The 72,089-nt window shown below is 42.7% G+C and overlaps 1 protein-coding gene across 1 annotated transcript; it reads right to left on the bottom strand.

The window, feature by feature from the left end:
• Positions 1–17,920: 17,920 nt before the first annotated feature.
• Positions 17,921–42,034, bottom strand: NOM1 (nucleolar protein with MIF4G domain 1). Its single transcript, XM_006129339.5, has 11 exons — positions 41,092–42,034; positions 40,249–40,373; positions 38,907–39,102; positions 36,476–36,799; positions 35,771–35,881; positions 34,539–34,706; positions 33,856–33,977; positions 29,625–29,757; positions 24,813–24,944; positions 20,161–20,270; positions 17,921–18,726 (listed from the first exon to the last, which is right to left on the bottom strand). The coding sequence occupies exons 1-11, from the start codon at positions 41,971–41,973 to the stop codon at positions 18,549–18,551; spliced, it is 2,481 nt and encodes an 826-aa protein (XP_006129401.4). The 5' UTR covers positions 41,974–42,034; the 3' UTR covers positions 17,921–18,548.
• Positions 42,035–72,089: the final 30,055 nt, after the last annotated feature.

The following is a 72,089-nucleotide window of genomic DNA, read 5'->3' on the forward strand; positions in this document are numbered from 1 at the left end:
TTGATTTTTTTATGTTGTTTGTCCCATAGTCATTTTGCGCAATTTTGTCTCCTGATGTTTTTGCCTCTTTGCCTTCGGCCTCTTCTGTCCACTCCACAATCATACCACATCCACACTTATTCTTATTCATTCTTACCCCATTAATTCATTATAATCAATGCATAAATCAATAAAATCTGTGTGAATCATATCACTGGTAGTGCAGCAATGTAACCATTTGATAGGTATTCAAAGGCTTATGTGAAATGAGTTGTGGTGGTTTTTATCTAGTTTGTTGATTTTTAAAACAAGTAGGAGTTATTTTATAACTTACCGAGTAATTATATAAGATTGTCCTTGTCCACAGTCACTATCTTGTCTGTTTGCCAGGAATAGTCAAAACAGAAATTAAAGAAGTTAAAGAAGTTAAACCCTGTGGCTACGTCTATCCTGCAGGCTTTTTGTGCAAGAAAACTTGCCGGGTGTCTACAATGCACACACTTTTTGGCACAAGTAAATTTACAGTACAGTGTCGGAAAACAGGGCTTCTTCCGGAAGAGTTGTTCCTCTCCCAACGAGGAATAAGCCCTCTTGCACAAGAGCTCTTCCACAAGAAGGCAGTGTAGACAGGCAACATGATTTTCTTGCATAAAATGGCCATCAGAGCTTTCTTGCGCAAGGGAGCATCCACACTGCCATGGACGCTCTTGCACAAAAGCACATCTCTTGCGCAAAAGCATATGGCAGTGTTGACGCGCTCTTGTGGAAGACCTTTTGCACAAGAACGCTTGCACAAAACAGTTCTTCCGCAAGAAGCCTGCAGTGTAGATGTAGCCTATGGGTACGTTTACGCTGCAACACTATTTTGAAATAACTAGCATTATTCCAAAATAACTTAGTTTGTGTCTACACAGCAGGCAGTTATTTCAAAATAGTGTCAAAATACTGTCAAGCTGGAGGACTTCTTACTCTGACTCCTGTAACGCTCATTGTACAAGGAATAAAGGAAGTTGGAGGAAGAGTGCTCTGTTTCAGAATAAGTGCTGTGTAGGTGCTCCCTATTTTGAAATAAGCTATTTGAAATAAGATATGGATTTGACGTAGCTCAATTTGCGTAGCTTATTTCGAGTTAAGCCCTGCAGTGTAGACGCACCCTTTGATGGCATCTCAGAGTATATCTTTCTCTGAAGTTCCTATGGATCTGGATAGATTAGATCTGGACGACTGTCAAGTAAGAATGTGAAAACTCATTTAATTGATTAACTGGTTAAACATAGTGTTTAACCAGTTAACCAATTAAAGGGAGGGCAGGCGGGGAACCGCTCCAGCCCCATGCAGGGCTACCAGTGCTGCCAGCCCTGCATGGGGCCAGCAATGCGCCCTTTGTTTTATTTATTTAGCTTGTAAATTCTTTAGGGCAAGGACTGTCTCTATTATTGTTATTACAGTACTGCCTAAGGTCCAGCCAAGAACAGGGTCTTATGGTGCCAGGTGCCGTACAAACACGGAGCTTTGCCGGAAAAAAACGCCAGTCTAGACGCTGATCTTTCAGAAAATAAAGCCTTTTCTGAAAGATCTCTTATCCCTTATTTTATCCCTTATTTTAAGAGGGCTCAGGGATCTTTCAGAAAAGGCTTTATTTTCCGAAAGATCAGCGTCTAGACTAGCGCTTTTTTCTGGCAAAGCTCTGTGCTGAAAAAAAGCGGCAGCCATTTTTATGCTAATGAAGCAGGGTAGATTTAAATCCCCGCTTCATTAGCAATTGCGATACGTCTAATTTGCATCCCTTTTTCGAAAAAGGGATGCAATCTAAACGTAGTCAAGCAGTGTAAATCATGTGATGGCAGCAAATTGCACATTAGTTCCCTTATATTTTGGGAGGGAGGGAAGATGAGAAGTTGACTTTGCAGAGGGTTAGTTAACAAGAGCTGGAAGGGGGAGTGCAAATTGTGACAGGGCCATTTCTGTATTATAGGCCAACAGTTTATATCACCACTTTAGAAAACAAAGCTGTTTAGCAACTGAATAATGTAAAAAACATGTAAAAATATTTCCCCAGTCACCTAACATTAGAATTGCTCAACTGACTTAAAATGCTACAGCTAACTTGTGGACAAAAGATGTATAAGAAAAGCTTTGGGTTGGAGTGAATTTTTACAGCAGAGTGGTGGTAAATTGTCTTAAAAAAGCTGATGGACTTTTCTCTAGCACAGCAATAACAGAGCCCCGTAGTATGAAAGGAATGAAAAGAATTCTACATAATTATTATAGGTGAGCTAAATGTAAACCCAAGGAATGTGTGCTGCAAACATCCTTTACCAACAGGGCTGTGGAGGGAACTCAGCAAAGACATAACAAATCTTTTCAATAATAAAATCCTTTTCTTTCTCCATGATACATACTAGTATTCTATGATTTTTTTTCTACTTTGGAAAAGATGATCCAGGGGTTAAAATGTAGGGAAGTGTGGTGGAGTGTATCTTCTCTGCTAAAAACAGGCGAATCTCCTCTTTACCTCTCTGGCTTGGGTAAGCAGCCTTCCTTCAGAGTTCTTCCTCCTCTCTGGCTAATGAAGGGAGCCCTATCCTTCATGTTTCAATTTAATTTCTTCAGCTGCTGCCCACACTGTGTCTTCCTGAGGCATCACTGATACTTAGAAGTTTCTTGTAATCCAACCGCTTTGGCATAAACCAAGAAATGCTAGAGCATTCTGTGGAAAAGAGTGGTGCATTATTTTGTTTGGTTGTGAAACTATGAATTTAATTCCCCAACCCCAGGTAGTGAGCCATGCAGCACTGAAATCTGGGATTTAGGTCCATTTTCAAAGGTTACTTTTATTGTGATTCCCTATCGGTTTGATTCTATCTAGAAGTCGGAGGCATAAGAAGAGAAACTAGCTACTGCCATAATCCTCAGGGGGTACCTCTGTTAGTCTGTAACTGCACAAACAATGAGGAGTCCTGTGGCTTTTTAAAGACTAACACATTTATTTGGGCATAAACTTTTGTGGGTAAAAAACACTTTTTCAGATGCATGTGATAATCGTGCTACTCAGTGAGTTTTTCTTAGGACCAAAATTTGTACTGAATAATTTGCAGCATGGGCAGGTACACTGAAACTTTTGAAAGGAGGCTGGGGAGCATATTCTTCTGGGACTTTATTTTTTTTAAAAAAGACAGCATTTGATCATTCAGATGAGGAAGAGCCATCTGTTCAATTGTACCTGCCTGAGTGCAGTCAGCTAGAGCAATAGCTAAAAAAGGAAACACAATGCTAGGGCTATGTCTACACTGCACATTGTTGTGCAATATGATATGCAAATGAGGTGTGGGGATGAATATCGCCGTGCCTCATTTGCATACCTAAGGAGCTGCCATTTTTGTGGCACAGGCTTTTGCGCAAGAAGAAGCTGTCTACACTGCTCCTTGCGCAAAAAACCCCTCTTGCGCAGAGCCGTTCTGCCACTTATTTTCAGGAAGACTGACTCTGCACAAGAGGGGTTTTTTTGCCCAAGGAGCAGTGTAGACAGCCCCTTCTTGCGCAAAAACCCATGCTGCAAAAATGGAGGCTCATTACATATGCAAATGAGGCACAGCGATATTCATCCCCACACCTCATTTGCATATCTCATTGCGCAACAATGCTTAGTGTAGATGTAACCTAGCCGTTAGGGAAATCCTCCCACCACAGGGATGCTGCCTCAAGAAAAAACAGCAGCAAGCAGAGACAGCATCTGCGATCAGGTCCATCTTTGGTGAGGGAAGTAAAGTGAATTTAGGAAGAATTAATATTAGTGGACAGAGCTATATAAAGTGAAATGATTAAATATAGCAGAAGAAAAATTCCTGGAAGTCCTTTGGGGAGTAATTTTCTCTTATGTGTGTTTGTTCAGCTCGCCAGTAGGAACCCAGTCATAATAAAATATTTAATAATAGAGTAAGTAGGAAAAGTCTAAATGTCTTCCAGGCCTAACTCCTATACCTGATATTGTGTATGAATTTTAATTACAAGAGAACCTCAGTTACATACACCTCAGGAATGAAAGCTGTTTGTAACTGACCAAATTTTAGGGTTGTTCTTTCAGAAATTTACAGCTAGGGATGTCAACGTGTAGTTGACTACATGATTAACCAATAAGCCTAGGCTTATCAGTTAATCTTATTGACTATACACACTCCCCCCCTTGCTGCCTCTGTATCAGCTGGCTCCCCACTAGTACTGGCTCTGTGGAGCTGTCTGCTCTCCCACCCCCATGCTGCTGCCTCTAGAAAGGCAGCAGCATGGAGGCTGACGGGGGGGGGGGGGGGGGGAAGGGGCAGGCAGGAGCTGGTACACATGGGAAGCTGGCTTTCAAGCCAGCTCTCTATGCATATTGACTCACATGAGCCGCTTGCCCCGCCATGCTACTGCCTTTCTATTAGAGGCAGCAGCACAGGTGAAGGGGAGAGAAGCAGGGGAGGCTTCCCTGGAGCAGCCTCTGTCTGTGGCAGGCCCATGTTCACTGCAGACAGAGTCTGCTCCATGGGATGCTGGCGCAGCTTCTGTCCATGGGGAGCTCGGGCCTCCCACAGGCAGGGGCTGCTGCCACCCCCTGCTGCTGCCTCTGATACAGAGGCAGCAGTGTGGGGTGGCGGAGGGCTCCCCAGGAGTAGGGCTGGGAGTGCACTAGCTATGGGGACACACCCCTGGAGACTATCAAATAGTCATATAATCGCTAACACTTGATAGCAATTATTTGAATAATCATGTAACTGTATCTAACATCCCTATTTGCAATTGAACACTGATATAATACATCTTTGAAACTTTCCTATGGAGAAGAAAAATGCTGCTTTTAAAACATCTTAATTTAAACAAGCACAGAAACAGTTTCCTTACCTTGTCAGGTTTTTTTTAAATGTTTCCTTTTATAGTTTTAGTAGTTTACATTTAACACAATACTGTATTTGTATTGTTTGGTCTTGCTGCTGCTGGACTGCATGCGTCTGGTTCCAAATGAGGGTTGTGGTTGATTGGTCAGTTCATAACACAAGTGTTTGTACCAGAGGTTCTATTGTATATCAGACAGGCAATAGCCAAAATGAATCAGGCCTTAAGGATTAATGTTACAAAATTAGACATTTTAATGTTAAATCTGTGAGCAGGGAGAATAAGCAATAGACTGAGGCCATACCTTTTGGTGTCAACACAAGCCCAACCTGAATCTTGGTACCTATGTAAATCCCTATTACCAAAATTAAATAAATGCCTTAGTGGACCGTGCCTAGATATGTCTAAGAACAGAAAATCTGGGCAAAGAATTATTTATCTAAACTAGGGGGCTGCCCCCTGCTCGCTATGCTCGCCAACCAACCAAAGCGGCCAGAGAGCCTGATGATGTCATTCTGTTGCACGGCAGGAAAACCTTTTTTATATATAGAGAGAAATGTCCAGTACTGGATTTAAAGTCTTGAAGGGATTTAATCTGAAAAGAGATTAAATGACCCAGAATGAAGCCAGTGACAAAGCTCTTATTTATTTCAATGGGAATAGAGCTGAGCCCCGTCCTTCAGTCCCTGTTTCCAAGAGAAGTATATTGGTTTTGCTGGCTACAGAAGTCTTACCCTTTTCCCCCTGAGATCCGATAATAAGCTTTTATAACATCTGGAAGTATGTTGGATATTGAACAGCAAATTGCAGCTTGTAGAAAATGGAATCCAGGTGACAAAAAATGATTAGTGCAGGGGGAGTGGACTTGAGGTTTCCCACCACCCAGGTAGGTTTTGGTAGTGAGTTAGCAGTGGTTCTTCCCTCTCTGGCTCAGTAGGAGATCACTCTGGGTATATCTACACTGCAGGGATTTTCCAAAAAATGGCTGTTTGCAGTTTTTCCAGACACTTACATATACACTGCTATTGCGTTCTTTTGACAGAAAGTCGAAAGAACAAAGGGTTTTTTCCAACAGCGGTAAACCTCTTTCTATGAGGAAGAAGCCTTTTTCCGAAAGAACTCTTTCAGAAAAAGGCATGTGTGGACACGGAAGAGGCTTTTTTTTTTTTTCCTCAAAAGAAGAGGCCTCCAGGAAATAACACATTTTTTATTTTGTGCCCTGCCTCCATCCAAACAAATCTGAACTTTATAGTTCCTGTCTCCTGCCAGCTCTTAAAGCTGCAGGCACCCCGGACAAGCCTTGTGGCAGGAAGCCATCCCTGGGAGCAGCACCTGACTGCACAGCTCTTCCTGCCACAGTCTTTGCCACCCATTGCCCAGCCACAAGCCCCATAAGGCCCCCACCTCTGGCCCTCACAGGGAGCAACATCAGGGCTCCAGGACCCTGCCAGGGGCAGCAAATGGCATGCACCCTCCTGGTCCGGAGTGGAGATCCTTCCCTCCCTCAAGCTGTGGGGGGAGGAGGAAACGCTGCAGAAGCATGCTGTGGTGTCCAAAAGCTTGGCAACCAGAGCACACACTGCTAAAGCTTTGCTGTCCCTGAGGTAGGCAGGCAAGCACACAGCAGAAGCAGATAAACAGCTGTTCAGGGGAGTCCTTTTAAGCATGTCTCTTAGCTAGGCTTAGGCAACAGCACTTGGAAGCAACTGGTGACCTACAGCATGGCTGAACTGGTTCTGGGTGCCCTTATATGCGATATAGTGTCCAATCAATGTGGATACTATCTTTCGAAAAAGCAGATCGCTTTTTTAACACGCTTTTGCTGTGTAGACACTCTCTTTTGAAACAAATATTTCTCAAAGATCTCTTCCAGAAAAGCTTCTTTTGAAAGAAGCCTGCAGTCTAGATGTAGCCTCCGACTCACTGCATCAATGGGTGCTGCCCAGAGCCAGGGAATTGAAGCCTGGTGTGAAAATCTGAGGCCCCACTGGCAGCATGGAGCAGGCTCAGACTTAAGGCCAGGCAGACTATAAGCAACATGTGTGCTCCCGGTCTCAGACAGGGCAGAGCAGTAAAGGTTTCGGGGCTCATGCCCATGGGCAAAGCAGAACACCAAACATTCTAGGAGGCTCAGGCCCTCAGGCAGGGCAGAGCAATAAAAGGTCTAGTGGCCTATCTCTGGCAGACAGCAGACTAACATAGACCTCCAAGCCCATGGTGCCATGGTAGGGTGACTCATGCCCACTCAGCTTCACCACGTCCCAGCCCAGGGTCCTGACAGTGGCATACTGTTCTGCTTCTGGTTCATCAGAGAATCCAGTCACAACATACTGACTAAGGCTGAGGCAGCGCTCCAGCAGATGGTGTGAACAGTCCAGGGCCAGTTCCTCTCCGCTCCGGATGTACCTGGATCCACAGGTGTTCTCCATATCAACCCCTGAGAAAACTAATAGCAGTCCCAGTAACTTCTCAGTGTCTCAGCCAGCCAGCAGCTCTGACCTGTCCTCAGCTTAACGTGGCTCCCCTTCAGTCACCAATCTCAGGAGCAGACAGGAGACCGTCTTCTTTGGTGGCTGCAGTCCAAGGGTGCGTCTATGCTGCCAGGCTTAACTCGAAATAAGCTATGCAAATTAAGCTACGTCAATTGCGTATCATTTTGAAATAGCTTATTTTGAAATAGGGAGCATCTACACAGCACTTATTTGGAAAGAGAGCACTCTTCCTCTCACTTCCCTTATTTCTTGTACAATGAGGGTTACAGGAGTTGGAGTCAGAAGTCCTCCAGCGTGACAGTATTTTATCACTATTTTGAAATAACTGCCTGCTGTGTAGACATGGACTAAGTTATTTTGGAATAGCGCTAGTTATTTTGAAATAGTGTTGCAGTGTAGACGTACCCTAACTGAACTCCAGAACCCACTCTTTATACTTCCTACCTCTTAACTTCTGATGGGAGGGGCAGGCATGACCTGACTCCTCCCATCTGGACTCAGGGAGTGATTCCTCCCTCTCTAGCTAAGTGGGAGGCCACTCCAACTCACTAGAGTGCCTTACCTCCTGGACTACAGAATCATTCTCTCCCTTGCTCTTTTTCTTTGAACCAATGACTCTTAGCCTTAGTTTACACCAGGCCTGTGTCTAGACTGCATCCCTTTTCCGTAAAAGGGATGCAAATTAGACACAGCACAATTGCAAATGAAGCGGGGATTTAAATCCCCCCCGCTTCATTTGCATAAACATGGCTGCCGCTTTTTTCCGGCTCGGAGCTTTGCTGGAAAAAAGCGCCAGTCTAGACGGGGATCTTTCCTTTTTTTAAGAGGAATAAGGGATATTTCGGAAAAGGCTTTATTTTCCGAAAGATACCCGTCTAGACTGGCGCTTTTTTCCGGCAAAGTTCCGAGCCGGAAAAAAGCAGCAGCCATGTTTATGCAAATGAAGCGGGGGGGATTTAAATCCCCACTTCATTTGCAATTGCGCTGTGTCTAATTTGCATCTCTTTTACGGAAAAGGGATGCAGTCTAGACGCAGCCCATGGCTTTATTTCAAAATAACCCCTCTTAGCTCAAATTTATAAGTACAAGGTCCACACTATCAAGCCTATTATTTCAAAATAAGAGGCTGCTTATTTTGAAATCTACTCCTGCTTTTCTTGGGGAATAATGCTAATTTTGAAATAATTATTTTGAAATAGTGTTAGCGTGGATGTTCAAGTGCCGCTATTTCAAAATAACTACTCCCTAGAGTAATTCGAACTAATTATTCCCCAGTGCTTTCTGGGGCTCTAGGCAAGGTAGTGCATCCAAATTAACAGTGCCTGCCTTGGTCTGAGGACTGATTTTGAGGTTTCCCCATAGTGGGAACACGCTATTTCAATTTGTAAAATCGGGAGTTAAGTTGAATTAAGTTATTTTGAAATAGTTTCCTAGTGTAGACAAGTACTTATCCAAAGTGGAATAGCTTCAACAAAAGATATTGAGGGAGACCCATATCACAATATCCCATAACTTAGTGGTCAGAGCATTCTCCTCAGTGGCGGGAGACCCTTGTGCAAATCATCTCTCTCCCCCTCAGATGGGAAAATTGTTTTTTCCACATGTGTGTGGAGAGCTAACTCTGAGGCTAAAAGTTTTACAATGAGGCATGGCACCAGCATCTTCCTCTCCCCAGCCAGATTTTGATGAGGAACCATTTGGTGATTGCTGAACATCTGTATTCAATTGGGTCCCATGGGTGAGAGGCGAGGGGAAAATCTACCTTCCCACAATTTATGGATTGCTCTGGGGCTCAAGAGGCATTAGGCACCTGAAAGCCTAGAGTGGGCATTAATACACATGTTCTGAGACAGCCTGGAACCTTGGATAACTTTGATTACAAAAATGTAGGCACTGAAGGCTTATCTACACTGCCCCACAGTTTAGACTACAGAGGTGTAAATGACAGTGTTCCCCAAAGTGCTGTGCTGTAACTCCCCCCTGTGGACACCTTAGACACATTATAAAAGGTTCCTACTTCAACCAGACTAAACTAATGTAAACTAGGAATCTTCTTAGTTTATATATTCAGTATCCACCTGGGAGTGAGTTATAGTGCAGTACTTTGGGGTATGTTAGTCTTACTACTCCTATAGTCCAAGTGTGGAGCATTGTAGACATAGCCTAAGTGAGATTAGATACCTCCAGAGATAGAGGGCAGCAAAGTTGGGTTTTGGGGGTGGCTATCTCTAGGGTTCAAGCACCTTCGTATCTTTGTGGATCTGAACCCACACACTCGGTGTAAATAAGGGTATGCAAATCAGGCCTTTGTGTTCTTAAAAAGAGCCCTTTAATTTGTGGGCCTGGGGATGATTTGCAAAGGATGACAAACATAAGCAGGAAAATGTACCATTTTGGTTATGGCTCATAGAAGCCAAAGAGATGAAATCCTGGCATCACTGAAGTCAGCCACACAACTCCCATTGATTCCAGCATTTCACCCAGTGTCACTGTAGCACCTTCTTTGTTGCTGGTTTCAAACCTCAGATAAAACAATTGAATCAAATACATCAACAGTGGCTTGTCATGCTCAGTTTAATGAGCAAGTGGCAATGAGGTCGCAAGCTTTTCCGAGCAGACGGAGTTGGAGCAATTCACCAGTCGGAATCTTTGGTGAACAGCTCCCTGGAGCTCCACTCAAAAGCTTTTATCATTATGGGCACTGCTTAGAATTCATGATTGCTTTTTACTCAGTTTCCTGCTTCCTCATCTTTGCTGCATGGCTATGGCACTCAAACTATCCCCAAATGCACCTCAAACCAAAAACCCCATCAAAGCTGCCTATTCAGCTTCATACAAATATACCCTTCCCCTTGGGAAAAAAAAGAAACAAAACTAAAATAAAACAGGTGAATTAAACTACACATAAAAATTAGTCCAAAAACCGTGTACAATTCTGAAGAAAGAGGAAAGATGATCTTGTGATTAAGGTACTGGACTGGGAAGTGGCAGATCTGTGTTCTCTTCCTTGCACTGTAAGACTTTGAACAAATGTCTAGCTTCATCTACATTAGCCAAATGCATTGTTCCATCCACAAACAGGACAGCTAAGCCTTCCTACCACTATTGTCTCTGCGGTGGTCCAATATGCCATACTACAGCCCACAGCGCTGTATCGTTTGTAGAATGGCTGGGATGTATTTGCACACATGACACTTGTTCCAATTCTTGATGCAGCAGAACAACAAAGTACCTACACCACAATTCCCTGTACACTCTGTTCTGAAGAACAGGGCTGTCAAAATATGGCAAAGCAGTAGGTAAAGAAAACCCATCAGCAAAATGTTGGTTTTATTATGCATTTATAAAAATGTCAGCAATGGACTACCCAGAGTTGGGTGAAGGATGTGGGAAGTGATTTTTAGAATCGTTTGGTAACGACAACTGGTCAAAAAGTTGAACATGCTTTTTTGGGGAGGGGGAAATCAGTAACATTTTCTCATTTCCTATTTTGAAAATTTCCTTGGGTGCAAAAAGGGATGACATTTTCATTAAAACTGTCATGGACAATATCGCACTCCTGTCCCTTCTCTCTTCCTTCCCACACACTTTTGCAGAAAATTTAAGTTAGCAGCATCTACATTTGGTTTATCATAATGGTCTGGCTCAGTGATTGGTACCAGTTTGGCAAACGATTCACATGTACATACAGAAAAACTCAACTCTCACTTCATAACTTCAGGATGGCACAATGGTGATGGGGGGACAGAAGGTTGAGTATAGCACCCACACTCTATTGAGTAGAGTACCCACACTCATTATTATGGGCTGGGCAAAGCTGCAGAAGGAGGAGACTGTTCAAGGAATTAAGGAAACTGTTAACTGTTTTTGGTGTAATTTGATTAAATATTTGACCTTTTTAATATTACTCATTTTTCTAAATGGACTGACAGCTTCCTTCACTGTACATTTCTCACAGGGTTGGATAGATTTCCCTTTGGAGACAAGGCCAGTGGGAACCTTGCCATTGACATCAGGATCCAGACCCTGGCTAAACTACCAGGATCTTGTAGAAGCATAAAGAAGACTGAACTCCGGTTCTGATATTTAAGTAAAAAAGGAAATAATTTGAAAATACCTGTTCAAAAGCATTTATTTGTGATTTTTAATACCTACCCTTTTGTTTCAATCATGATTTAGTTTCTCTTATAAGATTTGATATTTATTTACTTAACTTTACAAGTTTCAGTTTACCTAAATTATACTGGTTGAAGCTTTTGCAACAGGTTTTAACAAATTTAGGAATTTGACAGTCAAAGGATCCTAATACATATAAAGTACATAATGGGATTTGCTGGCAACTACCCCTTCTTAAAAAAGTCTTGCCCTTGGGTAACTGTTACATTTCTTTCTATAACTTAAATGAGTTTTAGGAAGCCAAGTGATACTAGACCTTGACTTGTGCATGAATCCATTAGTGGAAGGCTACTGCAGTTCATTTCATTTTAAAAAATGTAGACTGCAAAAGGTTTTAGATACAGAACAGCTGTGTTATAAGGGCAACTGTTATCTGTATGCCTCCAGACCTTGAGCTATACAAAGCTAAGCTTTACTGGAGAGAGAGAAAAAGTTCTTTCAGGAGATTAAATCACAAGAAGTGACATATGGTAAAAGTCAGATACCTCCATCTACTATTTTCTGATTGGTTTCAATGCCAATGCAAAAAACCACAAACCAAACGCACTACACAAAAATAGATATAGATCAATCTAGAGCCAACCTTTAGAAAATTTCACCTTTACAGTAGGTTAACTCATTAAAACAGAGGACTAGACTATGGCCATCCACAACATCAAAAGATCCCATATTAATTCATATACAGTAGACTTCCGATAATCTGGAATCTATGGGACCTAGGTGGTGCCGGATTATCAGATATGTCGGACTATCAAGAGGTACTATAAGGTGGTTTTTTTATATATATATATATATATACACACACACACACACACACACACACTGTATACATTATATACTGTATATAAAGTGTTCTTAACCCTTTTTATTGTACATACTGTATACAGTAAACTGTAATGTTTTAGTTTTTTAAGCCTTTTTTTACCCTTTTTGCTCAGTTCAGCTGCTGCCGCTTTTACCTTGTGACTCATTTTTTGCTGAAGCTCACTCACTAGGCTCTTGCCATTTTGATGCCGGGCTATCAGGAGTGCTGGACTATTGGAGTTTTACTGTATAAAGGAATTTAATCAGCCATTATTAAACTATAGTGGACTATATGCAACAAAAGATAGAACAATAGTTGTCAATTGTATATTTATTTAACTTGTAAGCCTGATCACAAAAGAAATGTATTTGGCTTACTTTTCCTCTAGGGCAGAAACTTTTAACACATGAAGTATGCTTGTAGAACTATGCCAGATGTGGTTTAAGTACAGTATTGAGTTGCAAGCCTGTGCCAGACAGATATGACAGTCAGGCTTGCAAATGTGATTTTTTAACAGAATTGATATCAGCTATCATCTCTGTTGCACGACAATGGAAAAACAAAGCTGAAAAGCCTGCAGAAACTTGGGCCATTCAGGTGTAGTGTTAAAACCTGCCAAATGGATTTGCAGATGATTTATCAGTGCAGCACTCCAGCTAAAGCTGGAAAACTGACTTTATTGTCCTGTTAATTTTGATACAAAAAACAGGAAAATGGTTGAAAACCTCAATGCCCACTTTAAAAAGAGACTGAAATGTTGATAATTGATCTGTGTGGCTTATACTACCTGGACTGAAGAACTGAAATATTCTGTAATATATCTAACAATGAAACATCACACTTACTTCTAGAGTCCAGCTAAAGCAAATCACACCATATTTTCCATTAGTTTTTCAGGTGTAAGTGCCAGAATTACAATAGCTGTATGGTTTTCCAATATACTGTATTTTCCATTACTCTGAATATCATATCTTATTCATGGAATAATAAAACCTGTAGCCCCTCAGAAAAGATTTTGGCCATTTTATTAAAAAGCCATTTTGTTTTGTTAGAATTAATAGGAAACATTTCTCAGTTTTACTTTGACTAGAGGTAGCAGGTGTTAAATACTGCAATATTTAAAAATTAGTGAAGACATATTCTGTGATGTACAAAATGGAAGGAAAGTGCTGAAGGATATATAACTTCCATGGCAAACTCCTGCTGGTGTCATTTTAGAGAGAGACACTATTTCACTAATATCAGAGAGAACTCTTACAAAGAGGAGGTGCTATGACATAGTTAGCTTTGCTGGGAAGAAGTTTTTTTTTTCAATTCATCATTTTCCTTTTCAGAATTTCATTCAATGCTTGGGACAATATCAGAACATAGAACTGGCAGCATGCAGCAGGTAAATTAATGTGCATGGGCCTGGACATGTCAACAACCATTCTAAAAGCTACTCTCCCCTCAGTATGAGGTAGCAATCTTACCACTGGGACTATGAAAAGCCCTACATTAAACTGCATGCAACATACAGGGCTTAAGATATACCTATATTGTAGAACTTTTAAATCTTATATGATTTCTTTCACCGACCGGCTCATAGTATTTGGTCAAATTCTCTGAAGGTCACATTTTTTGTTCTCTGAGCATTGAATGTGGAACAGCACAATATTTCAGCAACTTCCCCTGCAGATTCTTATTTTCAGAATGTCTTAAAATATGCCACACCGACATGTTTGTTGACAAAAATCCAAAAGTTGGAGGGTCAACAGATTCTTGCTGGTAAAAGAAGCAGCAGCTACACTGTATCAAAGGCAAACATCAGTTCTGTATGATAAATGATAGTTCAGGAAAGGCAAGTCTCAGTTATAAAAAAACAAAAAAACGATTGTAATTTTAAACTGTAAGGTTAAAACCAGAACCCTTAATTGCTGTAGCAAATGTGCCTCTGGCAACTGCAACAAATTAATATATTGAGAACCATAAAAGGCTAGGCAACATTTCCATTGGCAATGGAGGATATTCACTTTTGACTACAGATAGAATAACTGGACAAGGAAGTAACAACCTGTCACATTTAGATTTTTTTTAAAGGGGGACATTTTAATTTTATTTTTTAAAAACAAAAGTTGTCCTGCATTTCTGACCAACACCAGCTAGAATGATGTTTGTTTTCATTTATGGGTTCATTTCATATTAAACCACAAATAAGTTAAAATAATGTTCTGAGGTCTCATTTTCCCTCAGCCCATCCCCAAAGCAAAGAAATTAATATGCAGTTGCTGTGGCTTAAATTGAGTGCTTTTGTACTTAACTCAATTCCATGCATTTTACAGCAGCTTGAATCTCTCTACACTTATACCAGTTTTATGTCAGTGCAACTCCAGCTGCAGGAACGGTGATTTGACATTGTCACGCCCAAGGGAAATATATGCATCCCAGCATTTGACAGCACGTCTGTGCTAAAGGGATGCCTTCAGCTTGAAATTACTGAGGCACTTCAATGGCTCTAAGTGTCCCTGCCAATTTTGTGGCTGCAGTCACATCTTCCTGTTTTAAGATTTTTTTCCCCTCATCTGTTGTTGCATGAAAGACCCATATAAGCAAAAGAGGCAATGGACAGATTATACAGGGAAATTACTATACAAAGTACCACCAATAGCTTACACTAAAGAAAGCAAAAACTATTTCTCTCTTTTAGATATTATAGGTGTTATCTATGACAATACTAAGATGATTGTCTCTTTGATTTTCTTTGTCCACTGCTCCATGCATCTTGCCCTTCCCAAAGGAAGGCAATAACCACCTCAATAATGACACACTGTGGAGGGGGAAAAAAATCAACATTTTCTTGTAGTGTGACTCTATTGGGCACCAACTGCAATGAAACACATTTATGCTGGGCTCTTGGCTAGAAACAAATTCTTTGGACAGAGGCAAATCTAAGGGATAACCTCCCCCCCCACCCGATAAATTAGAGGGATTAAGTAGTAACTAAAATATTGTGTAACAAATCCCAAAGCATTTTATCAAGCATCAAAGAGACAATTCAGTATTTCCAGGAGAGCAGAAGGGCATTTTATGAGTATGCCCAGTCCTTCCATAAAAGCACTATGGAATCTTTAGCTTTCAGAGAGCAGACATGCACCTTCAAACACCAGAACTCCCTATACAGTTGAAATGAAATTTGTGTTGCTAGACAATAAGCTCCTTGGGGGCAGGGACTGTGTCTTTACAGTACCAGACATTATGGATATTCAGAATAAATTAGCACTATAAACGTCATAACACATTCTTTGTTTACACCTGTAGGCAGAAGGATTGGGTTCATCCTACTGATATTTATTTGCATATGCACTGCTATAGTATCTGGGGGCTGGTTTTAAGGAGTCTGTTTAAAACATAGGTTTAGATCACTAAGCCATCAATGCAGCCTAATGGTGAAGAATAATATTTGTTTTTTGGCACAAAAATGAAATGCTTTACTAGAGGTAAACTATAGTTTTATCTGACATTTGTAAGATGCAATATAAACGACACAAGGTGAGTGAGATAATATCTTTAGTGGACCCTTGTATTGGTGAAAGACAAGCTTTTGAGCTACACAGATCTCTTCTCATTGTCACAGCTAACCACACAATGGAACAGATTGTTTATAATAAAAAATAATAAATATGGTGAGACACCTTTCAAGGTGAAGTGGCCAGTTTACACTCTTGCAGTCATAGAACAAAAAAGGGGACGGAGCAGCTTACAGATTGTTGTAATAAACTATAAATCCAGTATCTTTATTAAGATCATGGTTTTAAGTGTCTAGTAAATTTATGACTTAGCTCCCAGGCTCATCTTTTGAAAGTGTTGTGCTGGTTTCCTTTGACAGGAAGGATTGAGAGGTCAAAAATTGAGCGATCATTTTGAGAAAAGCGCTCACCAACCAGTGACATGGGATTTTGGTCTTATTTTGCTGTGTGTTCATTTGAGAGCACAGTAATTATCAGGTTTCAACCATTCACTTGTCAGGGGCACTTGATGCACTGGATAAAGACCTCTACTTATTGTAGTAGGCATGTGTAGGACCCATGGCTCTTGAAAGGTGTATGGAATGTTGACCAGTATACCAGTGGAGATATATCTGTAGGTTTCATACTGGTTGTGACAGGACCTGATGACACTTGAGTTGATCTGTTTCACTTTGAATTTAGCTGTGAATATCATGCTCAGACCTGAAGAAGGACTCTGTGCAGCTTGAAAGCTTTATTGGACCAACATATTACCGTAGCACCATGCCTTGCTAATATCCTGGGACCGATATAACTACAACAATACTGCAAACAAGATCTACTATGCATTTGAAAGCGTGGCTGAGAGAATGTTGTTAGGACCACAAAATTCAATATGTAGTTTCCTCTTATAACGTAAAGCAGGGTAAGGATTTGATTGTGTAGGCCCCTCCCCCATGCACACAGGGATGCAAAATAGCATACAGAAAATAGCTGGAATCTTCAGACAGGTAAAAGGAACTGGTTGGGTTGTTCCCCCCAATCCAGGACTGCCTTAACCCTCAGCCTCCCACCCCCCAGGTGCCCTTAAACCCTTGTCTACTCTAGGGAGTTATTTTGAAATAACCTCCTCTTATTTTGAAATAAGCAGAGCGTCCACACTAAGGGGCTGGTTATTTTGAAATATGTATTCCTGCTTTCTTTGGGGAATAAGCTTATTTCAAAATAGTTATTTCCAATTTAGTTATTTTGAAATCATTTCCTAACATAAAAATGCCATTATTGAGGGCAGGGGAGAGATACAGCTTCCCACCTTGATTTGTATGGGAACATTGCTGGCTGTAGTCTACCAGGTAGCAAAGGATAAGTACAGTTTGCTTCATTCTGCAATTTGGCTGAGGAGTCCAGGGGACAGACAAACCTGAACCTACCCCAGACAGGGGAGAGACATCTCTCCTGTGCTCGCTCAAGCTGCAGCAGCCATGAAGAGGTGCTTCTCACCTGGCCACAAACTGCTGTGGGGAGAGAGGCCTGAGTAGTCCTCTCCTCCCAGGGAAACCTGAACTCCTGATCCCAAGTACCACCCCAGAGCAATGATTTAAATGAAGAAAAACAAAAATGAACTAAGGACTCAAGAAATGCCAGGTAAATTTTCTAGTATACTATAAATAGTATACTTCACCCTGTCCACACAAGATGAGCTGTTATGCAAAGAAAATTATGAGGACCTTCAAACAGCTGGATGGGTAGTAGAGAAGGTATTAAATGAAGTATTCGCTTTTGAAAGATGATTTGAAAGCCTGATATTGAACTGACAGCTATTGCTTGTATTCTGTTAATAGTAAAGTAGAATTTATAGTAAAATCTGAATTAAAAAGTTTGATTATATCTTAAATAGTAAAAAGCTGGAAAAATTTTAAACCTAGAAGTCAGCAAAACAACACCATAAAGCAAATAAAATTACACTAGGCAATTAGGTTAAAATATAAGCATAAATTACACTGGGATATTTAAACACCATATAACTGAACAAGTTGCATCTTCAGTCAGATCACCAAGGTTTTGGAAACACCAAAAGAGCATTCCCTGATATAGATGCATGTAAACAGGTCAGAGTCAGTCAATAAATTCAAATTTTATTTAAAATTGGGGTATAGTTACAAGACTTGTTCCCCAATGACTGCACCATCTAGTGGCCTGTTTTACAACTAATAATATGATTATATTTAAAAAGCTTTCACTTTAAAATCATAGACTATTGGCCATAATATAGCACAGAAACAAAATTTTGTTTTATTTATTCTGTAAAAAAGTGAACAGGTTTGAATATCAAACCCAATCTTAACCCATGATCTTACAGGAATTGGGAAGGCTAGACACTTGGGGTTCTGAACATGACCAGTTGCCAACTGTCCATGGTATTCACTACTTTGAAGGAAGCTCAGCTCTCTCTCTCCTGAAGGTATACAGAGTGGAGGTGGATGGGGAAGACAACTTTTTCAAGCAATGAAAAAAGTATAAAAATGTATACTTTTTTCCTTTGTCAGTATTCTATGTTTCTGTTTTGCTCCAAACCATTTTTAGGTGTGTACAATCCTATATCACCTCAAAACACGGGGTCCTTTGCAGTAATATAACTCTGCTCAGCATCTCAAGTATTTGGTTTGTGAAAACATTGTCCGGATCAACTTTGTGCTTTCATCAAGTCCTTATTTTTCAAATAAGCTTATTTGAAAACTAAAACTATAGTTTTAATCTGGATTCTTTGGCTTGCATAGTCCTGCTTACTAGTTCAACTCTTTCTTTTAGTAGGCTGGCTTCTTCAGTGCTTTTGTGTGCTTGTACGTTCTTCAGAAAAAAGTGGGAAAGGAAAAGCTTTAAACCTTCACGCAACATTCCTAATTTGGGGTTGTCAGCTAGCCTGAAAGAGACAGACACACAAATCAGAAATAATTCCAATTTTCTACTTTCTAACTGAACACTGTTATGAAGTCTGTTTTGCTATGTCAGGGTTTGAAAAAAAAATGTGAATATTTCTCAAGAAAAGCCTGACTTTTTTTATTTAATATTAACAACTGCAGGTCTGCAATAGTTTGGCAAACAGCTGAACACAATGTGCAATCATTTCTCAAAAGTAGTTTGGAATTTAAGTATTTTAAGAGATGTAAGATATTAGTTATGATATAGTCAGAAATGTAAGGCAAATCTCTCACACATCTGAATGGATGGAATAGAATTTGAAAGACAGTACATGACAATACTTTACATATGTAAACATTTATCTATTAATAGTCTTGGAATAACTGATTCCGTAGAATATACACTATTATCTCTTCCATTAAATATTTACATAGCACCATTTCCATGAGACTTTCCAGATTATCTGCAACCCTTATTCAGCACTGTTCCAAACCAAACAAATGTCAGACAATTTTTCACAGTCATCCATTTTGGATATACAAGTGGAAGTTTCATGCCTAAATTTTAAGCCATTCCAACATGATTAAGACATTTCCTTTGATTACCTTAAAAGGTGTTCAGTCAATAACCCTTGCCCTCTTAATAAGGAAGGATGGCAATTTCTAGATAAGATGCTGCAATGCTAGAGTTAACTTGCCCTGATGGATTCCATTTTCCTTCAGCAACAGGGAAATGATGTAGAAATGTGAGTGTATTCCAGTTCCACACAAAGGGTAAAGATTTTCAGGATGGCTGATATATCAGCTTCATGCATCAACATTTTTATTTTTCTTGCTTGATAATGATAGTTGACATACAGTGTATTTCAAATTTTGAATTAATATTGTATGCAAAATTCCATAATATATTTATAATGTACTACAAGTTGAACCTCTCTAGTCCGGCATGATTTTAGTTAGCCAGATGTTCACCTATCATGTGTGTGGCCAAGTTTCTCATGGTCCCATAAAGTTTGTTTACTGCCACTAGTCTTGGTTCTCAGTGTTCTGTGCTGTTATTTAACTCTAATAGATCCCTACATGTTTTCTCAGAGCCCAGTAAACAGTGGAAGTAAGGTAATGTTGCTAGTCAATATTAGACCTTCTGTGGTTTGGCAAATTCTCTGGTTCAGCACTGGACAGGTCGCAAGGATGCTGGATTAGAGAGGTTCAACCTGCATCACCTATAGACAACAAACCATAGCAGCACTGTGCCAGGTGCTGTACAAATATATAAGAGATGGGCCTTTCCCCAAAGAGCTTACCTTATAAGAAGTGAGGTATTTAGTGCTTGGGATTAGCAATGGGTAATTAAAAGAAACACAATAAGCAAATTCCATGTGTGTGTCCAAACACTACTCACCAAATGTTCCCTGGGAAGTTCACTGATCACTTACCTTCCAAAAATGCTCGTAAGTTCTTCCACGTCTGTTTTCATTAATAGCGTATATAATACTTGCCGCAAGAAATGAACTTTAGGTTTATCTAGTTCACTGAATTCCACTACCTAGTTAATAAGACAGCAAACATTAGACTTAAAACTAAAGACCTCTTAAAATTTTTTAAGAGAATTAACATACTTAGGATGCTTCACTATTTCTCATTTATTCAATAATTTACGATGCTTGTTGCAGTGGCATCTAGGACTGCATGAGAGTACCCTTCAATTGGACAAGCACTCATTCAATGATATCTTCTAAAATTTCGCAAGAAGGAATGAAACCACCGAAGAACAACCTGTTCATTTTCAGCTGATACTAAGGCAACCAGACAACAAAGAGATGGGTACCTTCAAAGTACTTAAGACCAACTGAATCCAAAGGTCAATCCAAAACACACTTAATGGACAACCCTACACGATGCACTGTGAAGAACTTCAAAAAGCTCTCACCAAACTGAGTGATTGGGCAACAAAATGCCAAATGAAATTTAATGTGGATAAGTGTAAAGTAATGCACACTGGAAAAATTAACCCCAACTATACATACAATATAATGGGGGCTAATTTAGCTACAACTAATCAGGAAAGAGATCTTGGCATTATCTTGGATTGTTCTCTGAAAATGTTCATGCAGTGTGCAGCGGCAGTCAAAAAAGCAAATAGGATACTAGGAATTATTAAAAAAAGGGACAGAAAATAAGATGAAGAATATCTTACTGCCCCTATATAAAACTATAATATGCCCACATCTTGAATACTGCGTATAGATGTAGTCTCCTCACTTCAGAAAAGATATTCTGGCATTAGAAAAGGTTCAGAAAAGAGCGACTAAAATGGTTAGGGGTTTGGAATGGGTCCTATATTAGGAGAGGCTAAAGAGACTGGGACTTTTCAGTGTAGAAAAGAGGAGTTAGGAGGGATATGATAGAGGTATATAAAATCATGAGTGGTGTGGAGAGGGTGAATAAAGAAAATTTATTTACTTGTTCCCATAATATAAGAACTAGAGGATGCCAAATAAAATTAACAGGTAGCAGGTTTAAAACTAATAAAAGAAAGTTCTTCATATAGCTCACAGTCAACCTGTGGAACTCCTTGCCAGAGGAGGCTGTGAAGGCTAGGACTATAACAGAGTTTAAAAGAGAGCTAGATAAATTAATGGAGGTTAGGTCCATAAAAGGCTATTAGCCAAGGGGAAAGGAATGGTGCCCGTGGCCTGTTTGTCAAAGGCTGGAGAAGGATGACAGGAGACAATTTGCTTCACCATTGTCTTCGGTCCACCCCCCCGGGACGCCTGGCACTGGCTACTGTTGGTAGACAGGATACTGGGCTAGATGGACCTTTGGTCTGACCCAGTATGGCCATTCTTATGTTCTACTTGGACAACAATACTTTTAAAGAAAGTATTTATTTATAGACATTGTAACAGCACTCATCATTGCAATATCTGAACGCCCCAAAAGGCTGCTGGCAGATCCAGTAAAAATCAGCATAGGCACCATACTCTTTGTCCATGTTAAAAAATATTAATATTGTGGCTGTACCATAACCAGACTTAAGACTGAATGAATTAGGATATTAGGACTTGTCTTTATGAAAGTTAAAGTGCTCCAACTCTCTTAGTGTGGTGTGGTTATAGCAATACAAAAGCTGCTTATGTTAGTAGAGCTTGTTCCTGTACGGCCAGGGTGGGAAATAATTTTTGATGGGGGAGCACGCCAAGATTTTGGTAAGTAGTCAAGGGCTGCACTTTTTTATGGAGGGAATATGAAGTCTGGATGGGAGGTTAGCAGCAGAAGGAAGTGGTCCAGGAGGGGGAATGGGTGCAGGAGAGGATTCTCACTTGGGGGATGGGCGTAGGAGGGTTGCAGGCTCTGGGAGGGAGTTGGGAACGGGGTGTCAGAGGCAGGCTCTGGCCAGGAGGTGCTTACCTAAGCAGTTCCCGGCCAAAAGCCCCCAGCTGGCTATTCCACATGGCTCTCTGCACTGCAACTGAGTGAGGGAGACTTTGTGCACTGCCCCTGTCCCCAGCAAAATCTCTCAGCTCCCATTGTCTGGTTTCCAGCCAACAGAAGCTGAGAGATTTTGCTGGGGGTAAGGGCAGTGCACAAAGCTTTCCCACCTCCTCCTGCAGCACAGAGAGCAGCTATCCGCTGTTAGCAGTGCTGCTCCATGCCGCAGCAGCAGGCAGGCCAGATGAAAAAAAGCCTGGTGGGCTGAATGTGGCCTACAAGCCGGATCCTACCTGGCTTTGCTGTAAGGAAAGTGGAATAAGCTGTACTAGCTTAAGGCATCTTTATACCATTGTAAGTGCAGCCATGCTAGAAGTTGTACTGGAATAGATTTCAGAAAAATTGTCACATGACTACAAAAGTTGGGTGTTGGCCAGGCTGACGAAATCAGTGGAACCCAGGTGACTAATATTCCACCCACAGCCTTCCCAATAATCTTCCTCAAAACATGAAGGTTCAAGATAAGAAAGTAATTGTCAAGGTCATTAGTATCAGGTGATGGTTTTCTGAGCAAGGTCTTAACCACTGTTTAAGTGGTTTGGCATCTTGCCCTCCTCAAAGAAAAGCAGGAACAATCCCTAACAGTAATGGTTTCAAAGCTCACTGCTGGCTTTCAGCAGTTATAATGAGCATGTGTCTATCTAGTAGGAAATAGCCAGTAACTCCACCAACACATCTTAGAGGGTGAAATTCCATCAGTAAAGACAAGATGAAGTTAGGTAAAACAAGTGTATTTTCCTAAACTCAAATTATTTTTTTAAGAAGGAACAAATAATAATTTACTCATGTGCAATAGCCCAAATTCTGTTTATTTTCTGAACATTAGGGATGGTAAAATGTGTTTAATTTTGTAAACATAGCGGCTGTAAAATTCACTGGTCACACGTTTACATGCAGGAGAGCAGGCGGGAGCTGTGCTCGTGGGAATGTGGTTTTTAAGCTGTTTCCCAACTGTCCTGACTGGGAGGCAGCTACATGGGAGCTGGTATGCAAGGGGAGCCAGCTCCGCATGTGTAACAGCTCCTGCCTGCCCCATCCCCCCTCAGCTGCCTCTTTATCAGAGCCACAAGAGCCAGTACTGGGAGGGGGAAGCAGAGCTGCATGTAACCGTTAGGATTAACTGATGAGCCCAGGTTTATTGATTAATCATGTAAACAACTACACATTCACATCCTTATTGGATATCCATCTACATTACTTCTGTGACTCCCATTACTAAGGTATATGAGTGCCTCACAATCTTTTAAAATTAATTTAATCTCACAACACCTCTGTAATGCAGAAAAGTACTACAGGTTGAACCTCTCTTGTCTGGGACTCTCTGGTTTGGCAACATTCGTGGTCCGGTAGAACCATAGATATTGCTGGACTAAAAAGCCCCTGGAACAGAGGATGGGGTGGCCATGGGGTTGGCTGCAGCAGACCTAGGACAGAGAGAGAACCACGGCAACCCTCCCGGCACAGAGGAATGGAGTCCCCGGTGGCTCTAGAGCAGCAGATCCATGGCAGCTCCAGCAGCCCTGGGGTAGCGAAGCAGCAGAAGTCCTGGTGGCCCTAAGGAGCAGAGTCCTGGTGGCTCTGGAGAGCAAAGCCACAGCTGCTGCGGGAGGCCCGATGCCCCAACAGCACTGGAGCTTGGAAGTTGCGGTGGCCCCAGGATATTCAAGTCCAGTAGCCACTCCCCAGCAGCCTCAGAGCCATAGCAGCCCCGGCACCCCGGAGCTGTGGCAGTGTCGGTGCCTGAGAGCCATGGCGGCCCTGGAACAGTGGAGTCCCAGCAGTCCCTGGGCATTGGAGCTGTGGCAGCCCTAGAGTGAGCGGAGCCTGATGGCCCCAGGGCAGCAGAGCTGTGGCAGTGGGGACTGGTCGGGGAGCTGGCAGCCTGGGGGCAAAGGAGCTACACTACATCTTCTGCTGATGGACCCTGGGAGAGCCCGGAGTCCCATCAGCAGAGGGATGGTCCCCTGGTCCAGCAAACTCCCTTATTCGGGACCAGTCAGATCCTGAGGGTGCCAGACAAGGGAGGTCCAACCTAAACTATCCATATTGTACAGATGGGTGATGTAGCACAGAGAGATTAAGTTACTTGTTCAGGGTAGCACAGGAAATCTGGCAGGGTCCGGATTTTAACCTGGGCCTTAAAAGTCCCAGGCTACTACCTCAGTGATTCTCAGCCTATTTACCATTCTGGGACACATCAAATACTACCTGTATGGCCCTGCGGGTGTTACATGGGCTGTAGCTGTGTGCTGACGGGCCACAAATGACACATCGAGTGCTGGTTGAAAATCACTACCCCAACCACTGGGCCACAGTTCTTTAATAAATACATCTACTCTAATCTAATTGGTCATTAACAACACTTGCATGAATGTAAATCAGATCCCTACCTTTGGGGTAGTTTTAGAACAGGGCTAATTGTAAGAAACAGACAAATGCAGTTCACATTCGCTAAGAAGTATGGAATAGTTTGTTTCAAAACTGAATAAGCAGCTGTAATACAGAATAGATAACAAGGAACACAACACATACATTTAACATAAAACTAACAAATGAGGTAGAAGTGCACAAACACTTCAGGGAAGACTGTGCTGACCTTGAAGACTGATAGGGAGAGTGATTTTGTCTTTAGCAAGTGGGCCAACAGAGAAACCAGGTTGGAGAAAGTGACAGATGACAGGTTTCCCAAATCTCGAATTTTGTCCCATATACTGAACTGGAATGTCATCTAGGTGTCAAAACAAAAAGAAAATAAAAATTAAAGTCCATGTCAAATAATTAATATGCAATACGCAGCAGGCTCCAAAACCTATTCAGTACTAACTACAAAACACTTTACTAAGCTTATTTAATAAGGTTATTAAAGATTTGCAAAGCATCTGAAAGCCACAATGATGGAGACGTGGTTTACATGGTACAGTAACTGGAGTTCTTTGAGATATGTATCCTTCTGGGTCCTCTACTGGTGGTGTACATGTGGCTCCCACTGGAGATTTTCAGCAACAGTGCCCATTCAGTTTGCACTCTATGAATCTTGTGCTCCACCCTAAGAATACATAGAGCTGTGTAGACAAACTGCCTCAATTCCTTCTGCACTTCAAAGCCCTCAAAAAATCAGCTTGGGGGGGGGGTGCATAGTAAAGCACTGACGGGGCACATCTTAAAGAACTCCGGTTATTTTACAAAAAGGAACTACTCATTCTTCTTGGAATAATGTTCCTACGGGAGCTCTATGTGAGAGGATTCATTAGCAGTACTCCCTAAAGGAGAGCCAAAGTTAGGATCTTTCCAGGAAGGCAGTGTCTGGAGAAAGAGTGAATCTAAGCCCATGCAGTTGCTTTGCGTTTTTCCATTCACAGACACATCCTTTAGCAGGGCCACAGACAGTAGTCTCACGGAATGAGCAACAACCTTAGACAGGCACGGTATGTTATCCACATAACAGGAGAGTATGCAACCAGAAAACCATTTACAAGTCTTTAAATAGTCACTGGAACCCTTTTAGTTCTGTACACCATTGAAACAACCCATCTCAGAAAGGGTCATAAAGGTCTAGTCCTGACCTAATAATAAGCCAATGCTCTCCTGACACCTAAGGTCTGAAGGACAGCTTCCTGTTATGAGGCCTGAGGTAGAAGACCCAAAGGTAAACAATAGAATGATATATGCAAATCTGAAGTAATGCCGGGTAAAAAAGTGTGGATGTGACTGAAGAGAAAAATTTTATCTTGGAAAAAGACAGTCTAAGGAAGGTCAGCCATTAAAGCTCCCAGTTCTGCAACCATTCAGACAGAAGTAATAGCCATTAAGAATGTAGTTTTCATGGAGAGACTTATAAGTGAGCAAGTTATTAACAATTAAAAGGGTCACTTTATCAAAGCACCGAGAAGCAAATTAAAGTCCCAAATGGGAACAGGATGTCTAACCTTATTGAAGTAGTTTGACAGACACTTTATAAATCATAATGTTACTAGATGAGCAAATGACTAGAAATCTTTTACTGGAAAATGGAATGCTGTGACAGCAGCTTTGTGAACTTTAATGCAACTGTGCTTTCTTCTAAGAAGGGAGTCAATAGGACACAAACTATGGTGAGTACGCTAGTGGAAAAAACACTTGTCCATTTATGAAGATAGTATCTGTTGTACCATTTATCAGAATCTTCTGAACTGCTGTGGAGCAAGATCGTTCTCAGAACTAGAATTACTGAGCTGCAAAGTATTAAGATTGGGCTAAAGGACACTACTTGAGTCCTGTGCGAGAAGACTGGATGTCAGTGGAAGACTGACGGCTAATCAAAAGGAATAGCAACAAAAGCAAGGAAGCCAAACCTGACTCAGCCTGGCTGATGCAATCACTGTGACCCTGGCTTTGTCCTACTAGACTATGTTTAGGACCTTGAGGATCAGTGAGGGCTGGTGAAATGTGTATAGGAGATTCTTCATCCAGGACAGCACAAAGGCATTTACCTGGAGACTTGGCAACCCGAACCTCTCCTTGAACTGGAAATGTGCACATTTCTAATCAGCTGTGATCGCAAAAAGATGTTTTTGAAAATCACCAGGTTAAGAACTGTTTTGAGTATGAATCTGTCTAGCTCTCTCTCATGATTATGAAGCTGTTGGCTATGGTGTTTGGAGACTGGGATATTGTAAGCTATGCATCAGTTCATAGCCTCTGAAGATAGGGAAGGGAATCTCTCTACTTCTTGCCAATTTATATAGTACATACTACCCCTATTCGCTGTCATTACGTGAAATGATTGCCTTGAATCACAGATAAGTAGTACAGACTGGCATGTCTGACAGCTGCCTGTTCCACACTGACATGTAATGTAGACTATTGGGCAGAGCATCTGCACTGGAAATTATGGTCCTGAAGATGAGCTCCCCCTCAGAGGAGATCCACGTCGGAAACTAAAAAGTGAGCTGCGGAGAGGAGGCGGGGGGGAGGGTAAGATGGTTGAAGAGGACATCTGAACATGCTTTGTCTGAATTCTTTTGCCATTTGAGGGAAACGAAAATATGACAGGGAATAAAGAACAAAGTTGTTTTAGACTTTCTCTGCTGGATGCATAAATTGACCCAGCAACCTGAGACCTCTAAAGACACTTTTGTAGGGTGGAGGGTCTCCAGAATGGTAAACCTTTTAGAAGAGACCTGGCACACATCTTGGAGAAAGATTTTTCAGATTCACTTGCAGATCTGTTCCTGCAGGACCTGGAAGGGAGCAAGCCACTGAAGGTGACAGGGCACTATGATCATTCAGAGGCTGCTGTCCACGTGTGGTGGTGGTGAGGCATTGTGAGCCCGAATCTGATGCAGGATGAAGAGAACACTCTGTGATAAAGAGCAAAAACTTTTTATCTACTACTTTGAGGAACTCTTGAAGCTAGTGCAAATTTTCCACTTTGATGGTGCATATGTATCCTTGATTCAGCTGATATAGCACAAATGGTTGTCATTCACGGGGGAGGGTTCCTGGCAAGTGAGGCGACCTAGATACACCCCACAAAAGAAAGAGAGGATTCCTAAGGAAGGAACATGCTGAGGACAAAGGGGAGGCAAGCCCCAATCCAGCAAGAAAAATTGAATACCTCCCTCAAAAAACCCAGGAACAAAAAGTAAACTAACTATAGAATAATAAAATACAGCTAAAGGCCAAAACTGGCCAGAAAAGTAGAAGCTGTACTTAGGTAGGCACAAACTGCTCCATCTCAGGCAGAGGCAACTGAAAAGGAATTTAGCAATCATGGAATTAAAATATACATCTATATGTAAGGCTTTAAAATAAAGCACATTTAACATATCTATTTTATTATTTGTTGTTCATTTTTGTACAAACATTATCAAACCTCTCTTATATAATTCTTCCACCCAAAAGCAATACATCTTGGAAGATACCAAAATAGACAAGCTAGCTGCAATACATAATTTATCCTACTTACACCAATTCCATGGACAAATACCTTCTTAAGCCCTAAATTAAATGGGGCTCTGTAATGGATGTAGTGGTCTACTCCCAGGTACCTCAAGATAGGGACCTTCACCTTGATTTATTTTATACTATAAATCAATACAGGATCATATATATAATCCTTTATATAGGATTAACCAACCGATTTTAAGGTCCATTTTTTTCTGTCCACAAAGGCAATACAAGCTGCAGCAGTTACATATTTTGTTCATTTAGTCACCAGCTCTCTGTGCAGACTGGCTCCTGCTTGCAGCCCTGTGCTGCTGCCTCTGATACAGCTTCATGAAGCCGGCTCCCCCCTCCCCGCACTGCTGCCTCTGATAGAGACAACGGGGGGGGGGGGGGGAAGGAGGAGGGGTGGAAGAAGGGGGTAGGCGGTGCAACGGGAGCCAGTAAGTGCAAGCAGCCAGCTTGAAAGCTGGATTCTTGTGTGTACCAGCTCCCGCCTGCCCTCCCTCATCCTCCGTGATGCTGCCTCTCTATGAGAGGCAGCAGCACGGGAAGGGAGTAGCCAACTCCACACAATCTGGTACTTGTGGGGAGCAGACTTAAAAGCTGGCTCCTCACAAGCATTAGCTCCTGTCTCTGTCCCCCGCCTTGTTACAGAGGCAGCAAGGGGAAGAGGGGAAAATGCGCAGTCAACAGGATTAAGAGATTAAGCCCAGGTTTATAGGTTAATTGTGTAATCGTCTACATGTTGACATCCCTACCCTCGGGTGGGGCTAGGGATGATGGGTTCAGTATGCAGGCTGCCCTGGGAAGAGAAGACAAGCCCAGCTCTCTCTTACCGCGGCAGCTTGGGGTCAGGTAAGAAGTGCCTCTCCATGGCCACTGCAGTTACCACAGGCACAGCAGAGGTAGGGGTGCATGGTTTGTCTTACTCCTGCACTCCTAAGTCAGAATGAGGAATGCAGCAGACTGTGCACTTTCCCATACTCCTTGATGAAGGGGAGCAGCCAGCAATGTTCTCATAGGAATCGGGGGCAGGATGGAACTTTAGAGGGTGCCTGGGGGGTTGGAGCTTCAGGTCTAGGGAAGTCTTGGGAGAGGGAAGGGGGGGGGCGCAAAGCCCCCTTTCACCTGCCTGGTGATTCTGTCTCTTTTCTGTAGGGTTTTCTGAGAATCAATCCCATTCCAGGTACATCCTATTTTCCTGGCACAACCAAACCCTTATCTTGCTTTAAGTTACGATAAGAGAAAGTTGTACAGTGAACTTGGTGGTCCTGGCTCTTATGTTTAGGAGGAGTTCTTGAATGGATGGACAGTCTCTCTCAAAAATATAGTAGATCACGGCATGGCAGGGAGACTTTTTCTGTGGTATTATATGATGGAATAAATTTGTACAGCCAGTGTGACAAATCTCTAATGATAGAAAACACACAAGAATCTCAATTTAAATAGTACCACATGACAGGAAGAGATCTTAGTTTACCTGAAATCTTCTATTGTATTCACAAAACTTGTTAGCCAAATATGCATAGAAGGGGTTATATGTCTTCTCCTGTAGGCAACAGTCAATGAGAACATGAACAATTTCTCTCTCTTGCTGATCTTTAAGTCCAAGCCTGTAATATCAATAATAGAAATAGAACTCCCTTAAAAAGAGTCACTGTCAATTTCTTTAAATTACGATGACCATTCTATTTCAACTGAAATGGAATCCTTAAAGGTTTAAATTGAAGTAAGTAGTCAGACCAATCCAGTTTCATCATGGAGAGTAACTCCATGTTATTATGTATATGGCATGACCAAATGGCCTAAACAATCTGGGGCAAGAGGAGAATGACAGACAAGCTATCAGTTTCTTGGGAGGAAAATGCAGGTGACAATCTATATTTGCACTTCCTCTCAGAAAGTGATGTGGAGTGGCTATCTGTCCTCCTATCTTCGGGAAGATTATCTTGGCAAGAACTGAGGACTGGAGAACGGAGATGAACTGTAGTGAAGTCAAGAAGGAGTGAAGTAAAAGCCTTGGGATCCCCATTCAAATTGGCTAATATTCTTGACTATGATTTTGGGAAGAAATTGCTGCCTTCACATACATCCTTGCCAGGGTTAATGGGAACAAACAGGTACCTGGAGCCCTTAAATCACATGAAACAAGTTATAAGAGAAAGAAAAGCTCTTTAAAACCTTTTCTGGTTGATGGTATGAAACCTTGTATCTCTTGGTCAGCAGGTCAAATCTACCTCAGGCAGTGAATGATAACCACAGTGATTAAATAGTGGTTGGGTTATCTATGTTAAGTGAGTTTGGTGGTTTCAATCAAGAGAAAGTGTCAACCAAACAAGAGAAAATGTCTACTTTAAGAACACCAACAGTAATTACCAAAACACAATCTATACTTATTGGCACACTCGTTGGCTGCCTCAGCAGAAGAACAAAAAATGAATTGCCTTCTCACTCATGCAGCTGGCTCAACTGAAAAAGGATTCAGAAACATTGGCAAGGAACAGTTCCATGTGCTGCATCTATTCTGTGAATATGATTTACTCCAGAATGCTGTCAAATATCTGGCAGCATTAAAACCAATTTAAAAGAAAAATGCTTAATGTTATATTATAAAGAGTGTATCACTGAGATTGGATTTTCATTTGGCAGTCATGTGACTAAAATGTCCTGTCTGCCTAATTTTAGTCTATACACTTTGCTGGGTCTCCCCTTTGTTTTATACAACACAGGTCAACCAAATTTTAGTTAGCAAGGATCTAAGTAGGCTTGTCAATTACAGTTAACTCATGCAATAAACTAAAAATAATTAATCAAGATTAAAACATTGTGATGAATAGCACTGGTTAAACAATAGCATATCAACTGAAATTTATTAAATATTTTTTGGAGTTTTTTTACACTTTCAAATACATTATAATACCACAATGCTCACTATAACAAGCATTGTAAAAGTGATAAACAGGTTTTTCCAAGTTACTTCATATGAGTATTGTAACCTCCATCACGAAAGTGTAACTTACAAATATAGACTTTGGTTACATAATTGCACTCAAAACCAAAACTTTAGAGCCTACAAGTCTACTCGATCCTACCTTTTGTTCAGCCAATCACCAAGACAAACGCGTTTGTTTACATTTATGGGAGAGAATACTGCCTGCTTCTTTATAGTGTTACCCCAAAGTGAGAATAGGCATTCATCTGGCACTTTTGTAGCCGACATTGCACAGTATTTATATATCAGATATGCTCGAGACATATGAATGTTTTCATGCTTTAGCCACCATTCTAGAAGACACGCTCCCATGCTGATGAGGCTCATTTAAAAAAAATCAATTAATTCAATTTGTGATTGAACTCCGTGGGGGAGAACTGTATGTCTCCTGTTCAGACGATGACTCAGCATATGTTTTAAAGAACACTTTCACAGCAGATTTGATAAAACACCAAGGTAATAATATGAGATTTCTAAAAATAGTTACAGCATTCAACTCAAGGTTTAAGAATTTGAAGTGCTATTCAAAATATGAGAGGGGTGAGGTATGGAGCATACTTTCAGAAGTCCAAGAGAGCAACACTCTGATGCAGAAACTACAGACTCCAAACCACCAAAAAAGAAAGTCAGCCTTCTCCTGATGGCATCTGAGTCAAATGATCATGTAGCAACAATGATCCAAAGCAGAGTGGATGGAACAGAACCCATCATGGACACACATCTGGGGATGTTAAACTTTGTTTAATCAGCTAATCAATTAGTCTAAGGTAATTCCATTTACTATTTGATTAGTCAATAAGGGGAGAAACTGCAGAGCCACAGCAGGGTTGGCTCCCATCCTCAGGAGCTAACACCACTGGGGCTCTGCCTTTTAAATGTAGAAAGAGGCACCTCTGACTCCCCAACCCCCCAGCACCAGCTCCTGCTCCCCCCGGAAAAACAACTAGTCACGACTAGGATCATATAATGTACACATCTTTTTTAATCACGTTTATAGGAAGCTAAGGTTTCAAGTTTGGTTATTCAATAAGAAAGCATGACGGTCTCAAATTTCAGGCTGTGGTTAGTAAATTAAAATGAAATTGTAACTACTATGCCTGAAAGAATTTCTCCGCATTTTGCATTTTCTGTTTTTGGCTATTGTGCAGGGTTTCTCATTTTTATTCTTTTGTTAATGTATCTGGCTTTTGGTTAGTCTTATGTGTTTAGTACTGTGCTCGTTTTTAAACAAAATTAAAATGCCATTACCAGAAGGAGAAAATCAGAACTGAAACTAGGTTTTCAACTGAAGTAATAAGTCTGACACGCAATATAATATAATATATTATATCTCTCTGGTTTCATACCTAGACACTATTCTTCCCCTAATCCTACCAGATTTTGCTGAGCAGTAGTTTAAAATACAAATGTGCACAACCGTTCATATAGATTTCATGGATTAATATTATAAGCAACCATTGATTTAGAGCACTCTTCTTTTACTCATTCTTTAACTCTATTACTATTAGCATTTGAACATTGTCATGGTGTACTAAGAGTGAATGGCACAAGCTGTAGCACTGTGACTCTATATTCAATGACAACTACAAGCATATAAAATCTAATTTTTCTGCTGTTTTGCCTTTGAAGACCTAGAAATTCTTCCCCTTTCAAATATGAAAGGCAGGATGAGTATTCACAGCTATGAGTTCCAGCATAATTTCCTTTAGCTCTTATAAAGCCACAAGGAACAAAAGATTTTCATCACAAGAGGTCAATACAGCTCCATCTGGAGCTCTTCAATGACACAGAAATCCTACAAAAAATGGAAACATGGTTAAATTGGTAAAGATAAGTACAAAAGAATAGCACAAATTTCTAGGGATAGAACAGAAAGGGTAACACACAAAATGGGACACATCTACCAAACAGTAAAAAGGACAAATATGATGGGGATCTTTTTAAGCACTTTAAGAGCAAGAGAAAGATGAAGGAAAGGGTAAGTCCTCTCCTTAACTAAGAGAGAGAGTTAATAATGGACATCAAGAAGGCTGAGTTATTTAATACCTGTTTTGTTGAACGTTCCTTGAAAAAGTAGACTCTGACCAGATACTTAACACAATATTAAAGAAGGGGCAGTGGCAGCAGGGAAACACAGGCCAAAATATTGAAAGAACAGGTTAAAGGGTATCTGGATAAATTAGACATTTTCAGGTCAGCGGAGGCTGATGAAATTCACTGTGGAGTACTTAAGAGACTACCTGTGACAATATCGGAACTGTTATTGTCTTAAAGAACCCAGAAACAACTGGTGAAGTCCCAGAAGAATAAAGGCAAACATCATATCTATCTTTAAAAAGGTAACAAAGAGGTTCCAGGGAATTATACACTAGCATTTGACACCTAGAAAGATCTTGGAAAAACCAGTGAAACCATCTGTAAGCACCTAAAGCAGGGGAAGATGGCCAGATCTGGCCCACCAAGCCTTTTGATCTGGGCCATGGTCCACGCCACCGAAATCCATGGCTGGTTGCTTCCTCTAGGCACTGTGCATCCCTGGAGTGGGGAGTAGAGGACTTCACAAGCTGTCCTCATCCCCAGCCCTCTATCTGATGCTACTTTCTCTAACTCCTAACTTCCCTTCCTGTTCCTGACTGGCAAGGAGGCAACAAAAAGTTTCCAGTCCAGACAGCACTTTTATTTGTCCCTGGGATTCAAAAGGATCAAGATGTGTACTTACTTCAGTAGTTTCTCAAATGCATCCAAAAAGTCTTCACTACTCATCAAGACACAAAAAATATTTCTCCTGATGTCTGTGTTCATTCTCTGCTTACGAGCAAGCTCCAATATCTTTGAACTCATCTGAAAAGAAACATTTTTAAAGAAACATTTACTAATTCTGCATTTTATTTTGCACTTGCTAGAGGATCCCTATTTCAGTGCAACTTATCTGATATGATTATATATACACACATACCTTGAATGAGTTGTGAAGAAACAGTCCAAAGACATAGTGCCCTTACCACTGGAGATGAATATAAAGACTATCGAGACTTGGCTTCCAAGCAAAGAAAACAGATAACTGACCGGCAAAACTGGACATGATCAAATGAATAGTCTTTTTCTAAGTGACCTTCTCATCATATTTCTATATACTTTTAAAACTAGTTCAACCATATGATTCCTAGGCAGACAGCTGTCCCTATCTATAAGTCTAAAGACTATGGAATCCATTTCCAATTTGAGTCCACCTTTTCCATGTCAAATCTTTTACAAATCTACAAGGTGGAAGAGAGAATTTCAGTGCCAGGGCAAGCATAAGTCCAAATACTAACTGTAGTATCACAAGGACATTTGTTCATGTTTCTCCAAGACAAAATAGCCTTAACACTTTCAATTATTAGTAGCAGTCTTCATATTTACCTTTCCTACAGGCAATTTGTGCTGAGTCTTAGTGCTGTTACTATCAATCATTGGTGCTCCGCTCCAAGACGACCCTACTATCCACCAACGGCCAACCTGGTCAGCATTGAGGAGAGATTCCAATGACACACGAAGCTGTGTGTCTCTTCCAGAAGCACAGTTGCGAACCTTGTATAACAATAAAATGTTTTCAGTTCTAAAGAGTTTTTTTTCTCACAAAGGTTTTAGACAACAGCATAATTTAACAAGTTTGCTGACTATGCTCTCATATGTTTCTCCCAACGTTTCTCTCCAAACAAAATCTGCCAAAATTGACATATTTTTCATTTGTTTTGATTTACAACACAAGAGAGTGCCTAAATCTAAGAGCTCTTGGCATTAAAGGAATTCTAACTAAAAAAAACCAAATCCAGTAAGTTATCTCCATCCACTGACCAAACACTTCTATTCAAATTCTAACTTGGAGTTGGAAGAGGTGTTACAAGTGCACTAGCAGAGCTGCGTAAAAGGGTTCCTAAGCACTTGCTTAGAACATGTTTGGCTCTAGCCTACTGTATTAAGTTTCTGACTTGCATGTACTATATTTACACAAATTTCAGAAAATAAACCCAACAAACCCAACAGCGATCCAGAAGAGTGATTTAATGGTATAATTTTCATCTCTGAGATACATGGATTCTCTAGAACCAAACTAAAATCCTGAGGATGGGCTGTTTCTCAATCTATTTTACTGCATGACGTTTTGCAGGTAAGGCCTTTAAAATAAATGGCCTGATTTTCATAAGTGCTGAGCATTCACAAATCCTGCTGAAGTCAATGGGAGTTGCACCAGTGATGATGTCTTGTCTGCTCTGCACAAACATCAAAAGATCCCACAGGATTGTCTGTAAACACAGGGATGTGTCTCAGTATCCTTGGATAAATTTTTTTTTCTGTCTAAATGTTTTGCAGCGTTCATCACTGACTAACATCCAGAGATGGCTGGCACTTTTGTGATGTTCTTTGAATACAGTCTGTAAAATAATTTTGAATTCTTGGGGACAAAAAGGCACTTTTTACAATGTATCATGAAATGGCAATTTGTGTAAGAGTGTAGGTTGAATATCTCCAAGTGATATTAGCAGGTTATCTATTCTGCAGTATACTACCAGTAGCTTAAAAAGTATTATTATTTCTAAGTGTATGTTAGTGAGCACTGTAACTTCTCCTAACATACTAAAAAATATTTTTACCAGTGTTCTCTGCAGCTTGCGCAGCTTCTCAACTGGCTCCGGGTCATAACCTGGGATTTTCCGCATATCATTGTTTTTTAGTGCCAGCATAGTCTCTAGCATAAAGCGAACCTATGGGTAAAAGAAACAATAGTATGGCAGATGTGCTAGAAAAATGTTATTTAAAAAGTGAAAAAAATTATCTGGAATGTATTACTGTGCATGCACAAGCATCTCACCTGGCAATACATTCTGGAATCTAGATTATGTCTTTGCAAATAAAGAATACTAGCTAAAAACAATATTCAATTAAATTCGCACTACATGTATTTGTACTAATGTTAAACTGAAATCTAATTTTGCCAAACAATATCTCAGCTGTTTAATTATTTTGGACTTAAGCATACAAACTATTATTTTATTAATCAGCTACATCATCATTTGCATAACACACAAGCTATTCCAAGGGATGCTGGTGTCTATGCTCTGAGAAACTTCTAAGTGCACATTATTTTCGATATGTTAAACTAATGCAACAATAATCTAATTGGATGCCAACACTATTTTAAGATCTAATCAGACTTCAGCGTGAAATAATTTTAGTAGATAAATTTAATACAAAAATGTTAAAAAAACCCTGGCAAATTAAGAGATTTAACAAGTCTGTGATGAATTCTGTTCATACTGGGAAGTTTGTGCCCAAACATATCCAAAATGCATACATACCCTAGATTGGTCCTGAAATTTTTTCCCCACGGCATTTGCTTTGTTCTGTGCCTCACTAATGAGATCCTTCAGGGCCAAAGCATCATCTTTTCTTAAGGAAAAGCCAACATTTTTCAGGAGGAGCAGAATCAGTTCAATGTCCTTTTCTGTAAAAGTGCTAACAAGCATCTTGAGAATGTCAAAGATCAGCAGCGAATGAACTACATGAAAATTATATAGATGGCCAATCAAGGCAAACAGGTTATCGCATTCTTTCCCTTCAGCATCACTTCTATAGAATTCATCAAATTTCCTCACCACAACTTCCAAAAAGTGAGCACCAACCTGGCAAAAGTTATATAAAAAAATGGAATATCAGAAAGCGCTTAAGCATTTTGCATACGTAAATTCCAATCCCCCACCCCAATTTTACTGGGAAAAAGCATAAGCAAAGAGAAACAAGTATAACAAAAGTTAACTTATAGGGAAACTGTTGTTCCCATCAGCCAACTTTGATTTTCTATATTCTAAAGGACTCTTAGCTATTAATGTCATACTTATTTTTTAAGAAACATATTTGCCTGGTGTCATTTCACATATATTTACACATGGAATCAGTTATTTTTTATACCTTTATTTGATAGTAAAAGTGCGTTTGATAAAATCAAGATAATGACTTACTAGAAAAGATATATGAAACAAAGGAAACTGGAAACATTTCTCTCTGCAACATAGATTACTATGCTCCCAGCTGCCAGACTAATGCTATTCATTATTACGCCTAGTTATTTGCACTCTAGGATACAACTTATGTGCCATACAAAAATAAACTGTATATAAGAAACACATCACATTTTAGATTAAAAACATTATTGGCCAGGAAATAAATGTCTGATAAAGAAAAACACTTTTTTCTTGCTCCTGATTGTATACTTAGCACTACTGCTTGTCAACTTCATACGGAAGATAAGACTCAGAGCCAACTGCCAGATAAATATAATATGGAAAAAACTACCAAGAAAATGATAGGACCTCTTTAAATTTATCTATAGAAAACAGCCTACAAAAAAGTGAGACAAAAATAAGAGTTTAAATTGTGGACTTACCACTTGTCAAATATTCAATTTAAAAAAAAAACGAGTTACGCAATTACAAAAAATGACTTTATAACATTAATGTTGCAGTTAAAAATCAGTCAGGAAATATGTAAAAGTTAAGGTTCGAAAAGCAGTGCTGAATAGGTTGCATTATACTTCCAGAGTGAGTTAAGACATACATTTTCTGGCACACTAATATATCAAGATGCATGTTCAAAAGAAAAAAACACGACTATGATGTATACACTGCACAGATATATAAATATTGCTACAGGACCTTAACTTTTGCATTTTCTGAATCAATTCTAACTGCAACCTTAATAGTACCTTATCACAATTTTGTGCATTTAATAGCATATCTTTTTCAAAAAACAAACTTGAGTGCTTAATAGTGCATTTTAAGTAGTCCCGATTAGATTCTGAAGTCTGTCGCAACTCTAGTATGCCTAAACTCTTATAATAACTTTTCTTTGATGTAACCAGTTCTACCACGTTCTTCATATTAGACAAAGATTAAAGTTTATTTTAACCTATTATCAAGCTTGAAAATATAACAAACCCTCAGAAAGTTGCCTGATGTGTACCAAATGCCCCAATCCTGCAAACACTCATAGCTGCAAGCTAACCCATTAACTTCAATGGGGCTACTTACATACATGTGTAAGTGCATTTAAGATCAGGGCACCACAGCTGTAGGTGGATTTTTTTTACACTTTATAATGGTTTTAATGAATTCTGTAGTTGGATATTCAAGACTCAAGAATAATGCTCTAAAGCAGTGTTTCTCAAACTGTGCTCCGCGAGACATCTCCAGGGACTCCGCGAGGTTGACAAACTGGAAACATCGATAGGTACAACACATACAATCAGGGGACCGCTGGGGCTCTGCATAAATTTTTACGCATGTAAAGGGCTCCAGAGCCCAAAAAGTTTGAGAACTGCTGCTCTAAAATAGTTGCAGATCAGGACTGAACCATGGTAATTAGAGATGGAAAAAACAGTAGCTTTAAGAAATTTACACTACAGACAGACACAAGGAGGAATATAAGGCATTGATGGTCTCAATGAGATAAGTTACACTTTACATAGGTGACCATCAACTTATAGAAGAAAACTCTCAATTCAGATTCAGTAACAAGTGCAAGTGCTTGTCACTTGTGAGTGCCTGCCTATTAAACCGTAACTGCAACCACAAGTCAGCTCTGACGGCCATATAAAAGTCATGATTTCAGGAATGCAGTATACTTTATAACAATTTCAGAAATCTCACACAAAAAAGAACCTAGATTAAAGCACCATGGAAAATGTTATGTAATGTGATTAGAAAATTTAAAAAAGCACAAGAAAAAAGTTACCTCAATTCCCACTGTATGATGAAGAATGCTGACCAAAAGGACATGCTCCATCATCAATCTAACAGGCATCATGGCTGCAGTAACACAAGCATTCATAAGAACATCTGTTAGGGTTTCATTCATGTCCTTTCTACTGTTAGCCATGTATAGCTCTTCCAACTGTCCACTTATGGAGGCCAAATTTGGTTCACTCAACCTATTGGGAAATAATATTCAGTGTGTGCTTTAGCTTTCCATTTTTTCCTCAGTAAATTTTTTTAAATTGAATATTGCTTTTAATAAAAAACATGTTATTTTAAATCTTTTATTCAACTAATAGCTCAAAAAGAAAAAAAGGGACAAATATCTTAAATAGATTTTGGATCTTTCCTGTTCATCAAAATAATTCAAAAATATAAGTATTTATTTAACATCGTCGTAGGAGATATTCTACATATAAACACAAAGTAACAGTATTTGCAAAAGGTTGATGATGTGCAGAATGTCTGCTAAGCACTGATTCTCAGAACTTAATATATTATATCTAAAATCCCAAAGTTCTCAACCTCATGCTTGCAATTTAAATCAGTATAACTATTATAAATTCTGATTATGCATCACAATGGAACCATAGCCTGTGTACTAGTCTGAATACCACTGGCACAGACTAAAATTAAAGCCACAAATAAATATACACTAATATTATTACTGTAAACCTGCTCTTCTGTAGTATAAGATACACTTTTCCTTAGATGCAGGGCTCAGCAGTTTTCCTTAGATACACTAAAATAGAATTTTTTAGTACTTGTACTTTTTTATGTGCAGATTGTTCAATTTAAGGGCCTAATCCTACAAACTTTTTTTTAAAACCAGGGGTGGGGAACCTTTTTTGGGTCAGGGGCCCCGACCACCCAGGCAAGTAGATTTTGTGTACTCCAGCCCCATGGTGGGATAGCAGGGGGTGGGGGAGGGGAGAGGGGCGTGGGGAAGCCCCAAGTCTTGGGGGATGGATCCAGGCAAGCTGAGGCCGCAGGTTCTCCACCCGTTTTAAGCCACATCTGGTCCCACTGATGTCTAAAGAATTGTCTAGCCTACAACTCCTAGTAAGTAGTGTTTGCGGAATTCAGCTCAAAGTTTTAAATTTGCTTACTAATGAATACATATGGTCTTTAAACAGATTTTTCAACTTCTCCAAAACAATTAAGAATAAAAGATACGATCAAGGATAGCATACATAAAATTGGACTTTTACTTAAAAACATTGGTTTGCAAGAACAAAGTCAGACCTACTCCTTCTCTGGCTTGAGTGGTGGCTGCAGTAAACACAGCCTAATAATCAAACAACTTTCATGAGTTACATTACCTGTTAATTAGTCCTTTCACTGTTTTCTTTAGTCTTCCCAGTTCTTCCCTCTTTTTGTCATCCATTACTTCATCAGCTCTTCTCACTGAAGGGGGTACATACTTCGTAGTGTTATGGCAAAGACTCTTATCAAAAAACAAAAACAAGAAAGTAAGGCGGTATATTATAAATACTGAAAGCATCTTTTATTTAAATGTAAGAAATGGGGTTATTAGGTATACTGTAGATTTATTTCTAATCACTGGGACTTTTAACAATTATAATGCAACGCCCATAGTATAATATTATGCTAAAGGAGGTATTTGAATACCATCCAAAAAAGAAACATGCAACAACTTATCACTTAGAATTAATTCAAATCAAGATCCCAATTATCAAAGTTATTTAAGTGCACAACTCCTCCAGAAATCAACAGGAATTATGCAAGTCTTTGAATATATGCTTGGTCCCCAAATGTAACATCTGTATTCAAAGATGCATAATCCTCTCTTCGGTTGGAAATGGGATAAATGGTCTTTTCCATTGCTAGCTACTATCATTCTGCTGGCTGAAACAAGAGTGACAAAATCATAACAAAAATCTCCATGTACACTTCAAGATTTACCAATGCTCATGCTTCAAGGCATTGCTCTATCTCCAATGCATCAGGTAATACACAGCATACAACTGTCCCCCATTCACCAGTGCAATGTGGCTTTTGGGCTCTGTGACAGGACTTAGCATGTCTTGATCAGTGCAATTTTCAATGCCTTCCAAACCGCAAGTTTTACGTGAAACGTTATGTGAAGGGTGCAAATTGCATCTGAAAAGTATTATTTTATACAAAACCTGCCCACAACGTACCTTCTCTTCACTGGAGGTCTTGGCTTTGCTGGTTTTATAGCTGCCACAATCCTCTGGGGACACAGGCAACTTTCTGCTTCCTTTCCGCTCATCCTCCCAATTTCCTTCCACATCTTCCTCCTCTGAGGTTTCTGAAGTGTCCTCCATGCTCACCTCCTCATCTTCCTCCTCCTGGAACTCCCCCTCCTGAGCACCATCGAGGGATTCCATATCTAGATCCTCCTCCTCTTCATCCTCATCTAGGCGCCCATCATCTGCCGCCTCCTCCTCGCTGCTCTCCTCATACAGGCCCGAGAGGGTGGCCTCGTGCTCCAGGGCCCCCAGCACATAGCCCAGCCCATCCCGGACGAAGCTCTGGGGCACGGAGGTGGCGCCCGCCTTCCTGCGCTTGCTGAGCCCCAGGCGCCGCTCCAGCCGCCGAATCTCCTTCTCCTCCTCCTCGTTGGCCGCCAGCAAGGCCCTTTTCCGCGCAGAGGCCGCAGCAGCGACGCTGGGACCCTCCCGGGGGGGCCGCTTCGCCTCCTCCCGGGGGCGCTGCCGGCCCTGGGGTCCCGGGGGCGGCGAGGCCGGGAGCGCGGCGGGAAGGGGATGTTTCCTCGGGCCCTCCGCCGGCCCGCCCCGACCAGCGCTCGGCCCGCCCGGTTCCTCGCCGGCCTCCGGCTCCCGGTAGTGCAGGCGGCGGCGGCGGCTCCGCTTGAGCCTGCGATTCTCCTTCCTCAGCTCGCGGCGGCTCCTCCGGCGCCGGCCCCCCGCGGCCTGGGCCCCCGACTGAGGAGCGCAGGGCCCCCCGGCCGCCTGCACAAAGTCCCGCACCGCCCGCCGCAGCTTCTGCAGCCCGCCCGGCTGCCGGCGGCCGCCGCGGCCCCTCGCTGCCGGCGTCATGCTCCCCGCCGGGCCGCAGACACGCTCCGCGCCGCCGCCGTCTTCCAGAGCGCTGGGCGGGCCCGGCTCGGGGCAGCAGCGCCACCTGCTGGCGTGGCGCCGGGGGGCAGCGCTAAGCGCTGCTCGGGGAAGAAGCCCGGCGCCAGGTGGCCGCGCTGTGTCCTTGCCCCGCCTCGCATAGGGACCCTGGCGCTGCTTCCCGGGCCGCCGCCTCAAAGCCCGCGGCCACGTCCCAGCTCTGTGAGCTCCCTGCTCCAGCCAAGGGCTAAAGTTGTTGAGGTCTCTGGCCGGGAACGAGGCGTCCACTCCGCCTGTAGCAGCCCACTGGAAGGGCCCTCTGAGCCCTACAGCGCTGCTGTATTGAACTCAGTCCCTGCATCTTCTACTGTTTGTCCCTTGGTTACTGCCTACAGCTGATCCATCAATGGCTATTAGCCTGGAGGAGCAGGGATGGGTGTCCCTTGCATTTGTCAGAAACTAGGAATGAGCTCTTGACAATTACCTGTTCACTCTGGGGCACCTGGCATGGGGCACTATCTGAAGACAAGATACTGGGCTAGTTGGACCTTTGGTCTGACTCTCTATGGTCATTCTTACGTTTTTATGTAAAGGGCAGTGTCTCCCTATGGCACCGAGAACCTGAGTCAGCAATCATGTTGGACAGGCAGAATCAAACCTGGGATCTCTAGAGCTTAGTGCATGAGCCTCTACACAGCTTGAGCTAAAAGCCAGGTAAGTTTTAGCTAAGGCTGTAGAGCAAACTTATTCTCTCTCTGTAAGTGGTCTAAGTGCAACTACATTGGACAGTAAATAACACCCAGAAGGAATGCGGGTTACAATTTCTCCAAGTACTTGTGGATACCAGTAGTCAAGGGTCTAGGCCTGCCCCTAGCTAAAGGTCTTCTCCAAAATGAGCAGGAGGGACCAATGAGTCCAGCTCTTAACAAAACAGAGGAGACTAGGATTGCCAGCCTTCTAAGATTGGATTTTGGTCTCCCTGAATTAGTGTCAATCTCCCAGTGACTGTTGAAAGCAACCCTGAATATTTTAAGGGTTGTTTTAAGAAAATGAGATTGTCATGTTAGAAACAAAAAAAACCCAAAACAAAATCTCCTGGAATAGCTTCAGTCAGAGTTGGCAACCTTAGTGGGGAGGGCAACAAATGGAAAAACAGGGACAGGAGTGAAAATCACAGAACCTGAAGGGGACACCCAACACAGCAGTCCTGACAGTGCATAGAGCCTGAGGATGAGGGAGGGTGTGTGGCATCAGCCTTGCTCACCTCAGAGCACAGCGAGGACAGGTGCTGTGCAACCCCAGCCTCCCTGGCCGTGGAGCAAGGGAAGGGTGGGCGCTGGGGGCAGTAGCACTCTGCCCCCAGAATGCCTACGGCAGGTATTCTAGGGGCTGTGTGTGGGTGGGGCCAGGCTGGCAGTTTGGGAAGGCAGTGCCTTCCCCCCACCTAGAATACTGGCTGCCTATGATGAGGCCTCACTCCCACAGACCCTGCCTAATGTTTTACCCCACTGTTCTTTCCTTAACATCTTTCATCTCTGTCCCCCAGCACTGATTTTTGTGGCTGGCATTTTTGTGGCTGCTTTTGCCAGGCTTACTAGGCTCCTGCAAAAGGCATGGGAGAACTGAGAGTGGAGGAAGATAGATAATATCTTTGCATTTAGTGCAGTCACACAGCAGCCCCAGTAGTTGAGTAGTGTCACTGCAGGGAAAACCCTGCAGTTTTTTGTTAGTTACCTTATTAAGTTGGAACTGATTCAAGCACACAAGAAATCTTTTATAGAAAGCTTGCATCTTCTGTTTTCAAGGTTATACATAAAAAAGTGGGGCAGGAGTTGAGGCCTGTTCCTCTAATTTGAGAGAGCCTGAAGAATAAAAAAGGAGTTTACTTTCTGTGCCCTTGGTGTCATTGCTGAGACTGCCAACAAGAAAGCCAATTGCCAGCTTTGTCTTATTTTTATCCCTGGCATGTATCCTGCAAGTGGACTCTTTGTACCAAGGCTCTAGGCCCACCTCTGAAAGATTTTGTCCAGGTAAGTACTAAGCATTTGTATTCAGTTCTGGCTGAAACTTTAACATCTCATTAATTTCCAGAAGATGCTTTTTGTCCCTTCTATGCATTTTCCCATTTTTAGTCATTACATCATATGTCCTACGTGCCACTTGCTTCAGAAATGCAGCTTTCTTGTTCCAAGATTGAAAGGCCTTGATGCATAATACATTTCTCCTTTAGCGGCACACAATGTTCTTCTGTTAATTTGTCAAAATATATCCTTTGTAATATTGTAAGCTATATTTTTATACACAAATTCATTATTATTCTGCTCATGCATGCAAAGCTCCTATGCAACTTGTATCCTATTAATAGTTTTGCTGGCAACAATCTGTGTTCCAATAACCTGGGATGCTAGACTAATATTGCTGATTAAGGAATGAATAAATATTTGATGCCTTTTCTGGACATCTCTTAAACATTTGTTCCCTCCTTATGTGTTATCATGTGCTTTGGCATTCAGAGAACTAGTAATGACTCAACATTGTGATAATGGATTCAGATTTTCTGTATAATAGAGACCATACAACTTTCCCAAAATAATCCCTAAAGCATATGTTTTAGAAAAAGAATCTAATCATGATTTTAAAATGTTCAATAATGAAGAATTCTCCTTGACCCTCACCAAATTGTTCCAATGATTAGTTACTCTCAAATTATGCCATCTCTCAAAAAAGTCTCAGCAGAAAGCAAAACTATTAAATATTTGATTCTTTTCCTCACTTTATATTTCAATGCAAAGACTGGAAGGCATATTTTGACTGAATGACATAGTACATTCAGAAATTTGACTGAAAATTGGCATTTAGCTTTGGCAAAATACATATAAAAATAAAAAAGTGGAATGATGTTTGTAAAACTAAAATATCCACCTTTTTCTGATAAAAGCAACAACATTTCAAACAAATGCTAACATCAGAAACAAGTAAGTATAACATTGTACAAAACAAATTACAGGTTGAACATCGCTAACCTAGCACTTTTTGGTCCTGCAACATTTGTGGTACATCATGATTTTTGTTAGCTAGATGTCCACTTATCATGGGTGTGGCCAAGTTTCTCATGTTCCCCTAAAGTTTGTTTACAACCACATGTCCTGGCTCTCAGTGTTCTGTGCTGTTATTTAGATTTAATTTAACCATAACTGTATTCTAAGAGGCCAGTAAGTAGTGGCAGTGTTGGTAATACTGCAAGACAATATTGACCTCCCATGGTTCAGCAAATTCTCTAGTTCAGCACTGGTCAGATCCCAAGAGTGCTGGAGTAGAGAGGTTCAACCTGTAATATTTTTTCATTAACTATTTCACTTGTTTTGCATAACTCTGATAGCATGTCTGAACTAATAAACTGATGCAAACACTTCAAATACTTTGCTAAAATACTGTGGATCATTGTTTTATAACAGTTGTTGATGAGCTTCTATTTCTAGTGAATATAGATTTCATAGTGCAATATAATATGGACAATAAAGCAGTCCCTTGCAAACTGAGCTACTAATAATTAAAACATTTGCTTGGGCTTAGAACAGTAGTTTCAGTACCATTTCTAACTTTTCTGCCCTGCACAAGCACTCATTATATTTTCCAACCATTATGTTCACATCAGCAATCCGAGGAGCCTTTTACATTGTCAGAGCATTTTGTGGGGTGGATGTCATATGAATAGAGATATCAACAAGAAACATAAAATAGTGGAGAAGGGGTTTATATATTAAACAAAATTGATTGGTGACAGGATTCATTGGAGAGAACTTCACACAAAAGTGTTCTTGTGTATTTCTGCTTGCTATTGGTGTCTTCTTCATAAGTAAACTTTGATGAACTATTTTTCTGTGTATATTTTTTTAGGTTGATATCTAGAAAAGGAGAGTTTTCCTTTTTTACCGGCATCTGCTACTCTCGCCTAGTTACCCTACCAGATGGCATGGTGATGTGCCAAGTAATTACCTAAGTTAGATAGCTGTTGGCTCTTTTTTAGTTTTACTCATTGTGAACCTCATAATGTTTTTTGAATAGGAAAAGGTTCAAGCAGCATTAGTGAAGAAAAGGGCTTCCCATTCCAGTCACATCCCATTTTTCTGGCACAGCCAGCCACCGGCGGACCTTCTCGGCAAGGAGGGGGCTGTATGTCCTGGTCCTGGCCCCCAGTGGTGCTTCTCAGAGGGGAGGGCTGCGGTTGGGAGTCCTGTTCTTGGTCCCCCGCGATGCTACTCCAGGGTGGCCTGCTTCCCCACCCCTGTCCAATGCTGCATCCAAGGACTGAAGAGGAGGGGTTTGGAGCAGGTGGTTCACTTACCTGGGCCAGTGGCCAGCAACATGGAGAGCCCTGACCCCAGTTGGCCACTCTCTTCCTGTTGTGGTTGCCCCTTTGTGGTCACTATGCAGTATAGCTACCCCAGTGATCACTCTGCAATATAACTGTCCCTCCTATGAACCCCCTCCCTTTCTGTGTTATGGAAAACAATTCCATTGCAGGCACATCCCATTTTCTTGGTGCAACCAAACGCTGACTATGCCTTAAGTTAGAATAAGACAAAACCGCATACCATATTCAGCAATCCTAGGTCTTACCATTAAGGAGGAGTTTTTGAACAAATGAACTCACAGAGAGATGGATGGACTTATGGACAATGAGACAGATGCACAAATTCTCTAAAATATATAGAGAGAGATTATGGAGGAATAGCAAGGTTGTACTTAAAACTAGCTTTTAAATGAGCTGATTTTTAAATATCACAGTTCAAAAACATGAAACAGTAAATCAGGATAGCCTCATTAATCAGAATTTCACATTATGAGACTTTGAATATTCTTTATTAAAATTATTTAATTAACATGTATGTGCCAGGAAATATAATTTTGCCCTCTTTGGGGGTCTTAACTCTAAGCTGAAAGTTGACCTACCATGGGAACACCGAGGCTATGTCTACACTCGCTGCTTCTTGCGCGAGTAATATGCAAATGAGGCTAAGCGTGGAATATCGCTGAACAGAGGGAAAAGAAAATGTCCCATGTTAAATGTTGACCATTTGAGCTCTGATGAAAACCACACTATAAGTGACAAAATACTACAATAAGCCTATGTCTACACTTGCGGCTTCTTGTGCGAGTAATATGCAAATGAGGCTAAGCGTGGAATATCGCTGAGCCTCATTTGCATACCTAATGAGCTACCATTTTTTTCAGAAGAGGCTCTTGCGCAAGAAGGAGCGTCTACACTGCCCCTTATTGCGCAAGAAAAACCCTCTTGCGCAATGCCGTTCTTCCTTTCAAGTAATAGGTGTAATGGCATTGCGCAAAAGGGTTTTTCTTGTGCAAGAAGGGACAGTGTAGATGCTCCTTCTTGCGCAAGAGCCTCTTCTGAAAAAATGATGGCTCATTAGGTATGCAAATGAGGCTCAGCGATATTCCACGCTTAGCCTCATTTGCATATTACTCGCACAAGAAGCCGCAAGTGTAGACATAGCCTTATTGTAGTATTTTGTCACTTATAGTGTGGTTTTCATCAGAGCTCAAATGGTCAACATTTAACATGGGACATTTTCTTTTCCCTCTGTTCTCTTTCCATATTTGTAAAACTAATTTATTTTAAACAGAGAAAACACCTTTTTCTGCCCCAATTTTCCTGTAAGTCTTTACTTTCATTAAACCAACTATGGTTGTAATTTTGACATGGTGGTTTTACGGGGGAGAGGAAGAAGGAAGCAAAACTCAATAAACAGAAATAAATACATTAATTTTATAAATTAAAACCACAGTCACAATAACTGTTATTTTAAATAATATAACCCTTTACATTGTTTTAAAAATGAAAATAAGAAAAGCCCAATTTTGTCAGGATAAGAATCATGTTACCAGAATGGGAGTGGCTATGCAAATAGGAGAATGCAATATTAGTATGGGGCTGGCTGTTAATTTTTATGTTTAAATCTGTTTCCCATGTCCAGTATAACCTAAGTGTTTCCAGAAAACCTAAGTCAACTCAGATTGAGTGTTCCTGCCATTAATAAAAATGCTGTGCCCTTTCTCCCACTTGACTTCAGAATCTTTATTGAATAATATGGTAGATGGGTCTGATCCAAAGCCCACTGAAGTCAGTGGGAACATTTCCACTGAGAAAATAAATGGAAGAAAAGACATAAAGAAAAGAAATAATTTAAAACATTAAAATTGGGTTAATCTTTTTGTTGTGTGATTGTATAATGCCTAGCACTATGACACCCAGAACCATGACTAGAATCCTTAGGTATCATCACAATGCTAAGAACTGAATAAATAAATAATAATTACAAAAAAAAGTCTGCTCCTTTACACAAAAGTCATACAAACATCAAAGATGTATTTTAGCATTCCTGTTCCCTCAATGCTAAGTCTTGCAGTGAGTTATTTCAGTTATCAGGTAGAATAACATTCATTGGTCAGGTGTAATATTCCTGCATACTCGAGAGGTCTGCATATGAAGAAAGAGAACTTTGAGAATGACATGCCACTGGCAGCCTGTACTGTCTTCCTGAGACTAAGTATAAATGTGTGTACGGCATAGAGAAATAAATGTCCATAGATTTGTTTGTGTGGGTCAGAAATCACTGGTGTGGTATCCTGATTGGTGTCTTGCTATGTCCAATGAGGATAACCATGCGTGTGCTCCCCTTGTATGTTGCGCTGGCTCTGTGCAGATAGCCACTACAGCAGCCTTTGAGAGTGCCCCAAAGACCACAGAATCAGGTAAGGATTGAAGGCACCCAGATAGGTTTATTGTTGAATGAAACACCGTCTCCAGTTCCCTGGATCGGATGTATATGATTCTGCTAATAGATACATGCTCCCTGACAATGGACTCAGTTCAGTCAACAGCGGGATTCTCCATTGCTCCTAGGTTGGACAAAGACAGCCCCTCCAAGACACATCTTTATGCACAGATACAAACATGTTACACATCACTGCTGACGTATCAGGTTGCCACCCATTACATTGCACCTAGTGTTATGATCAAAACATTTCTATCTGTTATGCCCATCCTGTTCTGAACCTGGGTCAGTACGTCCCTGTTCTCTTGGGGGAGTGTGTTGGTACCAAGATGTTCTTAACGAGGTGGTGTTATCATCCCTTTGGAATGTGTGTACAGCCTGTGCCTAGTACTAATTAGTGTTCCTGCACTATCAGGCCTGTTCTTGCCAAGTTCTATGAGAAGGCCCTGCCTCTTACTCTCTGATTAATGTTGCTTTTATATTAGCAGAGTCTTGACTGTTATTGGCCAGGCCTCAGGCCTCATACCAGGCCTGTGGCTTATGCCTTAGACCCTGATCTTATTACAGTTTGTATAGTAGTAGGTGGCTACAAGTGATGAAAGTTATCTGTCCAGAGTTACACTATACAGATACAGAATTAATTTCCTTTCTTAGGCATCCATACAAATAGAACAACACCCAGAATTTGGCTTAGTGGTAGTTACAGCTGGCATGTTAATTCATCACAGTTTCCTCCCATTTTCCCTATAATATTGATAGAGGCTTGGTCTAGTAGCTGAGCACAAGACCAGGAGCACTTGAATGCTAATCCTGACTCTATTACTGGCTTGCTCTGTGCAAATCACTTAACCTTCTTGCTTCAATTTCCTCCTGTGTGAAATAGTTATAATAGCATTTACCTACCTCATAGCAATATTGCAGGGATTAATGAGACAATCTTTGCAAAGCACTGTGAAGATGAAAAGTGCTGTCAAAAAATTATTATCATTAGAGACAGGTCTGAGCTGGAAGGTTCAGCTACTGAACCTGATCTGAACTTCATCAGCGCTGGTAGTAGTGAAGCAGGGTTAGACTCAAGAATTTCATTCAAGTGTAACACCAAGAGATCCTGGTCATTGGCGAGCATGATGAAATCTGGGGCCTCTGGTGCTAAATGTGGCTTTTAGCTAAGGATGCAGAGCAGACTCATTAATCCCTCCCTAAGAGGTCTCGATTAATGCCACTAGATGGGACAGATCACCACACCCAGGAGATGTGCAGGTTACACAAGTTCATCTGTATACTGCCAATTCAGAAGAAGAGAGTGTATAACTGCGTCAGTCAGGAAGCCAAATTTTCCTACTCCAGCCTTACATGTTGCATACTTGAGTTCAATGTTTCCCTCCCTTCAGAAAGATGCTCAGAGATAATGTCACTCTCATGAACAGACAAATGACAAATTCATCAGATTTGATTTGCATACATTAATAAAGTTGGCTTTAATTTTTTTAGAAGTGTTAGTTTGAGTGCAAATGGAAGTTATCCTAGTTCATGCTAAAAGTCAATTTTGATTCAATAGATATGATTGCATGTCTAAGATCTAACATCTTATGTTTGTGTGAGATTCTAGATATCTGATACCAGACAAAAAAACTGTGGCCAAATTTCACAAGGATGGAAAACTAGAACTCAGCCTATTAACTTCCTGACTTCAGGAAGAAATAGAAATGATTAAGCAGAATGGATTAGACTTCTTCAAAGCCAACATCAAACATTATTCTATGGACCAATGTTTAAGATTGATGTGACCAGCACCCTTCTGATGCAGACTGGGAATGTAGCCATGGAATGATCCCAACCAACAGTAATGAAGAAACTGAAAGATTCAAGGTCATTTCTAAACCTAAATGTCTCATACAGCACATTGCAATGCCTGCTTAGATGCTAGACTGACCATAGGTTAATATATTAATGAGGACCATGATTGTTCTTCTTATATTAAGTAATGTCTGTGAACAATTATGGGATGAGAATAATCTTGCCCTTATTTCCGATGTTGGACCCTGAGATTGATAGTATATTATTATTCTGAAAATAGAACTCAAACACATTACAGTATTTTATTCTTTAGTAACCTGGGTGAATCAGTGTCCATTTCAATATTACTACATAGCACCTTGAAAAATAATTGAGGGACAAAAAACTGTAATACATCATCATTGTAATTACAGTGAAAATGCACACTGGTGTTTTGTCACTAACCTGGTTAAACCCTGGCATCTTTATGCCATCTATTACTTCATTTCAATAAAAGCTATGAGCCAAATCCTGAAGTCCTTACTACATTTTTACTTAGCAAAATGTCAGTTTTGTCAGAATAAAGAACACAGTGATGATGAAGTAAAAATTTCAGGATTTGGCACTATACTTGTATTAGTATGGTGCAGAGTTATACCTAGTGTAACACGTATATTTTCTGCCAAGTATATATAGTGACAAACATAAAAATATGCCTCACTTAGTGTATATCCCAGATTTACATATAGACATAATTTTTCACGTGTAGTGACTTACTTTAGATAACCAATTCTTATTATTCATTCAACCTAAATGACTCATATAGGCTGAAATAAGTGGTTTCTTTTTGGAGGCGATGCCTAAATCTTTCAAAACCTCTTTCTTATATATATAGGGTTTTTTTGGGGTTTGGAGTTCATCTTTTTGTTATGTGTTGATATAATGTATGGCAGTAATGTCGAGCGCCCCAGTACACCTCATCCCACAAAGCATAATGGGGTGGTCAACAAAGGCTTTTGATGTCGACTGCCGAGCATCCAGACTGCTGCGCTGAGCCGACAAACAGCTGATCGGCAAAGCGCGGCAGCCATTTTGATGTAAATGAAGCAGCGATTATTTAAATTGCTGCTTCATTTTGCTATGTCTACAAAGCTCATCTACATGGCTCCGTCGACGGAGCCATGTAGTGTAGACATACCCTCAGATGCCACAGGACTCCTTGTTGTTTTTGCAGATACAGACTAACACAGCTACCCCTCTGAGACTTAAGAAACCTTGTAAGTTTAAAAAAAAAAACTATCAAATTTTCACTTTAAATTGATGGTTACTCACAGAATTGCATGAAGCAAGAGACTGTCTGTCACTATATCCTTCAAAGTAGCAAACAAGCAGTCTATTGTACACTCATTAGTAAATATACTGTAGAGGCCTAATGGGAATGCAAAGATCTTCTCTATTTTTTTAATGGCGGACCAGAGAAGATTCTCTGTAGCTGATATGAATGGAGTTCTTTAATATTGTAGCCTATAGGGCTAACCTGCTTGCTTGCCTATAAATACATAAATTTATTATTTCCTTATGGTTTTGATTATAAGTTTATTATAATAAGCTACAGTAGGTTTATATTGGTAGTTTGATTATAACACAAGAGACTTACAGGCCATGTTCTGTATGTTGAGCTAAGGCAAAGTTAGTATTTTTGTCTGGGACCTTTCACCCAGTTTATGTCTACACTACTAGGTTATTTCAAAATAAGTTATTTTGAAATAATAACTACCGAAATAACTATTTTGAAATAAGCTTATTCCTCTTCAAAGCAGGAGTTATTATTTCAAAATAATAGGCTTGGTAGTGTGGATGCTTGCCTTGTCATTTAGAAATAAGGGGTGTTATTTCGAAATAACTCCCAAATGTTGATAAGCCCCCAGGTAGCACAGTTAGCTCACATATGTTCGGGACGTATGGTGTTAAAAGGTAAAGTGGTATATGTGCTTCCAAGAACACCCTCAAACTTTGCAGGTACATCATTATTTAGAAAAACCCAAAATAACTAGTTGAGACCAGACTGAGAAACCAGGTAGGACAGAAATAATAAATGTGATAGGCAACCCCCAAAGGTCCATGATAATGAATTGATACATATGATAATAAGTTGAGATCAATGATATACTGACCTATTGGAAAAAAGACACTTCACCATTTGTAAGGTGAGGAAATACAAATAAGGAGAAAAGGAAACATCCCCTACTGAGTATGCATCATACATAACAACATCAGTGTAACATATGATAAAAGTGGCATTCCAGCATTGGGGTAGTTGGAGAAGGAGAAGTAGTCCTTGGGAGGTACCAGAATGATGACCACTGGTGATAATGAGGAAGGTGCAGGTGATTAGGAAGTTGATGGGTTGGATTGTTCTAGAACAGAGGTTGGCAATAATTTTTTGTGGGGGGCCTCTCCAAGATTTTGGAAAGTGGTCAAGGGCCACACTTTACTGTGGAGGAGGTGCGGGGTCAAGGATGATGCAGAAAGGCGCACAGGGTAAGGGAGTGGGGTGCAGAATATGGTGTGAGATCTGAGAGGGAGTTTGGGTGAAGAAGGGGGTTGTGACCTGGGTAGTGGACTGGGGTGTAGGGTCAGGGGGGAAGTGTGGGTGCAGGACAGGATTCTGCCCTGGGGAAAGGTGTAGGGTCTGTGAGGGAGTTGTGACCTGGAACAGGAGGGTACAGAGGGTTTGGCTGGTGACTTGAGGGAGAAGTTGGGATGCAAGAGGGGAAGGGGTGTCAGAGGCAGGCTTTGGCTGGGAGGCGCTTATTTGAGCGTTTCTCTGCCAGCAGTCCTGCAGCACCCCCAGCACAGGCTGGGCTCCCTGCCTGCTGCAGTCCCAGATCACTTTAAACTGCAGTTTGCTCCCTCCATGTCAGGGATGGGCAATAATTTTTAACCAGGGGCCACTTGAGAAATTTTTAAAACAGCCCCAGGCTGCCCCACAAGGGGCGGGGCCTCAGGCGGAAGGGGCAGGGCCAGAGCATTTCTGTGCTTCCCCGCCCACAGACCCTGATTAGTCTGGGGGTGAGGGAGTGTGTAAAGTCTTTGCCCCCCCCAAGAGAACCTTCTGCTGTTGTGTACAGCGGGAGGTTCCCTTGAGGTACCTGTGCCCCTGGCAGTGGGAGGCAACTTCACGTGCTCCCCCCTGCTACCCATAGGTTAATCAGGGCCTGGGGAGGGGAGCATGTGAAGTCTCGCTCCTTGCCCCCACCCTGCAAGGGAGCACCGCGTTTAGAGTCAACCGCCAGCTGAGCAGCAGTTGGTGGTTGATTTTAAGTGCTGAACCCCTTGCAGGATGGGAGAAGACTTCACGCACTTCTCTGGCCCACAAGCTTTGATTGGCCTGGGGCGGGGGGAGCATGCAAAGTCTCCTCCCATCCTACCCCCATCCTGCAAGGAGTGTGCGGAACTTAGAAGCACCACACCCCTCGCAGGGTGGGAGGTGACTTTGAGTGCTTCTCTGGCCCCCAGGCCAATCAGAGCTTGGAGATGGAGGGAGGGCACAAAGTCTCCTCCTGCTCTGTCAGGAGTGCGGTGCTTCTAAGCGCCACACACTCCTTGCAGGATGGAGGCAGGGTGGGAGGACACTCCCCCTGCCTCAGGCCAATCAGTGCTTGGGGGTTTCTAAGTGCCGTGCACTCCTTGCAGGGCGGGGGCAGGGTGGTAGGAGATTTCACGCGCTTCCCCCTGCCCCAGGCCCTGATTGGCCTGGGAGTGGGGGAGTGTCAGGGCCTCCGCAGGCCGGATCAACTTGCTTGGTTGGCCAGATCCAGCCTGCGGAGGCCCTTTTGCCCACTCTCTCTCCATGTGGCTCTCAGTTCCGGGAGGGGAAGAAGCTTTTGCTACCCCTGTCTCCCAGGCCAATCTCTCAGCTCCTATTGTCTTGTTGTTCCTGGCCAAGAGGAGCTGAGAAATTAGCTGGGGTCAGTTCCTATTGGCTGGTTGTTTCAGACCAGTGAGAGCTGAGGATTGGGCTGGAGGCAGGGAGATCACACAAATCTTCCCCCTCTCTCCAGAGTAGAGAGCCACCTGGGGCAGCCCAGTGCTTGCAACAGGTCCTGGCAGGGTGTACGCAGGCCAGATCTGGTGGTTTTATGGACCACATCCGGCCTCCAAAAGGTATCTACCCACCCCTGATCTGGAAGGAATGGTGTGAGTATATGGTCTGGAAATATAGATGTACATTCCCTATTTATCCTATGAAATTAGGGGTTTTGTGACTATGCTAAATATATTAATAAACAATATTTGCAAATATACAAGAGTTGCATTTGTGTATATCAGGGTTCCCAACCACAGAATAACTGAATATTGGGCCTGATCCTGGGACAAAAGACCTGTCAGCCCTAAAGGTGGTAACTAGAAATTCATAAGCAATATTACATCAAGCAACAATATCAATATGGCTTAAATGTACATATCTACTATATATTTGAGACAATTTGTCAGTGGGTAAGTGAATAAGTGAGTCTGTCTGTCCATCTGTCTGTTTATTTAAGATCTCTTAAATGGTAAAAGCTAGGACCCACCAAATTTGGTAGGCAACTTCCTCTTATCATAATTTAAAGCAGGAGTAGGAAACCATTTTTGGACCGGGGGCCGCTGACCTACAGAAAAATCAGCTGAGGGCAGCACACAAGTGAGAAACAAACAAACAAACAACAACAAAAAGTAAACCCAAACCCTCAATGATGTGGCCCTCAACTGAGGAGAAAGACACTTCCACATTCTCTTCCCACACCAGAGCTTAGGCAGGCCCAGGCTAGTAGATTTGGTGTGCTCCAACTCCACAGAGGTTGGGGGTGGCTGGAGCAGCAGCATGGGCCAGCTTTGGTGTCCTCTAGTCCTTCTATTATGGGAACTAAAGAAGAACTTTTCTTGATGCACCCTCTCCATACCACTCATGCTTTTATAGACCTCTATCCTATCCCCCCTCAGTCTCCTCTTTTCTAAACTGAAAAGTCCCAGTCTCTTTAGCCTCTCTTCATATGGGACCTCTTCCAAACCTCTGATCATTTTAGTTGCCCTCCCCTCTCCCACCCTCTCTCTTCCCCTCTCCCACCTCCTTTTCCCAGTCTCCCCCAGTTTTGTTCAATAAAGAGAGATTCTATTTTTGACCACACGTTTTCTTTATTTTGTACATCAGGAAGGGGGGCTAGGGAAGGGTAAGTGGAAGGAGGTGAGGGAGGAATGGGGTACGAGCCCCCGATGGGGAGGACTGGGCTGGCTCTGCGGGCTTCTGGGGGTGGAAGCTCTCCTGCAGCCCCCCAATAGCCCCCTCTCCCCAGATGGCAGCCTGCGGCAAGTGCAGCCGGTCTGATGGCTGATGCTGTGATGTGCCCAGTGTGGGCACTCAGGGCACTCCAAGCCAGGACTGCTTTGCAAGCGGGGCACCCCTGAGAACTGTCTGTCCGGGGTGAGGGTCGGGTCCCTTTAAGCACAGCCCTCGGCTAGCCTGAGGCAGCAGCTCCACACTCTAAGTCCTCATCTGATGCCCTGCTTCCGGCCATCCTTAACCCCGGTTCAGGGTCCACTTAATGTGGACATGCTAGTTCGAATTAGCAAAACGCTAATTCGAACTAGTATTTTAGTCTGGATCCGTTAGTTCGAATTAGCTTCCTTCGAATTAACTAATTCAAACTAAGTTAGTTCGAATTAGCGCTGTAGTGTAGACATACCCATACCCTCCCCCCACAATCCCAGCCTCTTGCTCCTCACCCCTCCTCACTCCAACTCTGAGTCCTGCACCACCCACAACAACCTTCTTCCCTGAGCCCCTCATCATCCCCCAACTCTGACTCCTACACCACTACACCCCCAATCCTCTGTCCTGAGCTCCCCACATCCCCAAGCCTCTGCCCTGACTCCTGCACCGCCACAGCCCAAGTCTCCTGCCCTGAAGGACCTGAGCAATGCTGGGTACATTTTCTAGTATTAAAAATAATTTCTAATATAACCTATGATTTTAAAGACCTAAAATTAAGTAAAGTATTAGAACAATAAAATGCATCCATCTTCCCATAGGTGAGTTAAGGAAGTGGGTGAAGCCTCAACTTTGTCCTCCATCAAAAGAATCTTCCCTATAAACATAATTGTGGTGTATATTTTAAGTTATCCAAATAGTCTCAGTAACCAAAAAATGTATTTTTCCATATTTTTGGTATTATTGTAGCTGTTTTGGTCCCAGGATATGAAAGTCAGGCGGGTGAGGTAATATCTTTTTGTGGACCTACTTCTGTTGGTGATAGAGAGAAGGTTCTGAGCTCCAGAGTACTCTTCTTCAGGTCAGGGCTTTACCTCCTCTGGCAGGCTTGCAGGCTATGCCTCTTCCTGTGGGATATGGACTCAACCATGCAATCAACACCTACAGGCTCCACTAACACAATACACCATACCTGAGAAAGGAAGTTAAGTCCCCAAGGAAGGGTCATCCTTCAGTGAGCACTGGCATGCCTTCTGGATAAGACAGAACAACCATCACGAGTGCAAAACTGCACCTGCAAAAATTGAGGCCAGTGTTTAAAAATCTGGCTATAAGCATTGTTCCCTGTTACCATAAAAATACTCTGTCTTACAATGTTTGCATTGTCCACAATCTGTTTGGCATAACTAAAGGGCTACATCTACATTGGCAAGATTTTGCGCAAATGCTTTTAACGCAAGAGTTGTTGCATTAAAGTATTTGCACAAGAGAGCGTCTACACTGGCATGTACTTTTGCGGAAGAGATGTGCTTTTGTGCAAAAGCATCTGTGCCAGTGTAGACGTTCTCTTGTGCAAGAAAGCTCCGATGGCCATTTTAGCCATCAGGCTTTCTTGCGCAAGAAATTCACGTTGCCTGTCTACACTGACCTCTTGCGCAAGAACAGTTGCGCAAGAAGGCTTTTTCCTTAGCGGGAGCATCATAGTTCTTGCGCAAGAAGCACTGATTTCACACATTAGAACGTCAGTGTTCTTGCGCAAGAACTCCCCGCCAGTGTAGACAGGCAGCAAAATCATGCCAATGTAGATACAGCCAAGGTGTTCTGTGAAGTTTCCTGTTCAAATACTAGCATTGTTTAGCTTGTGAAATTTGATGGGATCATAAAATAAGGTTATATGGACTATATGATCACAGTAAGTCCCTTCTGGCCTCATAATTTATAAATAAGTTTACATATTAAAGGAGAGGGACAAAGAGAAACCTACTGTGTCAATTAACAAATATATTAAAAGTGTAGTTTAAGTATGAATATTTCAAGAATGAAAACAGGAGTAACCAAAATCCTGTAGAATTTATTTGACGTGTCCTTGAGCAGTATTGAATACTCAAGATTAGGCACTGTCCATGAGCAACCTATTCATTTTTGTTAATGAGACAGATGAGGAAGATAAAAGATTTAAAAAATGCTGGGCATCATGTTTTATTAGTCACCCAATATAATTATTGACAGGGATCAGGAATGTTAAGGTCCAAAAAAGGACTACTTATTATCTTAACACACTTGAGAGGTATTAAACACATTTGAATTTAATTAGAAAAGAACATCCATGATTTAAGAATAAATCTTGCCTCTATTAATTGTAATAATTAAGATGATTTATTTCCTTCAATATTTCTAACATTTTGGATAAAAGTCCTTCATAAAAAGTGCACTACTTATTGTCAAAGACAGAATTATACAATGTGATTATATAATAGCTGAAAAAAGTTGTAGGTTAATGCTAGAAAAATTTGCAAAATGCCTTCCCTGAGATGTTTAACAGTGTAATTGCCCGAGTCGCAATGATTCAGATATTTAAAGGAAGAAACATAAAATGAGTTAATTAATAACTACAGGTGTTTTCTACAGTTTACCAGTGGTGCAATATGTAATTTTTTATGTACTCACATTTTTGTTTTTACTGTCAAATCAACTGCAGAAAGATGTGAAACTTTTGAGAACAATCTTGGATGATCACATATGATTCAACAAATTATCTCCCTCTATATTTTCATTGGACAATGAGCTTAGTAACGGTAAGTAAGTCAGGCTTTAGCAGTAGGGCTGATGTTTCCACTCTTACAATTCATGATCCAGCTAATGGAGTGAAGAAGCATCCGGGCCCGAATCAACAGTCGAGTGGCAAAGTTGGAGCCTTCTTGCAAGAAGAAAGGTCTTCTAATACTCTTGTGGAGATGCTGGATGGCTTACATGTTAGGGAAAAATACCCAGTTAGAAACAAGATAGAAAATTGCTGTTTCAGAGAAATCACAAACCTGAAGACAGGTGAGGCTATGTGTCTTTTACAGCACATTACACCTAAATTATGTAGTAGGGTCACTCGGTATTTTATAAAACTACAGTTTTAGGTGCTTCAGTGAGGGGGGGGCAGGTATATGAGAGCTAGGAGAAAGGCATGTCAGCTGGGAATGACTAGAGCCATCCTGTCTATAGGAGGGTTTGGAGCAGCCTCTCAGGCCTTGCACTTTGGGGGGCCCTGTGGCAGCTGCCTCAACTGTCCTATGGATGGGTCCCAGGGTGGCCCGCAGGATTACCTGGAGGTCTGGCAAAGGGTGGCAGCAGAGTCTGCCCCCTCTCATACTCACAGCAGTGGTGGGAGCCGAAGTGACCCAGCAGTCTGCTTCACCATCTGCTACCAGCCTGCTGCTGCAGTGAAGCTGAGTGCAGCGAGCTGGTAGGGGTCTGGACAGAGTGGAACGGAGTAAGCTGACGGGTATCTCTGGTTAGCACTGCTGCAGTAAGTATAGGAGGGGGAGCCAACACATGCTGCTGCCCTATGCCAGGCCCCCTGGTAATCCCCCACCTTGCATTGCTCGGGAGGGGGGTTTTCGGGCAAGGGGGTGAAGCAGGGGCAAGAAGAGACAGGGTGGGGACTGGTGCAGGGGGAAAATGTCCTAGACCCTGTATCTGGGGCACTTGTGGTGGCGGGGGTTGCCCCAGGCTCTGCATCCCCTAGGGACGGCCCTGGAGATGACTGTGCAGCATTGATCCACATTCTAATATGAGAAAGGGCTACGCAAAGAATAGTGTGCACAAGGATTGGAGGGCTAATCTTTTTGGTTGGAGACTAGCTGGAGCAGCCAAGAGGGCTTTAAACAATGTAAGGGAAGGATATTAAAAAGGCAAATGTCATTCAAACTCAGCATATTGAAAATAAATTGAACCAATGTGACAGATTGTAAAACGGTATTTTGATGCTAAATGCTAGGTAAAAAGCAAAAAAAAACCAAAAAACAAAAAACAGAAAATCTTATTATGAATAAATTTGAGTAAGTGGCATTATTGAAACCTGGTGGGATGATTCACATGATTGGAATGTTAAAAGTTCTGTATACTTCCAGAACAAGCTGTAACCTAAAAGTCTCAGAGGGGTAACTCTGTTGGTTTATAACTGAAAAAACTTAAAAAACGAGAGGTTCTGCAGCACCTTAGAAACTAACAAAAAATGTAGATGGTATCATGAGCTTTCATGGGTTCAACCCACTTCTTCAGATGAAAACACGCTGTAACCTGTTTGGAAAGTATACAGTGAATAAAGGAGATGGAGTGGGCGTGGCATGCTACATTAAATACATAATTACCTGCTTTAGAGTTGTTGTTAGTTCAGAAATGCAGGATCTTGAATGCATATGAATTAATGTACTAACTAACAAAGCCAAGGAGAGGGTACTTACAGACCAGTGAATCAAGCTAGAGGACAGGATGGTTTACCTGTCAGTAATGTGTAGAAAGAAAAAAACATGGAGGCCTTCACATTGAGAGACACACAGGTGGTCTCATTAAACCAGCACTACACCATCACTCGAGTAGCACTTCTCTGCTATTATTTCAAAATAACTACTTCCCAGAGTCATTCGAAGTAATTACTTCCCAGTACTTCCTGGGGCTCTATGTCGAGGTAGCAAGTCCACATTAAGGGGGCCTGCCTTGGACTAATTTCAAGGTTTCCCTGTAGTGTGGACATGCTATTTTGAAAGTTATTTTGGGAGATATTATTTCAAAGTGAGTTATTTCAAAATAATTTCCTAATGTAGACATGCCCATAGTGGTTACTGCTATAATGAACTAGCCACAATCAACTGGCCAAAGAGCCATTGTTCAAGCCAACTAGCCACACTCCACCAGCCAAATAGCCACATATGGCTAGTGGCTAGTGTTTTGGACACTAGGGAATTAGATGATACAATTGTCCCTTCTAGCCTTAAACTCTATGAAGTCTGTCTTGGCAGAACTAAACAAACTCTACTTTACCATAGTGGCCCATAAACCATTGCTAGAGGTCAGCAAGCAGGAATCTGTGAACATTACAACATTTTGTGCCCCTCCCCCGGCTGCTGCCACTGCATGGCGGGGCCCCGAACCTGGCGCACGACTGAGCCTGACCTTGGGGGTGGGGAGGAGCTTGTACCATGTCTTCACCTGCTCCCTCCAGTTTGGGGCTGGTCCCCGCATTCACTAACCCGCTGGCGGAGATGAAGGAGGGTCGAGCTGGGGGCAGAGAGGTGGGAAGGAGGCTCCAGCTGGTGGTGGCAGGCAGAGGAGGTGCAGGTGAGCCGAGGGATGATGGGGGAGTGGACGGGAACCCGGCTCTTCCAGGTTACAATCTACTCGCCATGTACGAGTAGACTGTATAATTTGTTGAGCCCTGTATATACTAGCCAATTCGCCCATCATAAGATGGGATTTTCAGTTCTTTCCTCCACGTTGGTCTTCTCTCCTGAGCCTCCAGTCTCTCGCTCCGTGTCTCTTTCTCTTTCTCTCCTCCTCCTACTGCCTCCCCATCTCTCTTTGCTCTCCTCCTCCTTCTGCTTCTCTCTCCGTCTCTCTCTTTCTCTTCTTCCCCTCCTGCCTCTCACTCTGTTTCTTTTCTCCTCCTGCTGTGTCTGTCTCACTCTCTCGCTGCCCTCCGCCTCCTCCATTCTCCTCTCTGTCTCCTCTGTGTCCTCTGTGTCTGCTCCGCTTTCCTCCTTTTGAATTCAGCGCTCTATTCTGACATCAGAGACACACGCTCGTCCAGGCCCCACACCCTGGCTGCATGAGGTGCTGCATGGGGAGCACGGGGCCCAAACGGCCGCTTGTGCTGCATGCTCCCGCGCAATGGCCTGGCTGAGCAGCGCAGAAGTCAGCCAAGCGCCACAGTGGGAGGCAACAGCGCCATCCAGAGGGAACAGCCAGCATTTCAGCAACAGCACCGCTCAGAGGGAACAGCCAGCGTTTCAGCGTTACACAGTCACAGACATTGGGCTACTATATATATGACTAGCCGATTAACCCGTCATAAGATGGGATTTTCAGGTCTCTCCTCCACATCAGTCTTCTCTCCTGAGCTTCCAGTCTCTCTCTCTCTCCTCCTCCTACTGCTTCCCCCTCACTCTCTCTCAGCTCTCCTCCTCCTCCTGCCTCTCTCTCTGTCTCTCTCTTTCTTTTCTCCTCCCGCTCCTGCCTCTCACTCGGGGGACCGCGGAGCCCAAATGGCCGTTTGGGCGCTGCACTCCCCGTGCTGCACGAGGGGTGTGGAGCCCAAACGGTCGCTTGCACCACTTGCTCCCATGCAGCGGCCTGGCTGAGCAGCGCAGAAGTCAGCCGAGCACCACAGCTTGAGGCGAAGGGGAGTGGGGCGGTGATGTTCACCGCCAGGGGGCAGGGCCTGGAGCCGCTGTCACGCTGCAAGTCACAGCTCCCCCCCCTTCGCCTCCCGGCATGACGCTCGGCTGACTTCTGCACCGTTTGGGCCCTACACTCCCCATGCAGCACGGGCCGCCAAGAGGGAACAGCCAGCATTTCAGGTAACAGCGCCCCCCCGGAGGGAACAGCCCGTATTTCAGCGTTACAGACTCTCAGACACTGGGCTGCTATATATATATGGTATACAATTTTTTTGTTAACCTCTAGGGTGCTACAGGGACAACTCATTTTTTTAAGTTTCTCTACATTTCAATTTTGTCCTATCTGCAGGGAATCCATTCCCATTCAGACAAAGAAAATTAAATTAAAAAAAAAAGAAAAAGGGAGCATCTCTGTATTTTATTGGGTACATCACTGATTTATGCAGCAACTTTGAAAAGAGAATTACATGGCAACTTACATGCCCTTGTAATGGGATAGCATAGGTGAGAAAATATGTACATTGCTTCTTTAAAATCATAGCAGAAAGCCCAGGAGGAGTTCTAATAAAAAACTATCCAGTGAAGAGGAGAGACATGGTATATTTAGGAATCAAAGTTTTCTTTTTCAAATAAAGATGTTTGTTCAGTTTTAAATTGTGACGGGGTGTGGTCACAGGAGACCACTTGGGGTGTCTCCCGAAGTGCTGAAATGGTCACTGCCACTTGTCTTCCTACTCTCTGGGACTTCTCACCACTCGGTCCTGCTGAGCCAGCTCTGCTGGTCTCCCTCAGCCAATACCCCGAGGTGAGATCCCTGCCCCTCCGAGAAGCAGTACAGACATTGAACTTCTTCACGTCCAAGGAGAGTGCAGCTTAGGGCTCAGCTTCCTGGGATACCACTACCCAAATGGGATCGAAACCGCAAAGAATTAGGTAAGCCACCTTTAACAATGAAAGGGGGAATGTGCACACTGATTATTTCCCCCGATAATAATTGTTTACATTTGGTTTGATAGAAAATAAAAGTGATTTATTAAGTATAAGCAGTAGGATTTAAGTGGTAATAAGTGAGAACAGAGCAAATTAGGTTACAAATGAAAAGAAACAAAACATTTAGCTAATTCTACACTGCAACCTCAGTACAAACTCTTCAAACTCACCCTAAAATCTCTTTTCCAACTGCCCTCCAAATCAGGACTGTCTCCCCTCTTTGAGGTCTTTGGCTCCTTCCCTTAGGTGCAGCCCAGCCAAAAGAGGAAGAAACTCCTATCTTCCTACTCTTTTAAAGCAAAATGCAGGACAATGTAGCACTTTAAAGACTAACAAGATGGTTTATTAGATGATGAGCTTTCGTGGGCCAGACCCACTTCCTCAGATCAAATAGTGGAAGAAAATGACTATTTTCTTCCACTATTTGATCTGAGGAAGTGGGTCTGGCCCACGAAAGCTCATCATCTAATAAACCATCTTGTTAGTCTTTAAAGTGCTACATTGTCCTGCATTTTGCTTCAGCTACCCCAGACTAACACGGCTACATTTCTATCACTACTCTTTTAAAGAATTTCTTTATTGTATGGGAAGTCTCCTGGCCACTCCCTACCAACCACTGCTAAGCCTTAAGGACAGAAGGCTATTTGCATATGACTGTCCAGACATTGAGGCCTTCCTTGATGACTATCATTCACACATTTAAAAATCATAAAGTATTCCCTACTCCATATATCTAATTTTACACAAAAGAATGATACACACATTAAAATAAGATAAACAGAACCAGTGGATCATGACAGGAAGACTGATAGGTTACATGAAATAATTTGCTCAACGCACCTTTGAGTTATGTATATTCATGTCCATGGGGGAGAGGGGTCTGTCACACAAATGAAAGTGACTTTTTCTAGAATCTTCACCATTTACATGATAAATGAATCTGATGAAATGCCAGGCCTTTGAGACATTAATACCAGGGTGTTTTTGAGAATAGGATGACTGTAGATGCATAGCGGCTAGTTGTTCTGTCATGGCTGGCAACAGTGATTCTGCCTCTGAGAAGAAATTGAAGTCTCCACTGCTGCATTATGATCTCCCTTGGTCTGTGAGGTTACCTTTGAGTGAGCAAGTGAAGCTAAATATAGAATCTTCTGACTCTAATGAAGAACAAAGGCTACAACGTGTGTTGCCATACCTTTTCCATAAAGGTATACATTTTATGCATTAATGTAGCCTTTTGCTGCACCGTTGTAGCTAGCAGATTATACAACATAGCAACCCAGCCTGAAAACATTAATTTTGGGATTACATGACTCACATCTGTCAAAAAACTGAAAGGATGATGGGCCATATGAATATAAATGAAATGCCAGTTACAAATATTCTTGAGTCTAGACCAGAGATTGATTGATCTGTCTTTCTCAAGTTAAAATGTAATTATTGCTATGGCTTCAACCCTCAGAATGAGACTTTGAAATGATCACCCTATAAATAATGTTAATGTGTGTAATATTGTAGAATAACTGGATTATGATTTGATATAAATTTAAACTTTGCCATTTGTTTTTCATCTCCCATGATTAGGGTTTGATTCTGTAAAATGCTGTGTTGGGACTAAAGGAGTTAAGTTAAAACCATTCAAAATGGAGACAGTGAACTTTTGACCCAAGAACTCCATGTTGGTCAGAATGCCTGTCCGCAGCTGGGGACTCAGAGCTGTGCTGGCTTTCACCAGCCAGAACTGGTTTCTCCCGCCAAGCAGAACATTCCATCACTTCAGAGTTTCACACCACAGAAGTGACTTAAGACCCTGTGCAGCTACTGAGGGGTTTCGCTTCTTCCATCTATGCTCCTGTCAGCATCAGACCACCACGGCTGTGACGAGGAAGGGAGAAGAGTTACCGTCGATGATCAGTGACCCACCACCATCATAGAAATTCTCCGCAGGTATCTCTGTGGAGTTCCTCCCTGAGAGCTTTCAATTAGCTCGAGGGTAGTGGGTCCCAGGCCTCGACAGCACAGCACCATCCAGACTTGACCAAAGGGAACACTTGGGCTCAGGCTTCATGCCTCTCTGATGAAATTCCTACATTGCTATATACTGTTATTTAGTCACAGTTGAGTAAGGATGCTTACTATAATTTGTGTTACTGTTTTGGTTCTTATATGAAATCCCCATTTTCCCGAGTTATTGTAATTTAATCCCCTAATACATTTGTTATCTTATTTTAGAGCGTCCTTCTTTATTTACACATCCCACTGGGAAGGCGCACTGAGGGGTTTCTCCAATCGATGATAGATGCAGGAAAAGGGACCTGCATCCTATGTGTGACAGGGCAAGGCAGCCCCACACTGAACCAGAAGGGCCCAGCCAGGGTTACCTGGCTGCAGAGGCCCCTCCCCCACAGCCCTACCGAGCATGCCTAGGATGTAGCACCACTATAAAAGCCTGGGGAAGGGCTCAGTCTGGGAGGGCAGTCGGAGGAGAAGGACCAGCAAGGGGAATCTCCTGCGCAGCGGTTGCCCAAGACTCCAGGAGAGGCCGGAGGGGGCGCGGAGGCAAGTTGGTGCGACCCAGGGACTGCCTGCCGAGGAGACACCGGCCTGGAGGTTGCAGCGAGCTGGGCGAGTACAGGGGAAAGAACCCCAGGGAACCAGGTAGGAAGTGGCCCAGGGCAGGAGCGGGAGCCTCCTCTCCCGCCCAGAGAACCTCGACTCGTTTCGGCCGGATTGCCCTGCCGAGGGAGTGACCTGCTACCCGGTCACTCACAGGGCCCTGGGCCGGGACCCCCTACCTGGGGTGCGTCCCTGCTACGACCTTAATCTGTGTTCGGGACTCAGGCCGGAGGGCCTTGGCCTTGACTTAAAGGGCCAGCTTTAAACTTTGTTCTGGACTTAGGCCGGAGGGCCTTGGACTTGACTTAAAGGGCCAGCTTTAAACTGTGTTCTGGACTTGCACTCTGAAACAGGCTCCCTCCCCCGATACAAGATGTCACTTTTAAATTTCTGTTTTCTTAGTGGCCCTTGCCCCTCGGTAACTGTTTTGGTAACCACGGCAGGACCTTTTCAGGGGTAATTGCCCTGATTAGGTCCAGTAAGCATCCTGAGATTTTGTTCTATTTGCAGTGTTAGGGAATAACCGTCCATTGATTCGGGGTGGGCTGCTTCCCTTGGACTACTACTCTGCTTTGGGTTCCATACCATATCCAGAACCATCACGGCTGAGCTGTGGCTGGTAGATGGGGTGAAGCAGGCTCTGCAGTTTCAGGCTGAAGTTCTCACATTTCTCCCCCTATCAGTAGGGCAGTGCCGGATTTACTAAAAATCCTAAGGGTCTCTGTGGCTTTGTTATTGGGAGATGCCCTGATTCCACAAGTGGGAAATTAGGTAGCAGATGTTATATCTCCACCTTTGCCGCTTATAAAGTATTGGTCCAAGAAAAGTGTAGCATGCCGTTCCCATACTGTACTCAAAACAGTCACGGCTGAGCTGTGGCTGGTAGAGGGGGTGAAGTAGGCTCTGCAGCTGCAGGCCAAGGATCTCGCATTTCTCCCCATATCAGCAGGGCAGGGTCTGGTTCAGGGGTGGTTAGCCGGTGAAGCAGGCTTTGGCCCAGGTGCTGAGCCGAGGATCTCACACGGATATTTTGAAGTTGCTTCACTTAACCAGAGGGTATGTCTACACTACAAAGTTAATTCGAACTAACAGACGTTAGTTCGAATTAACTTTAATAGGCGCTACACTAGTGCTCCGCTAGTTCAAACTTAATTCGAACTAGCGGAGCGCTTAGTTCGAACTAGGAAAACCTCATTTTACGAGGATTAAGCCTAGTTCGAACTAGCTAGTTCGAATTAAGGGGTATGTAGCCCCTTAATTCGAACTAGTGGGAGGCTAGCCCTCCCCAGCTTTCCCTGGTGGCCACTCTGGCCAAGACCAGGGAAACTCGTCTGCCCCCCTCCCGGCCCCGGGCCCCTTAAAGGGGCACAGGCTGGCTACGGTGCCCGTGCCAGGTGCAAGCCTGCCAGCACCCAGCCAGCAGACCCTGCACCTGGCACGGATCAAGCCAGCCACCCGATGCCCCCCAGCCCTCCCCCTCTTCCCGGGACCAGGCTAGCGGCTCCCAGGAGCTTGACTGGGCTGGCTTTGTGGGCTTCTGGGGGTGGAACCTCTCCTGCAGCCCCCCAATTGCCCCCTCTCCCCAGATGGCAGCCTGCGGCAAGTGCAGCCGGTCTGATGGCCGAGTGCTGTGATGTGCCCAGTGTGGGCACTCCGGGCAATCCAAGCCAGGACTGCTTTGCAAGCGGGGCACCCCTGAGAACTGTCTGTCCGGGGTGGGTGTCGGGTCCCTTTAAGCACAGCCCTCGGCTAGCCTGAGACAGCATCTCCACGCTCTAAGTCCTCCTCTGATGCCCTGCCGGCACTGCTTCCGGCCATCCTTAACCCTGGTTCAGGGTCCACTTAATGTGGACATGCTAGTTCGAATTAGCAAAACGCTAATTCGAACTAGTTTTTTAGTCTGGATCTGTTAGTTCGAATTAGCTTAGTTCGAATTAACTAATTCGAGCTAAGTTAGTTCGAATTAACGTTGTAGTGTAGACATACCCTAGGCTAGTATTTCCCCTATCTTTTTATGTAGGTTAGTGGACACACTGCATCCAAAATCATCACAGCAGAGCCGTGGCTGGTAGAGGGGTGAAGTAGGTTCTACAGCAGCAGCCTGAGGATTTCACGTTTCTCCCTCTATCAGTAGAGCAGGGTTGGGGTGTTTCCACTAAATAGTTTTCTTTTGGGGAGGGGTTGGGACACAATGTATCCAAAATCGTCACGGCAGAGCTGTGGCGGTAGGGGGGTGAAGTAGGTTCTGCAGCAGCAGGCCGAGGAGCTCCTATTTCTCTCCCTATCAGTAGAGCAGGGTTGGGATGTTTCCTAACTAACCTTTGGGTTTTTTTGTTGAGGGGTTTGACAGGTAAGCAACCCTTTAGGAAGTTTTTGGCCTCCAAGGGTGGACCTATCAGTACAATAAAAACATTCTTGAATATGGTGTGGATTATTTTGTCAGGGAGGGAACCCTTGGACGAGCGAGTCCCTCAGTGGTGAGGACTCTCTAAACAAATTTGCAGTTTTATGGGCATGATATATGACCACTAAGCCAGCTCTAAAGAAAGAAGCAAAGAAACGTGCTCTTATATATGACTTGGCTTTCATCAGACAGGAGCTGAATTCCCAGGTCAGCCAATTAAAAAAACAAATGGAAGCGGCCTTGGGGAAAAGCAAGACCTGAAATAAAAAATCCAGAAGCCGGTTGCTGAGCAGCAAGCAGCCACAGCTCCGGTCACTAGCTTGATGCTCCAGGTGTCACAACTTGAGCAGCAGTTAAAGGATCTACACTGGCAGGCATTGGCAGCTGAGAATGCGGCAAGCCTAAAAGAACACCAGCTAGCCAAATCACAAGCGGCAGTGTCATGACCATGAGGGTTAGCCAGCAGTCTGGGACTTAGGGTATGTCTACACTACCCCGCTAGTTCGAACTAGCGGGGTAATGTATGCATACCGCACTTGCTAATGAAGCCCGGGATTTGAATTTCCCGGGCTTCATTAGCATAAGCGGGGAGCCGCCATTTTTAAATCCCCGCTGCTTCGAACCCCGTGCAGCGCGGCTACACGGGGCTCGAACTAGGTAGTTCGGACTAGGTGCCTATTCCGAACTACCGTTACTCCTCGTGAAACGAGGTGTACCGGTAGTTCGGAATAGGCACCCTAGTCCGAACTACCTAGTTCGAGCCCCGTGTAGCCGCGCTGCACGGGGTTCGAAGCAGCGGGGATTTAAAAATGGCGGCTCCCCGCTTATGCTAATGAAGCCCGGGAAATTCAAATCCCGGGCTTCATTAGCAAGTGCGGTATGCATACATTACCCTCCTAGTTCGAACTAGGAGGGTAGTATAGACATACCCTAAGAGGTTAACTATGTCCCTTACCTAAGCCAGGCAGAATCAGCCAATAGTAATGTCGGTAGGAATTTCATACTGGGACAAAGGCATTTTTGGGTTTTTCTCTCCTTTGTCCCTGGGCAGCTACTGAGGGAGCTCCCTCTAAGAATAGACCCTTCACTATCTGTAAGTAGGGTTATATTTAGATAAATTCATTAGGTGTTATTGTTTTATGGTTTGGGAAATGGGACCTGATGTCTGTGCATTTTTAAAAATGCTCTTCTTTATAATTGTGTCTTGGCCTATGGTGGGGTTTCCACCATGAGTATATTAATTTGTGAGTTTTCTATCTAGTCATTATGCTTGCAACAGGAATATTGTGGTGATAATAAAAGTTCTTTCTCTTTTCTTTTGTTAACCTGGTATTGGTTAATTTTTGTGTCCAGATTTTTACTTTAGGGATAAGATTTCCCAAGTGATCTCTCTCCTGATTTTCTTATGATTATTTGGGTGGTGGCAGTGGATTTTATCCTCAAAATCTAGGTTTTTAAGATTCTGGGGGGAAGTTTTATACCAAAAGCCTGGAAAGATAAGGTTTTGTGGTACTTTTGCAGGCCCCCACTTCTGCATTTATCATGCCAGAATGGAGAAGGAACCTTGACAGGCAGTGACGCAGTTAATGAGGGAAGTTAGTGTCCCAAAGGCAGAAGTAAATCATGCTACCTGTCAGATACAGATACAGAAATTGAAAAAGGAAGCTGCTCACCTCTAGGGGTATGTCTAGACTACATGGCTCTGTCGACGGAGCCATGTCAATGAGTTTACTAGACATAGGAAAATGAAGCGGCGATTTAAATAATCACCTCTTCATTTACATAAAAATGGCTGCCGCGCTGTGCCAATCAGCTGTTTGGTGGCACAGCGGGGCAGTCTGGATGTGCTGCGGTCAAAAAGGGAAACCTTTGTCGATTGCTCCGTTATACCTCGTGAAATGAGGTTTACCAGAGTGGTTGACAAAGGCTTCCCTTGTTGACCGCGGCACGTCCAGACAGGGCCGGACGGAGGCATGGGCGAGCTGGGCAGCTGCCCAGGGCGCCAACCGATGGGGGGGCGCCTAATGGCAGCTGTAAGGGGTGCGTGGCATCCCTTACAGCTGCCATCAGTTGCCGCGCACCCGGCTCCCACAGCGCCGGGACGCCTGCATCCCCGCGGCACCGGCCAGCAACGCCCTTTCCCCCACGGCCGCGGGGCCCTACACGGCCTGACGCGCGCACCAGCAGCGATGGCTGGGCTGGATTGGGCCGTGCATGTGCTGTGCACCCCGGGGGCGGGCCCCGGGCTGTGCGCCAGCAGCCATAGCCAGGCTGCACATGTGCCGTGCGCCCTGGGGGCAGGCCTGGGCACCCTAGGGGGGCGGGCCTGCTCCCCACGGGTGAGCCTGCGCATGCGCCTTGCGCCCGGGGGCGGTGCTGCACACCCGTGCCCGGGGCGCCAGAATACCTCGGGCTGGCCCTGCGTCCAGACTGCCACCAAACAGCTGATCAGCACAGCGCAGCGGCCATTTTGATGTAAATGAAGTGGTGATTATTTAAATCGCCGCTTCATTTTCCTATGTCTAGTAAACTCATCTACATGGCTCCGTCGACGGAGCCATGTAGTTTAGACATACCCTAGGAGAATGGTCAATGCCATTCAGACTGACCCAATAGCGGCATATGGGTTAGGAGTAGAAGAATTTCTTACAAATTCTGATGGGGAGGAACAGCTACCTCCATATGCTGTAATTCAGGGAGTGGAGCCTTCCGCTCCAACTTGTGATCAAGGAGGGATGATGACAGGAGACCCCATGGATCCAGTCACTACCACCATTTCTTCCTGTGGAGCAAGAGAGTAAGGCCTTGTCCCCTGAACAAACTTAGGCAATTGGTAAGTAGATGGGCCCGTGCACAAGAGAAACCGTATTGAATTAGTTAGCCAAGTTAAGTGCCACACCTAACCTCAGTAAAGAGGATGTAGTTATGATATTAAGAGAATGTATGTCGACTGAGGAGTTTAGTATGTTGCCTTATCATATAATCACAGATGTTCTATCCAGCCTATTTGCTCAGGGGGAGGGATAGTTCAGTGGTTTGAGCAGTGGCCTACTAAACCCCTGGTTGTCAGTTCAATCCCTGTGGAAGTGATTTGGGGCAAAAATTCATCAGAGATGGTAGTTGGTTCTACTATGAAGGCAGGGGACTGGACTGGATGATTTTTCAAGGTCCCTTCCAGTTCTAGGAGATGGGCAATCTCTATTAATTTAATTTATCTGTATAGCCAGTATAACTAACTGATAAAAGATGCCAGCTTGGACATTGCCCAGATAAACAAGGTCCGTGATACCAATAGAACGATCGGGGTTGGATCAATACGCTGGCTACCGAAAGGAAACTAAAACTAACACATACACTATCAATCAGAACGTGGAATGTATGAATGCTGTGGGCGAGGGGAAAGTTAGAGCTGCTTCAAAAGGAGATGGAGAGATACCAATGTGATATAGTTGGACTGGCGGATATGCGTTGGATGGCATCGGGAGAGATGTGCGGTTGTGAAGTCATTTGGTCCAGGAACGAAGTGAAACATGAGGCAGGGGTCGGATTCCTTCTTAGCAAAAGAGCTAGAGGAGCGTTTTTAGTAGCAAACCAGTGAGTGCGAGAATGATGGTTGTGAGATTCAAAGCGAAACCTTTCAACATCTCGGTCGTTCAGGTGTGTGCACCTACATCGGACAGCACAGAGGAAGAGATTGAGCTATTCTATCAAGATCTGACAAAGACGCTAGAAGACATACCGAAGAGAGATATGTTGATCATTGAAGGAGATTGGAATGTGAAGGTTGGAACAGATAACGAAGGTTGGAAGACAGTTATGGGAAAGTTTGGATATGGAGAAAGAAATGAACGAGGCGAGAAACTACTAGAGTTTGCTAT

This window comes from Pelodiscus sinensis, chromosome 2, assembly GCF_052426305.1.
Source record: "Pelodiscus sinensis isolate ZL-2025 chromosome 2, ASM5242630v1, whole genome shotgun sequence".
Classification (NCBI taxonomy): domain Eukaryota; kingdom Metazoa; phylum Chordata; order Testudines; family Trionychidae; genus Pelodiscus; species Pelodiscus sinensis.

Excerpts from the sequence above, each read along its gene's own strand:
- NOM1 (XM_006129339.5), bottom strand. The coding sequence starts at position 41,973 with ATGACGCCGGCAGCGAGGGGCCGCGGCGGCCGCCGGCAGCCGGGCGGG. Across the intron at positions 36,800-38,906 it reads ATCATACAGTGGGAATTGAG|GTTGGTGCTCACTTTTTGGA; the intron begins GTAACTTTTTTC and ends AACTTTTGCCAG. Across the intron at positions 34,707-35,770 it reads GCAAGCTGCAGAGAACACTG|GTTCGCAACTGTGCTTCTGG; the intron begins GTAAAAATATTT and ends TTGTTATACAAG.